At 33.6% G+C, this 72,089-nt stretch overlaps 1 protein-coding gene across 1 annotated transcript; it reads right to left on the reverse strand.

Annotated features, from left to right (window-relative positions):
- Positions 1 to 1,727: 1,727 nt before the first annotated feature.
- Positions 1,728 to 34,646, reverse strand: LOC129227482 (inositol-trisphosphate 3-kinase homolog). The gene is given in 11 exon segments (XM_054862053.1): positions 1,728 to 2,422; positions 3,063 to 3,236; positions 4,725 to 4,898; positions 5,730 to 5,786; positions 8,015 to 8,150; positions 8,243 to 8,315; positions 9,078 to 9,224; positions 10,764 to 10,848; positions 11,676 to 11,924; positions 34,281 to 34,331; positions 34,333 to 34,646. Coding segments are annotated over 11 exon segments (1,254 nt in total). The 5' UTR covers positions 34,396 to 34,646; the 3' UTR covers positions 1,728 to 2,377.
- Positions 34,647 to 72,089: the final 37,443 nt, after the last annotated feature.

Consider the following 72,089-nt stretch of genomic DNA (forward strand, 5'->3'; position numbering starts at 1 on the left):
GATATGAGTTTCAAAAAAATTAAAAATGGTCGAGCGTACTCATCCGTTGAATCTGTATGGAATGACCCTAATATGAAATCTTGTGGCAATGCCAATGGTTACTGTTAAAATCTATAGCCTTTAAGCCTATTTAAACTTTGTTATGCAAAACACTCATGTTTAAATCTATGCTATTCATTCATACTTCTGTCAAACATTTTAAAAAACATTCTTTGCATTGAAGGAAGTTTGCTTTATTTTCACTTCAGGTTTATTTCCATTTTATTACCGAAATTTAAAATGGCAATAGTGACTGGTTTGCTTATAAAAGTGAATGTTTTTTTTCTGCAAAGGTTAGGACTTGGTATGAGTTTTGAAGATCTAGCAACTTTGTATATGTTTAAAACCTCCTATGAGACTATGTTGTCATATTAGATTAAACTATTTAATGTCATTACGTATATAATATTTATGCATATTTATATATATATATATTAGAGATGTTATATAGGTTTTTGTTAAAAAGGATTTTGTTTTCAAGCTTCATAATTAATGTTATACATGATTTTAATCACTCGGTTGTGTTTTGTAGCCATAACGTAAGGTCTTTGAAAAATACATGCCTGTATATGAAGTTTGATTTAAAATTTTCACAAGTGCTTGCTGTACATAAAGATGTGTGAAAGTGACAATCAAGTTACTTTTAAGTGTGGTATGCGAGTGAATGATTTTTTATTAAAACATGTGCACCTAAACATAAAAATTTACTTTTTTACACTGTAACAAATCACATGAACTCTATATACAGAAAGGCAACATGCCAAACTTTTATGTGAATAGGATACAGAAATATTTCTGTTGTATTGTTACAATAAAAATAAAAAATGTCTAGTTAACTTTTAATGTTATGGCACACATTTTTATACAAAAACTTATCACTCTGTGGAGTCTTATAAAATAAAAGTCTTGTCATTCCATATAAAATTCCTATTATCATTTTAGAACATCTTTTCTGAAATTAATGATACATGAGTAAGATGCTTATGATTAAATTACAAAAAAAGGGAAGTTTTCCTTTGTAGAATTTTGCTTAGTTTGAATACAAGCTAGAACGATAGCACTTTAGCTATTTCAACAACCAAAAAAAAGTCATATACCATGAGATTGGTTAGCAGGATTTTATTTTAAATGACAAGGGTCAGTTAAATGCCTCCTAAAGTTGTAAAATGTCTATAAATGTAGAGTTATTGTTTTAATATCTCATTTTCTAGCACTTTTAAATTAATGTGTCGAGTGTGCTTTGCTTAAAACCAAAATTCTGTGCTACAGTATTGAAACAAATCTATATTTTGAAATAGCTATGTTTTATTATGAGTGCTTCAAACAGAATTTCTTTTACCTTTTTGTACTCATGAATGAAGATCGCTCCCTCCCACCCTTTTCCCCCCCTTTAAATCTAATGCTATTTTTGTAAATTAATTTGTGCCAAATATTTTTTTCTCTCAAAATTCAATTCTGAAAAGACACTTCGAGATTTAAACAGATGTTCAATGTAACTTTTTTGAGCTTGAATTTGTGTTGTAAAAATAAATTTTTAATTTCATGTTTTGTTTTAATCTTTGTGTTTGGTTTCAATCTTATAGATTTTAGAAAAATACTCTAGCTGTGTGTAAAACGACTTTGCTGGTATTTTTATCTATAACTGCATGAAGATTACTGAAAATAAATATAAAAAGTCGAAGGTTTTTCAAGAATATTTTAATACATAATCAAAATAAATAAGCTACAACATATTTACATACAACATATTAACAAAGATTGCCTCAAGTCTGAGGAGTCCAATTATTTTTAAACAGCTTAAAATTTAAAAAGGCATGTATTTACAGCAATTATTTTAAAGCTAAATTGAAACAAGTATAATACTGAAAAGTAGTATTGCTTCTATTGTACAAGACATTTTCGAAATAAATCGAAACTAATTTTGCTTTGTAAATACTTTACAAATTGGATTTCAATTTTGTACTTGATGCGACTTTTTGGCACTTGTATTTGATGAAGAGGAGGAGTGAGTCCTGAGTTTTGATGATTTAAGAACAAATAGAATTTATTAGATTTTGAGAGCAATCACTTTTGAAATGAATTGAACGTATGCTATTGAACGTATGTAAAAATTTTCAACTAGAAAACATCAATGAAAGCCAACAATACAACGTATTTAGCTTGCTGTATTGGTATAAAACTAGAAAAGGAAAAAAGTAGGAACTTAATTCAATGCAGGTATTTGCTAAAAACTGCCTGCATTTTTGCTCAAATGAACTACAAACGACGATACAAAATTCAGGAATCGTGCCACTGTAAGCTTTAAATTCCCAAATAAATGTAACAATGGAATTTTTTCCTATGATTTACTCTTGCTCCTTGATTTTCCACACTGTTTCAGGACCTGGAATGAAAGAAAGAAATATTAAGCTTGTGTGTCTCAAACTGATCAGTTATAATAAAATATGACACTGTGATTTGACATTTTATACCTGCAACCTCTTTGTTCATAAAGAATTTGTTCTGCTCCCCGCCCCCTTCAATTTCTTAAAATAATTGAATTTCATAAACGCTATCCTGATATTACCATCAGGCATCTGGATTAAACAATTACTATATTTTATAAAAATAGATTTATGAACCAAAGAATATTTCTTATAATATTGTAATATGAAATATCAAAAACAAAATTACAGAGAAATATGTTTAAAAGATAGAACCTCAATAATCTGGACTAATAGGGGATCCAGGCTGTCCAAATCATTGAAAGAACATATTTAACAAAATAACTTGTAAATTGAGCAAAGGTACATAAACAACTGTTCACAGTAAAATTTTTATTTTGAATTCAAGAGAATGATATTTATTAGCCTCTAAATTAAATAGTTGCATTGAAATGAACAAAACACTCATTTCTTTTCCTTTTTTCCCTATTTAGAAAGAATTGTCCAAACTGGCCATTTTCCAATTCATGGAAAATGTTGTCAGACAGTATAAATGCTAATAAAAAAGACAGCGATTTCAAAGGGGAAAAGCTGACGTACATGTATTAAGTTATCTAGACCAGTTAGGTAGCCATCTTCATGATTGCCATTGCACCATTTAGATCTGTGATCTGTCGTGACACCCTCTGGGAGTGGTAATGTTTTTGCAAAATCTATCATCCAAGCACCAGCTTTCTTGCCATCGTGTATTATGAGTATACTACTGCCAATAACCTGCAATAAAACACGGAATTTGAGAATCTCATCTTTCACATGGTTAGCACTTCATTACAAAGAGAGGTTTTTAGTGAAATTTGTTGTAGCAAATCTAATAATAATTTACTAATCTACGAACCAACGATTTTAAAAATGGTCATTTTTATTCAGTACATTAGCAAGCAGCTTTATCCTAAATAGAAAGCCATCGATATAATTCTAGCACCTGGTACAATTAGAGCTATGCAGTGATGTGGACCCAGGAGAAAAGATGGGATGACCCCAACAAATAAGGAAATGAAATGAAAAATTGGTGGGAGGCTTGTGTTAAAAATTTAAGGAAAAAAAAAGGGAGGGCGGTTACTACTGTAAAAGTAAAAAACATAGGGGAATAACCCCCCCCCCCCTCTTCGACTGCACCACTTTTACAATTAAAAAACTTAAAATTATCAAGCTCTGCAAAACTAAAACATTAAAAAAAAAAAAAAAAAACATCATCTGAGGCATTTTTTGTGAAAAAAAAGTTTTTTTTTTCTTACCGATGTTTTGATTTTAGACGAATCAATTTGAGCTTGAAAGTTTTGAAAGCTCTAATTTTAAGGTATGCAATCTTATGAAGTGGTCGCAAAGCGGACCTAATTTGTGCCTGAATCTACCGCTGCTTAAGTAAAATGAATAAATAAAAAAAAAGCAGGTTGACAAAGTTGGAAAAAGCTAGATAAGACCATCCAGCAATACAAATGCAACATTCGAAAATGATGGTGTTGATGAACTAAATAATAAATTATATACATATGACTAAATCAATGGTGCCCAATATTTTCTAACCAGAGGATTGCAACTCATCTTAAGATTATTCTCGAGGGCCAAAACACTTGCAAAATATAAAATATTTCAAATTGTTCTTGATATATGGGAAAACAGGGAAAAGGAAAGAAAATTACGAATGAAAAATTGTGGTTCTGATTAGTTGCTTATTTTGTCAACACAAATTTTGTGTATGTTTCCCAGAAACCAATTTCTTCTATTAGGCTCTAAAATTAGTAACAGTGACTAATACTGTTTTTTTTGAGTTGTATCATTGAAGAAATCAAAGGACTACATAGATAAGCTTCCCGAGCCACAGGTGGTAGGTTGAATACCACTAGACCTTATTAATAACAGTTTATATATATATATATATATATATATATATAGATGTCCTTGAAACAATAACTCCAAAAATTCTCATTTTATAAGATTAACATTTATTAAATGAAAAGCTAAAAAATATATATTTTAGTTGTTCATTTAAAACACATAAAACTTAACAGCAAAACAGTAGACAGAAAAAGATACATAAAATCAATTTATAAAGTAAGAGCTGGGAGGGAAAAGGTGAAATATTGAAACGGCACAAATACAATCTTCATTTTAAAGATATTTTTTTTTGTCTAGATTCATTTATGAAGTAGAAAAAAAATGAGGAGTATATTTTTTTAAATACAAATGTAAGCCATAACATACCTCATGATGCCTAAAGAATGTGGATTTTTCTAATTTGGCTTTCAGATTTTCAAGTCTGGCAATCAACAATAACCGCACTTTTTCACTCCCATTTAAGAATTGCTTCATTGTCCTACAGATCTCATCTCTTGACTTTAAACATTTAAGGTCTTTTGTTGGTTCTTCACCATGCACCTATATACAGAAGAAAAAAAAAAAGAGGATTTAAATTTCAATATCGAAATGCAAAACTTTTATATAGTCATTCAGGGTAAATTTGAGTCATGCCACTTTGCATCACTTCAAATTTTTTACGTGTATTTCACTTTAAATAAAAGCGAGAAGATCCAAAGCTGTACTCTCCTCACAAGATTATGAAATAAGTTTTTTTTAACGAAAAATAAAGCTGAAAGTCTGAATCTCTGTGACACGCATAGCGTATTGACTGTTCAGCCGATTTTCATAAAATTGGGCACAAAATTAGTCTGTAGCATGGGGGTGTGCACCTTAAAGCGATTTTTTGAAAATTCGATTTTATTCTTTATCTATTCCAATTTTAAGAACATTTTACAGAGCGAATTATCACAACATGGACAAGCAAATAACTATAACGTGGACTCTGATTTTGTAATCTCGTTTGAAGGTCATCCACCTAATAATAAGATTGTACATTAGTGTAATATAATAAAGATTAAAAGTAATTAAAAAGTTAGAAGTGGGTGTTTATTGAAAATGTGCACTTCAAACTACATGTAACACTCAGTGGCAGGATAGCTTTAAAACCAGGCTGATTTCAAATTCCCTAATTATTATTTCTTAGCTTTGGATAAATATACAATAGTTTAGGTCCCTTTTTATACCAAAAAATACAAGAAAACTTAAAATACGAGGGGAACAGTTTAAAACAGAAAAATTGTGGCTCAAAATTAACCTGTATGACTATACTAAATACATTATAATTTATGTATTTATTGACTCAAATTGATAACGGATAAAAAGAGTACTAGAAACCAAAACTATACTCACTTTGAAACCCTCAATTCGAAAGCCCAGTTCTGCTGAGGAGCTCAGATTTTCTCTGAACTGTAAGAAAAACATTTCATTAGAGACTACAGTATATTTTCAGTTGCTTTAAATTATGCAAAGCATACAAATAAAACAAAAATACCATTAACTTTACTCTTGTTTTAGGTTAGTTTCTTAGTTACATAATAAAATATGAAACAATATTCTTTCAGTATTTCTCATTTGCATGGTTTAAAGTAAAACATGGGCGCTACTCATGCAAGGCCGTATCCAGAAATTTTTTTCGGGAGGGGCCCGGAGTAGCACATTGCCCTAACACACACACACATATAGTATATATAGACACAACAAACGCATAAAAATATTAACATAGAAGATTTTTTGTCTCAATTTTTAATGATTCCACTGTTTGGATGTTGTTATTTTAATTTCTTATTATTTTTCTTATTCGCCTTGTAGTGGTAAGGATAACAGGAGAGTGTCCCTTTAAGTCGGATGTAGAACATCCATAATTTCAGGGGGTCCGGGGGGGGGGGGGTTTCCCCCCGAGAAATTTTCGAAAAAAAAATCTGTATTTTGAGGCCTTATATTAGGTAATTGAGACCACAAAAATATTAAAAAAAAACTAGGCAAACAAAGTTTTTTAAAAGTTATACATTCTTTTGCAAATCAAGATCAAACAAAATAAAAATTGCTTGCTCGACAAATCATGGAACTTAATGGACAGAGAGGAAAAACGAGAGAGGAGAAAAGAGAAGCACTTCGTCATCTGCTCATATCGACTTTTAGTGAAGTTTGTTTTTGATCACTCCCCCTACCCCCATTTTTTTTCCATTAAATGCCCTACAGTATGAAAATTGCACAAAACAGTTTAATAGAAATGGTGTAGACATTCAGAAAATAAGAACGGAAGAGTAATGTTCTAGCCATTTGGACAATTCATACTTTATTTTCTTGATAAGATATAAAATGGAAGAACTTTTCAAGGAATTTCAAAAACTTAAATAATTTTCAAAGACTCTCGAACAGGTGAAATTATTTGAAGCTCTTTATTCACACTTTTCAAAAGTTGGTTGCACAGTCTTACAAAATGATTATAACTTTGTAAGACACACCCGTTTTAAGTTAAAAATAAATGCAACGAAATATTTCTCGAAACAAACTTTTTTTTTTCAATCACAAGTAGTGCAGAAAATGAAAGAGAGTAGAGTAAGTGTTCTTTTTTTCCTCATACTAAAGGTATATTAACAGTATGCAGTAGAAGTAAGAAAAAAAAACAAGCAATAACAAAAGAACTTCCATGATACTGAATTCGGCATTAAATAAATGCAAGACAAGAAACATATCAGTCACAAAAATGATCTTGAAAATTATGCTACAAAAACGCGAAAATCGTGATTTTTGCATTTTTTACTCAGGATTTATCAAGGAGCTGAATTTGGCACGTCTTGGTAACAAGATACTCTCCTAATCGGAAACTAGGGGCCCAGCCTTTGGGGAGTCCCCGGCTCGAAATCAGTACAGTGTAAGTTTTATAAGAGTTTTAGGGGGAGGAGGGCAGGGTCGTGCACAGAGGGGAGAAGGAACACCTGTTGGCCCGGGCCCGAGCTTAAATAGGGCCCAATATTTTTAAAAGTAGTGTTGAAAATATGGGTAAACAATACGGAGGGCCCCTCCCCCCCAAAAAAAGACTTTGGTAGACTTGAAAAGTCTACCAAACTGAAAAGTCTACCGAACTGACAAAGGGCCTGCTTTAAGCCTGGACTCCCCTGAATTGAATTGGGAAAGAGAGCAGGAAGTCCTAATTAAAGGTCTAAATTTGAAGTATGTCTTGAAGCTAATGAGAACTAGAACTGCTTTTTCTGTATTTCTGCAAAATATTATAAATTTTGAACAGTAGCAAAATTAAGAATAAAAAAAAAACTTTGTTATTTTCCTTTTATGACATTAGGAATTTAAAAAAAACCTTCTGTTTTACGGTACAAAACATTTCGGGTTTCGGGGGGGGCCCGGGCCCGTCAGGCCCCCCCTCTGGATACGGCCCTGTACTCATGTGCTGTCACAAACGGATGAATGAATTTAAATTTATGTTGTAATTCTTGCAAATATGTTTATCCGTAATCTTTTAATAACCACAGCAAATATTACAAAAAGAGAAAAAAAGTCTCTTAATCAGTCCTACAAGTTAAAACTTTCTTTGGTAGTGTTAACACATTATTGAAAACAGCCACATAAAATTAGACACTATCTTCAGTGAAAAGAAGTGCAAAAACCTAGAAACTTACTTGCATATACCTAAGTTTGGTTATAGCTTTGGTTTCTAGTTCTTCAGCAGTAGGAGCAGTGGGGTCAACTTTTAACATTTTTTCATACAGATCACTCCTAGCTTTGGCATTTTCAACTTCAGACTCCAAGAAAGTTCTAAAATAAAACATGTACAAATTATTTCTTTCCAGATTTTGAAGAAAATAATATGCTTCAATGTGCACTATTACAAAATCTTAACAACTTACCGTGTTCCCATTTTAATATCCATAACTGCAGGGTTTTTAAAGTTATGTAAGAGATCTTGCATTTCAATAAAATCTAAAATTCAAGTCAAGGTTGTTGTAACTAATTTTAAAATCCAAAAACATAAATTTGCTTCATCATGAAAAACTATGATGCTAATCAAGTAACAAATACAGAACACTTCTAACAACTTAATTTTTTTAAAATCATTGTTATAGTGCAATTTTTGTTACTACTGCAGCATATAAACAGCTACTGCTTTTTTTTTTCCAAGTCTCATTTTAGAGCAAAGAATTTCAGTTGTTTCATGTGTGAACACAACTCCACATAAGCTTAGTATAGCTAATTTCGCAAAATATTTTTTAGTCATTAATAAAATCCTTCAACAATATATTGATATCAGTAAAGCTAATAATTAAGTCACATGATTTTAAATGTGAATAAAATTTAAAAATATATATAAATTTAATACAACCAAAAGATGCACTGATTCATTTATTTTTAATTTAACAAACTTTTCCTAAAATGCAATAAATGTAAAGACTTTTTTTTATTTTTTTATGCAACAAAACTGGCAGAATAAGAATTTTATTATTATTATTATTTTTTTGCTTATAGAAAATCAATATAGACATGCATATTTTATTTTACAATTATATAAGGCAAAAATCTATTCTAACTAATATGTAACAGCAGATATAAGCATTTAAATACTGCCAGATTATAGAAGGCTATAAGCATCCATTATAAAGAAAAATGAAATGAAATATGCATTTGTATACTAGTACATAATTTGTTTATCCTTAACAAGATTCGTACGAAGTTATAAAAGGATACATTCGCTATTGTATTCAACATCTTTATAAAAATGTGGCACCATTGAAGAAAGTGGGTCTTTCATCAATTTTTTATAAGCTTCTATTTCAACCCTATCGGGAGAACTTTTCTTCCATATCGTTCCTGGCCCAGCAGGAGCAAAAGAACCTGAAATAAACGTCATTCAAATATGAAACAAGATTTTAAATTCATAAAAGGAAAATTTAATTTGAAATGTTCCCACTGATCCAAGTTATAGGGGCTGTATATGGGAAAACAGACATTTTGTACCACACCTGACGGACTCATATACTTAATTAAAAATAATGTAAGAGGGTATTAATGTATTGGAAAGGGTTCAAAGGAGGGCTACAAGGCTAATAAATGGACTTTCTCATTTAGACTATGATTCCAGGCTTAGAAGGCTAAAAATGTAGTCTTGAGCAAAGAAGAGACCAAGGGGACATGATTCAGTTGTTTAAATTTATTAAAATGAAAGATATTACGGGGCTGAAGTTTAGCACTGAAAACAGGACAAGGGGTCATTGTTTTAAGCTATTTAAATCTCAGGCTAACATGGATATTAAGAAAAATTATTATTATAGCAGGGTAGTGGAACCTTGGACCAGCTTACCGGAAGAGGTGGTAATGAGCAAGGGAGTAGATAGTTTTAAGAGGGCCATTGATCTTCACTGAGGATTGTAAATTGACTAGGACCAGTCTAGCTGGGCCCAGAGCCTGTTGCTGGTTGTCACTTTTGTATTTGTAATACAAATTTTGTTACTTAAAAAATCACACGTTTGATTTCAAGCCAAAAATTTTGAAAAACATTTGTGTATTTTTTGAAGAAATTTTTTTTTTTTCATTATTACCTTTTAAAGTTATTAATTTTTATGAAATATATATATGAGCTGTCAAGTGTGGGGCAAAATGGCGGCTTTTCTGTGGAATGTCCCTATTTTATAGTCCCGACTCTGACAAGTTGACTTTTGATTTGCTTAATCAAATCTATTTGTTAAAAAGGGGATGAAGAAAGTTGGTTTGGATGGCGATAATAATAATTGGCACTGCACCAATCTAATCTTCTTGCAACCCAAACATAAATGAACTTGTCCAAGAGTAAGCATCAAGCTACCAGAGTATCAAAGTTATTCTTAAATATGGTGATTTACTGTAGTTGTAAACATGCTGGATATAAGTAGTAAGTTACCGCCCCTTAAGCACGGGCGCCCATATGCAAAATTTTAAGGGGGAGGGCTCAGATATTTCTCCTGTGGTTTAGCAGGATATTTTCCCTATAGAAATTTTCAATGACTTATTAATGGCTGGAGAAGAAATATTTTTACAATTTTTGCAAAGAAAAAAGTACTAAAAGCAAGGAAGTTCTAATTTCTAGGGGGGAGGGGCTTGAGCCCCCACTTGCCCTCCCCTCGCTAATATGGGCACCTCTGCCCTTAAGCTAGTGCTAGGGCAGAAGTACATGCAATAAATATATTACAGGTTATAACCAGGCTGTTGGTATATTGCATGTTAGATTTAGTAAAATAAGAAAACAGAAAAACCAATTATTAGGACTGAAAACATGTAATTATTAAAGGGGTGAGAAACAAAAGTTCTGAAAGAGGCTCATAGCAGACAACTTTTGCAATAACATATTTGTTTCTTTGGACAGCAACATAGATATCAATAAACTATCAACAAGCTTACCTTCATGACCTGACAGTTGAACCCAATTGTTGATTCTATTCTTTAGTAGAACATTACTTGCAGGAGCTGTTAAATCTAGAGCATTCTAAAACAGAAAGACAAAATCAATTTTAATTTATTTGAAACATAAAGTATACAACATTAAAAAATACATATTCAATATACACACCAAAAAGAAGAAATTAAGCATTAAGACTTTTTGAATTGACCTGAACATTGTGAAAATTTACTTATAATAACCGATTCTGATTTTTTTTCTACAATATAAACTCAATTTCTAGAAATTATGACAAGCAATTTACAGCCACACAAAGTCTGTGCCTAGAATTCTGAAAGAGGCATAAATTTTTCCCTGCAGATTTCCCTTTCTTGATTACATTGTCTAAGAAGTGCATAGTGTGACCCAGTGGCATAATGGATAGAGATCACACATCGCCAGACCCCCCCCCTCCCCCCTATGAAACACATACACTACATTCTTCAGTATTATCTGCATTTAGAGCATATGTTTTCAAATAACATTACTGATGAAAGGACCTCAAAAAAACGTTGAAAATGGCCTCAAAAATCTGGAGGGATGGCTAACCCCCCCCGCCCCCACACACACACACATAGACTTCCTCCTTCCAATTCCAAGTTAAAGTTTTATAAATATCACGAGAAAAGTCCCTTCATTTGAGATTTTACAGTTTTATTTTCGTGAGATAAGCTAATCCACCCTGTAAAAAATCCATTTTCAATAATCATTAATTTTTAACTCTGAAAAGTGAGGCGACAAAGCCCGTTTACTTTTGAAGTGAGTTGCCCCAACCACGAGCCAATCATGATTCAAAATTAAACACACAATGAATGAATAAAAAATAATTTCTAGAACACTATAAATATTTTTCAAAATTATTCAAAAATACTTACAAGAGCCAAAAGCTGCAACAGAGTTAAGTGATCAGGAACATTTTTATGAGGCTCACTCTTTCCTTCCAACGGCTCAACAACTCCTCTAGTTTCGGGGGAAATACTTGCTTTCGCTGAACCAAAGGCATTTCTTGCAAACTGTTGAACTCTACTCCGGGACAATAATTTCTTTCCTATATCACCATCATTGTCCTTCGGCCTTAAGATATTCGAGAGCTCTGCGGCTTGGCTATCCGCTTTTTTAGCGGCCTATAAAGAAAAACAACTGGTATTGTATTAAATCCTATATTAAGTACTACACATACAAACTTCAATAGCATAGCGGGAAGTTTTAATACATTTACTAAATATGCTAAAATTTGAAATGAGGCTTAAAAATAATCACAAGTAAATATTATAATCATCGACTTTCATAAAAGTTATTCAAAGACTTTTTTTTAAAAATCCTTATCCAGAAAAAGTATGCATATTGATTGAAAAAACTCAAAAAGTTTCCCCCCAACTCAACAGGATGAATTATTTTGTATTGTACAGGGTACCAGTTTGAAAAATGCCAATTAAAAAAAAAAGTTTCCTGAAAATATTTCGAATTTGTGTTTAAGACAAATTAAAAAACTTAATTTCTGCATGATTAAATGGATATTTCAAAAGAAAAATTGTGTTCAAATGTAATTGGTTTATGCCATGTTTAAACAGCATAACAATTTAATAGTTCCATACTACAAATATCACGTGTAGTTCAAAAACGTTTTAACTACCGAACGTAGAGACAAACAGCTCGATTGCATTTCAAGAAATCTCTTCCTAGAATTGCAAAAATTGAAAATTGCATTGCGCATAGGTTTGGGCAATTAATGTGAAAAATTTAATTCAGAACACATCGCCTTCGTAAAACATCGTCTGCTCCCGCTGCCGTGAAAACGCGTAGTTGAGTTGAGTTGCGTAGCCGAAATGACTTTGGTGTTGAATTATATAAAACTGGAGTGGTACTTGCGCGGTTCGGAATCTTCCGTTTGTAAAGACAAAACAGACAAAAAATCCAAATTAAAAAAAATAAGTTTCGGACTTTTTTTAAATTTTATTTATCTGTTTTTTTTTGTCAAAGTTTTATCTATTTTTTAAATTCAAAGTAACCTGTCTTTTGCTGAATCGTAACAAAAAAAAGGCTTATTTTTTTTCCCATAAAAAATATACATTAGTTAAAGCAAAAAATCGGTATGAATTTCAGTTAAAACCTTTTTAGTATCGATAAAGGATTACTCAACGAAGGTGATGCAATCAAGTTAGCAGGTGAGCTAACGGAGTTCAGTGGTTTAGTTTCAGACTTTTATGACGGATACTCTCTGCTCTTTTGATGGATTGCTTCATAATGCATTCACTTGTGAAAACGAAAGTTGAAATACTAAAAAATACACTTGATAGAGATCAAAATAAAATAGAAGCAATTTAAAAGTTATTTAAAATTCATTTAACTAGTCGACCCGTGCGGAACTCCGCACTGTGCTTCGAATCGTTTCATAAGGTATTTCGCTCTTTAAGAATTTCAAAGGATGAACATTATGAAGAAGAACCGAAAAAAAAGTAAGCGCAGAAGAGAAGGCATGTAATTTAAAGACTTCAGTAACAAAACCTCGTTAAATACAACGTTGTGATAATTTGATCATCGCTCACCTTTTGGTCGTACATATTTTCAATTCAAACATAAATATCATTAAAAGTGTGGCTGAGTAGTGACTCGTGACAAAGCAATAATTGTGCATGTAAAACAACAGGTTGTGGCAAACAGAGTCCTGCCCATGTGAGCATCTGACGGGAAAAAAAGAAATATTAAAGAGATATTTATTGGCACGGATTCGAATTGGCGCCATTCTGAGTAACAGCCCGACACCCCAACAAACCTAGCAATTGCGCCTTCCTTTTCGAAAGCTATTCATTGAAGGAATGCGTAGTAAAAAATAGCAAAAAAGGTTTTTGCCAATAAAAAATAATAATAATAATAAGATCATGCTTCTATGTTTTGTCATTAACCAGAATGATACGATTTAAAATTATTCGAAAAGCATGGAATTTGATTAAAGAATGACGAAGATCTTACGTAGCGATTGAAACGAACATTCTAGAGAAGTAATAAATTAGATTGAAAATAAGTGTTTTTATCTTTGAATATTGCACTATTTCACATAGAAGGTTCCTTTAACAGTTACGGCTTAAATGCCCGCACATGTTTCTCTTTTAATCGAACACTTAAAATTCAAAACCAAAACCAGTTGAACTGAGTCCGTTTTTTAAGTGTAATTTTTCGAACGTAGACAAAATGTATTTTTTTTTTCAGCAGAAAGCAGAGTAAGCTTTATGCTTACATTATGCTGAGTGGTCTGGATGTAGTCAAAGCTTAAAAAAAGAAAGAACACTCTTCGATTAACAGTCAACTTATCCGAATGATTACTGTAGCCTGCATAAAGGAGTCGAAACACCAAGTAGCAATCCCACTGCATTTATTTTATTACGTTTGTATGTTATGAGTACATGTAATGCGTAATACTAATATAAATTTGATATTCTTTCGGACAACCCAAACTTGCCCGAAGTTCGAATAGTTTATAGCCGAACGCTCTACCGAAAAAAACTTATCAATTTAACCGAACAACTACGTCCAGTGCTTTTAAGCTTTATTAAAATATGTACACACACACAGGCTATTTTTTTTTTTTTTTTTTTTTTTGCTGAAAGTGACGTAAAAAATGGAAAACTGCATTAGAACTTTGCTTTTAAAAAATGCATAAGAACTACAGGCAGCATCAAGGTTTTGAAACAGCAAGGGGCGTTTTCGAAAACTTGATTTTTAGACCGTAAGTCTATTTTTCTTCATTAGCCAGCCTGTTAAGTTTTAAAATGAGAAGGGAACAATATATAACATGAGATATTGAAGAAACATTTTTTTATTCTTGAAAATTTTTACAATTTGTTACCGCAGGCTGCTTGAACCGTTATAACTTAGATGGCAGCACGTGTTCATCATTTAACAGAACGGTTAAAATACAAAATAAATTGAACTATGCTCTTTTTTTAAGCGTAGCTTTTCGAATGTAGTAAAAATGTGATAAGCTATTTGTTTTTTTGCAAAAAGAAGAAAAATATATATATTTTACCCTTCAAATTGAGGTAGTATTTTTTTTATTTGTACAAAGAGTCAAAAACTCATTAGAAGAATATATATTTCTATTTACGATTCATTATTTTTTTTCTGAACAAAAAACAATTCTATTGTAGTCTCAAATCTTAAACCTGTTACTTATATTTTCGCTTACATTATGCTTTAATTTTCTTACCAGAGCCAAAGCTTAAAAAGAAAAAAAAATCGTACAATTCCGAAGTAATTTAGCACAACGTCACTTCAAGTTTTCATATCAGCAAGGAGCATTTCCTTCTCATTTATTTTATTCCTTCATAGTCGTTATTCACTTAATTAAGTGTTCATATAATGCGCAATATTTCTCTTTATTTTCTGTTGCAGATTGTCCGGACGTGGGCCCGAACACGGATTCTCCTGGTTACGAAGAGAACGCTCTGCCGATCAAGCTATTCAGCTCTGTCGGTCATAGCGCAAATTAAAGTTATAAGTTTTACCGAAAACCTCATTCTGGTTCTTTAAAAGAGGTTTTTGGCTGAAAAAAACAATTTTTACACCGTGGGTCTATTTTTCGTCAGTAGCCAGCACCATAAGCTTTAAAATAAGGCGTAAATCAAAGAAATCGATCAAGAATTGAGGAAAATCTGGCGTAGAAACCAAAAACAGGCTACAGAAATAATATATAAGGATTTTGAAACAATCACGATGCAGGAAATGAAATGCAAGTTTCGTCTAAATGAAGTAAACCGTGTAATAAAAAATGGATGTCGAAAACTCATCATTAAAAAACCTTTAAAATTAATAAATAAGTAAGTTCGGAAATTGCAATCAATTATGATGTCATTAGAATACCGATAAAAACCGTAATCACATTATGTTAAATGGAAACCAATTTACAGCCCCCCCCCCCTCATAAAACTTTTGAAATGCATACTACTCCAATTCCAAGTTTTCACCTCTCAAAGACCGGCACCTAGTTTCCGACTAGGTTAACATGGTCTCTCGTCGGTCCTGCCAATTTAAACTACCGTTGCATTATTTTTACAGCAAAAGATCAAATATTCGGTGGACAGCATCCACCCGTGAGCCGCCCCCCCCCCAAAGAAAGCTATAGCACTGACTAGACTTGAACATTTTTGTTCTCACTCCTATCTGAGAATTTAACAATTTTTCACACCATAATTTCTATATCATAAGCTTTTAAGAATATTCTGTATCATAAGGCACAAGATTCTATATCCACCCCATAAGTTATTAACAATATTCTAAAGGTTTTAAGATTATTCTATAAGGTTTTAACAAAATTCTATATTATAAGGTTTAACAACTTTCTACAATGAAAGGCTTTAACAATATTCTACATCAATTGATGCCCAACCGTATTCTTATCCGAGGGTCACACCTCATATTAAAATGATTATCGCGGGCCAGAACATAGTTTTTTTTAAACATTTTTAGATTTTTTAAATAACATAAAAAGGACATGGGAAAGAAAGGAAAATCACAAAACAAGAATCGATGTAATCATTACTTGATGCCTATTTGATTAATTGCATATGTTATCCAGAAACCAATTTCCGAATATTTAGCTCAAAATTTGTGACATTTGAACTAACCGCTGCTTTTGATTTGTAATACTGAACGAAACAACGGGCTACACGGGTACGCTTCGTGGGCCACATGTGATCCGCGGGTCCAAGGTTGGACACCACTGTCTACATAGGATTTTATGCTAGTAAATTAACAAACGAGAGACAAAATTATTCCTCAAACACTTCAATATAAAAATTTTCTTTCAGAATAAGGCTCCAAAGCGAGAATGAAGAACACAAATTTGTTTTGACTGCTCACGCACTGTCCCTGAAGACACGATTATTTGGCCTCGTGGTGAGTCTTTAACTGAGGAGAACCACTTGTTTTGAAACGAGTTCTTGGGCGGCAGTTATTATGAATAATAAAGAGAACGAGCGAAGAGTTCGTCCTATTGTATGAAGGATGGATAACGCAAAATTCTTCAAATTCCGTTTGATTTATTCCTGATTTGCTTAAAGTTAAGAATTTTCTATATAAAATATATATATGTAGTGCACTTCTGATTTTTACTCTTTCTTGAAGAACGATTACAAAATCTTAAAATGTGGCGGTTATCTCCAATATGCTCTTAATGCACGTCACCATTTTCCCAGTTACGAAATGATTCATTCCATACGGTAAAAAGAAATTTCTTGCCGATTTTATGCGCCATTTTTCATATTTTTAGAGGACTAAATAGTAAAATCTTGTAAAGGAAATTAAAATCGGCAAATATTTCATATCGCATTTGTCAAATAGTTTATAGTACAATGAATTTTTTGTAACAATAATAAGTTACTAGTATCTAGAAATAGTAAACTGTGACTAAAAGAAAAAAAAAATCAAGCAAAACACCTCTCCAAAATAAAACTCAAATAAAAAAAAAATTGCTTTATTTGCGAAAATTCAACAATTAGTTTTATGACAAACAGAGTTGCCTTACAGTTCGAAACAGTCAATCTACATTTACTTCAGTAAAGAAAAATAACAAAAGTATTAAACGCAGATAAAATGGGGGGAAATAGAGTTTTTGACAAGATTTAAAGCATGTAGAATAAAATTAAAAGTCAATGTCCAACAAATTCGCAAGGGATTTTTTTAAACATTAAACAAGTCGTTTGGGGGGAAAAAAACTGCCACTGTGTTAGGAAAATGACTCAAATTTACTTACATTTTCAAAAGTAAGGGAAACTTGTACTTTCCTTCTGCCTCCGCGAAATTTCATGTTGGAAACAAAGTTTCGGAATCTTGTAACACACTAAATTTTGTTTTAAAAAGACGCTTGCATTTAAAGCTCGAAAGCTCAGTATTTGCGCTAGAAAGATTGTTTTTCAATGGAAAAATCCTGAAAAGATGATTTATTTGTTTACAACGCTGTCGAACGATTTTACAACAGAAAAACAATTTGAGCGTTCGGTACCAGAATGTTCTAATATTTATTGCAGTCAAGTATTATACAAAGAGAATGAATCGATTTCTTCTAACAGTCAAATAGAAAGAAAAGAGAAGGTTTTATCGATTGAAAAGGGTTCAGACACAATGAGTTTTAAGGCCTTTTCTCGTTTCTGCCGTCAAATATGTTTTCATTTCACACGGCGCATTTCCAGAAACGTGTTTACAAGGACAATTCTGACGAAGTTGCATAAGAAACTTACACAGTACCTCGAATTGTCATCGTAGATTGAAAAAAGTGTGTACTGCCATGTGTGTGTGAATGCAGTTCTCAATGGTGGTGGCCAACCTTTTTTTTTCTTTTTTTACCCGGGGGCCAGACAGCGCCGGATCGGGGGGGGGGGGGAAGCAAGCCGGGGCCCTTGCCCCGGACGGCACATTTACTTTAGTATATATAAGGCGTTGACTAATACATATATTTTATCTATTTTCATTAGTTAATATAGTTTAAATTTAGTTTTTCTACACTTAAACACGTTATCTTCTGTAAAGTAACAACTCTCTAGTGTCGTTTCATGTTTTATTGTAAAGCTTTTATGCATTGGTTTTGTCTGCTTTGTTACATATATTGATGTTAAAATACCAGAATTTTTGTCAATAGCAAACCAAAATTGTAACTGATATAATAATGTAATTTTTTATGTATTTAAATAAAGTTCCTCAGAGACCCACTTGCTCAGATTTATCTGAGCATTTAAAACCGATAAACCTAGCAATTGGTAGGTGCGGGTGGTCTCTGAGGGTGCAAGGTGTCTAGCATATATAATTTTAATTTTAACCATTAACCATAATGAATGACTAAAAGAGAGTGCTACAATTTTTTTTCTGATTCACCTAAAAGCAGAGGCAACCCCACAGAAACTTTATGGGTTGGTTTTCATTTATTTTTTAAAAAAAAATGCAGAAGAACGGAGATAGTCAGACAGGGCCGATGAGAGGCCATATCAGCCTAGTCGGAAAATAGGGTCTCGGGCCCGGCTCGAAGTAGCATAAATTCTATTAGTTTGATTAGGGAACGGGAACCAGGTGATCAAACTGACAAGGGGTTCGCCTTGGCTCTCAGCGGCCCTGTAGACAGATAAGATATAGATTGATAAAATATATAAGTAGATACAAATCTTTGGATAGATTATAAAATAAATTTATAGCTAAAATATCCAACTAGATTTTTCCAACTTCTATTTCACTTGTTTACTGTGTTTTTAAATGTTTTTATATGTGTTTATGTTTTTGTTTGTATCAAAATTGTTCCAGCGAGTACTTGGTCGCTCGTGACTTGTTCTGTTCAGTGGTTGGAAAAACTACATTTTTTTCGTAGCGAACTACAACTACAACTACTTTGTTACAAATGTAGTTAACTACAACTACAACTACTTTGTTCAAAATGTAGCAACTACAAACTACTTTTGAAATGTAGTCGCTACTTCGCTACTTTTCAAAAAATAAGTAAATAAACAGCATACATACACATTAGGGTGCCCCACAAAAAACGTAAGTCGATTTTTCAAGCCGCATACCCTCTTATATTTTTCCTTTTATGTCAAAACAATTGTGCAAAAACATTTCATAATTTGAACAACGGCATCCAGTACCGAATTGATCTGAAAGTGTAAACCAGCACTTGTATGCTAAACCAAATTTAAAAAAAAAAAAAAAAAAAAAAATAGAAACTCGAAATTTCTGTTGGTAAAACGTTGCCCCCGTATACCCCACATATACCACAAAAACATTTATTCAGATTAAAAAACATTTAGATATTTGTGGTCAAGTAAAATAAAGGCACTTCGCCTAAATTTTATAATTTTGTTCAAAAAACTGATTTTTTTTAAATTACATATCAATTTAAATAAATAATGAAGCATTGTGCCTTTGCAAGTGAATAATAAAAAAATGATATATTTAAAATGAAAAAACAATAACTTAAGATTTAAAAAATCTACATTTTGAGTTCCGTGTGGGAGACTTAAATATTGCAAAACAGCAAAAATTCCTATTTAACGCTTGTTATCGACTCTATTGTTTATATTTTCTATAGTACAGTAAAAATAGGGGTCGGACCCAAACATCCAAAAAAAAAAAGCTAAACCTGGTGCAAATTGTTTATTACCCTCCCAATAAGAACAGGTAAAAAGTCCCACCCCATTGTGCGTCGGGTTTTGGAATGGGGGGCATCTAAAAATTGCAGTTTTGGGTATTTTTTCAGAATTTTTAGAATAAATTTAAAGTGAGAATATTATGTTATACAAAATTTAAAAGCATAAAATTAAAGGTGTTTGACCCCCAAGAGGGATGACAAAACCCACAAATGCTACAGAGCCCCCCTATCCCCGTAAAGCGAAGCAGTACCCCCGAACCCCCCTCCATACATTTCATATGGAAACATTATTTTATGCTAAGAAAATTGTTAGAAATCAAGTGTGTCCATTTTCCAAGAGCGATGGTGCACCTCCTCTCAAAGCTACAACCCCCCCCCTCTGCCAAATAAAATAAATCCATACCCCCCCCCCCCACCTTTTATTTCAAGTAGAAGTATTATTTCATGCAAATCTAAAATGCATGAATCAGGACTGTCCACCCCATAAGAACAGTAGCTCACGTCCCAAAACGAAATTATGCACTAAAATATTATCCTCCCCCCCCCCACCCCCTCTGATGGTGCACATTTGATTAAATGGCCAGAAAAATAACGCTGAACTGTTTTTTGCTTTCAAATGATTTCTCCTAAGCTTGTAACAAAAAGTCTTCGTTATCAAGATGTTTTTTGGAATCTAGATTCTCAGCAAAATCGTTATTGTTGCAGCTATGTCTAACACAGTTTGTGCATATAATTGAGCACTTCAGTCTACTTTCAGACTTTTCAAACATTCACTATATCCAATGAACCCCTCAGAGCAAGCACAAGATTTGAGACGCAGAAAGTCTTCTAGAGCAGAAGGCTTGGCTGTTGTAATAGGACTTCATTTATATTTCTGTGGTGCTTTCTTTACACCCATCAAAAATGACACTAGCTTTCCCATACTTACAAGTGACCTACACGCTGCATTGCTGGCATATTTCCTTGAAACTTACATATCATTACCAAAAATATGTTCAAGGGGGTATCTTCCTTCTATTACATATGAGGCAGTGAGAAGCAAAGGGCAAAATTAAAAATTTGGAGATAACCAGTACAAATGGTTGGTGAACCTCTCCTATATCTTGGGGCAAGAAATGGTCCTAGTAAACCTGGTAGTTGCTTCTATACAGCATGATTTAGAAAAAAAATAAATGAAAGTCTACCTAGGATCTTATCTTTAAACGCGTTTTATTCAAAACTTGAAAATGTCCACTTACATCCCTTTGCTTCTCACTGCCTCATATATGACACCAGCTGTTCGTTCTATGATGTTGGATGAACCTTTTGCTCCAGATAATAGCACTTTAACGATACAGGATTTCTTTCCTTCTGAAACCAGATTCATCGAATACTGATGGAGGATCAGCGCATAACTCGTACCAGAAGTTTTTAGCAATTTGTTATTCCATCTTTACTGTTCATACCATTCGGTGTAAAAGATGGTTTGGGCTTACACATCTTTACAGATAGTAACTACACTCGTAACAGAAGCTAAAGACATAACCTTACCTCCTTTACAAAGAAATGCCACAAAATTGTTTGATTTCAATATGATTTGATGTTACTACCCGAACGTTAAAGGTCTTATCGCAACTCACCTTATCATCAGCGAGCAATACCCATACCAACTTGAGAGGGAAGAAACTTCTGGGGCTTTAGAAACGGATTGATATTTCCAAACTGAGAGACAAAAAGGTGTAAATATTTAGCATTCTATTGATGTATTGCTCATTGCTCTCATCAAGACTTGTTCTATCGTTGAATCACTACAGGTTCTAGACCACCTGAATTTGTCACTGCGTTAGATTGATGGATAGCTGATGTTTGATGTGATCAAATTTTTTTTATCGCATAATGTACTCAAAAGTTTCAGATAGAGTTGCAAGTATATGTCCGCATATTTAGCATAATTCACATAACCAGCTGCGTAAAAGAGAGGTAGTTTGGTGTTTGCAAATGAGAACCCCCGCCGACTTAGACGGTGCAGAATTGCAGCATTGCCCGTCTCACTATTGGCAATTCCGGTTTGTCCCACCCTTACGGTGATGGCAAAAGATTGTAGAAAAGTTGAAGTAAGTTAATCAAGAAGAAATAGGGAAACTTTGGTCAATTTGGACTTTTTTTATGCTGCACAGGAATTTTTTTTTCCAGCGCTCTAAACAGTTTAATAACTCCAGTCACAAATAATTTGGTTACTGAGCTCGCTTAGATCTTTTAGAATTATCATTCTGACATTACCATATCATTGTGAGGCATTTTGTACTTCGGAAAAGTTTAAGTCAGGGAAATTTTTTCGTGAACTTCACTGCAAATGTGCACTCACTGATTTTGGAATGTAAATTCAGGGTCCCCCCCCCCTCAAAGCGATGGCGCACCCCTTAAGTGTGACGGAGTACCCATCAAGAATAAAAGTCCTCAATAAAGAAAGAAATACCCCTTGAAAAAACTGCCTTAAAAATTCCAATGACGCAAAGCTGCTCCATGGACACCCCCCCCCCCATTCCCCCCCCCGCCTGTACACCCCGGTTAATTAGAATTTTTTTTATGTGAGAGTTTATTGTTTTACTATTATAGAGTGGTTTCTGCGAGGTTTCAGAATTTTTTTAAGTAATAGAAATTATTTTTATTTAAATAGAGGATTATTTCGTCTCCCCCCCTCCCCCCCCAAAACCCGACGCGCAAAGTGCTGGGACTTTTTACCCCTTCTTGCTGGAAGGGTAAGAAGTAATTTGCAACAGGTTTCACTTTTTTTTTTGGATGTTTGGGTTTGGCCATTTTTTGGCCTAATTTTACTGTACTAATAGGGGCGCGATTTTTATCAACAGAAATTTCGAGATTCTAAATTTTTTTTTTTGGCCTAGCAATGCAAGTGCTGGTTCGCACTTCCAGATGGTTGCCGTTGTTCAAATTATATGAAACTTTTTTTTACAATTGTTTTGACGTAAAAGGAAAAAAATGCAACAGGGACTTGAGAAATCAACTTTCGATTATTTTGGACACCCTAATACACACATACAACGTAAGAGCGATTGAACGGAAATAGGTTTAGATTTTATAAGTTAGCTCATCTGAACATGGAATATTGCTAAGAATTATCTATTAGTTCTTTTCAAAAATGTCTGTTATTTATGTAACACTGTTAATGCTTGTATTTATTTTAAGCCGGTCAGAGCAGTGCAATATCGTAGTTTCCAACAACATTTGAAGTAGCTTCCATGTTTGGTAAATACTGTAAAAGCACTTATTTTCAAGAGACTGATTTTCGCGTACCCGTTGTAATTACGAAAATTTTAGCCTCAAGAGATATTTTTGTTTTTCAAATTTTGGTCTGGTTCATACAAAATTAACAAAATTTTTAGTTCGCGAAATCATCGATATCTTCATTTTCTTTTTATATTAAAAAAAGTAAGGTCAAAGAAATTGTGAAAGGAAGTTTGTGGTGGGTCTGCGTTTAGGAGACCCCACAACACCTACAGCCTTGAAATTTTGTACAAAATTACTTCGAGGCCCAGCGGTTTGCGCCTGAGGTTTTGTTTTTTGAATTTTGAATTAGTTTTTTTGTCATTCACTTTTTTAGCTCAAATTTCGCGTCGCAAATTGCCTATTAAAGGGTGGGGGGAATTACTTGCACGCATTAATATATATTGTTGGAAATAATGCATTATAACATTATTAATACAACATTAATAATATCGTTGGAAAGGGTGGAATTTTCCGCTTTGTACGCAATTTGTTTCAATGCTCTAACTTAATTACGGCGGGAGTTATTTGAATTTTTAGCTAGATTTTTTTTAGCCTTAGCTTAAATTTAGGCACTATTTCTTCATTAAATCTATCAGCAAAAATTGAAGGAATTGTCCCAGAGTTTCCTTTTTCTCGCCACTTGAAAGCGCGGCTTTTTTTTACTACAGAGCTAACTCGACCTATGGTCGGAAAACTAAGCTTCTATCTCCAAAGGAAAAAAAAAGTTACAAGCCGTTTTAATCAAGTTCGAAAAATCTCAACTCGATTCAAATTATTGTTTATTTGGCATTGCCATAGTTACGTCTTTTAGATTCGTTTGTCTCTGTTTTCTTATTCACAAATTTTAAGGGTTTCGATTTTTAAAGGAAAATCTTAGGCTCAACTCAATTCAAGCTCCGAGCTAAAAAGCAAAATATATTCCTAGAGACCACGAATTTGAAAGCGACTATTCAAACGTACAAAACTGCAGTTTTGCAATGCTCAGGAGCCCCTTAGCATTTACAGCTCTGCAAGTTTGTATAAGTTATTTTGAAACCCGGGGAAGAAGTGCTTTTTGTTCTAAAGGGAGCTCATAATGCGTTCTTAATTTGTTTCTACTTAATTGACGATTTAAATCTTTGCGAATCAAATAAGGTTGCAATCTTGGGGGGGGGGGGGGGTAAGCGTCAACGAGCAGAGGAAAAAGCCCCCTAGTCGTTAAAATAAATGCTTTTACAGTATTGGAACAACAATCTCTTTGAAATCTAAAACGTTCATCCACGGGACATTCTCGGCAGCCAGAAAAAACAAAGGAGTCACTAAATTGGGGGTTTTCGTAAATTCATTACTCTTCTTTTTCAGTCAAACTCTATTCGAAAAAAATATGGGCGAAATATGAAAATTACGACGGCAAACAAACTAATGGTGCCAACAGATAGAACGTATGGCGTCAAAATGATATGCTTGAGGTGAGCTCGTTTCTTATGAGTCTTATTTCTCTTTGCATCCATTGTACTTGTGTAAAATTCTCTTGAACCTTGCTTTTTTTTTTAAACGTTTATTTAAAAGTAGTTTCCATAAATCGCTACAAACTACTTTTTTTTTGTATCGAACTACTCGCTACACTATTTTTTTTAAAAAGTAGTGCGCTACACTACAAACTACTAAAAAATGTAGCTACTACAGTAGCGTCGCTACTTGTAGCGCGCTACTTCCAACCACTGGTTCTGTTCCCCCCAATCACCACATCCGGTCAAACTCTCACCAGGGGTTGGTACCGTGGTGATTGGTGGGGTTTAAATAAAATAGCTAAAAAGATGCGTAGGCAGAGTGGTTGAAAAGATAGAATTTTTTTCAAAACTAAATGTTTTGACTGTACTGTCATAATTTTTGTTTATTCCTGGAAGAGTTTATACCTCCCCCCATCTCTCCTTCGTTACTTCTCTCTCCTTTCGTACTCCACTGTTTAAAATTTTTGAAAAGCTTTCACTTAAAGCACCGGATCCATAACATTGATTTATTTTCTTCCAAGCAATACAATATGGAACACGAACCAGGAATGTAATTGATATGCAGATCATGCAGTCATTGATGGACATATTAAGGCGGAGGAGAAACTAAATGCCAAAGTTCAATTTAATTCAAAAAACCAACTTTCGTGTAGAAGGAAAAATACTTTTCTTACACATGCCACTCCAGTTGATGTGTTTTGAAAAGTGAATTATTCGGCTCATTCAATTTATGGAGATAAATAAAAGTGGAGCACGGTATCTATTTCAAAGTAAAGCTTTCCCCTTCTTCGGGATGAAATGATAATATTGAGAGAGCTGACAGTTAAAAGAGGAAAAGGAGCTTATTTTTCTCGATTATTCTTAGAGGCAAATCGGTTGCATGTTTATGGATTTGGCATATGACTCAATGGAACGGAACTTTTGTAGTCGTAGTAAAATTGCGTGATGGAAGTTGAAAAGAAAATTTCTATATTCGATCCAATTAATATGCAGCACGGGAAGTACTCGATTCCTGAAAGTTTCCCCAATAAGAGAAGTTGTTTTTTATTTTTAGAATGAAAAGTTCTAATATTAAATTCAATGTTCAATCTAGGGGCGTACCACAGAGACTGTTCACGTGGAGCAGGGTTCGAAAATATCCGATATTTTGATATATATCGGATATTTTGATACATATCCAAAATTTTCAATCAGCACAAACTAAAGTCTTCAAATTAGTAAATGCATCTTCAGATCACTCATTTTCTTGTATTATTACTACAATATGTAGACCCCAAAATTAAGGTTTCTTTCATTATTTATATCTAATACTTCATTTTATATTTTTATCAATTTTAATGGACTTAATTTAGCATTAGCTGTTGAATCATTTTTCTTCTGTTAGCTACTTTTACCCCGTTATATGATTGAGAAATAAAAAATATACATTAGTCGATGCAGTCATAAGAGATTCATTTTTTCTGCCCAACGTTTAATATTTAATTAGGCACTTTTAATATGAATTAAAACTGTTACATTACGAAAAATTCTATGAATATAAAATGCAAGTAAAAGAGGAATATTATATTACTTTGTTATATTAATGATGCATTAATACAATCATAAAAAAATAGTACTTAACTTTTTAGTTACTTTTAATAATAAACAATATTACCTTGATTAATATGATTTTTATATTGAAAACCGTAGTTGAAAAAAAACATATCGAAAATATCATGATATTTACAAAATAAATATCGGTTATATATCGTGATATATACCAACGAACCCTGATGTGGAGTATTATAATTATTGGGTTATTCATTCTGCCTCGACTTAGAAAAAAAATGGGGATGAAGGAGATAAATGTTAGCCTATCAAATTGGAGCATGGAGCGTAAAGATTACAAATTAAATATGAAATGTTAATTTTTAATGCCTTTTTGATGTCATTTTTGTGATAAGTTCACATTCATAAAAGTATAGAAACAGGTAAGTTAAATTAAAAAAATATCCCAAATTAATCAATAACTCACATAAGAAACAAATAGCCTTTTAAAAAACTTTAAAAAACTGGGAAAAACATTACAAAATGTTTAAGTCTTGTTCCAATATAAAGCTAAATATTAGAGCACGGAGGAGCGCATTATTGTTAAGTTAATGCAGAGTAACAATCTGTTTTATAAATTACACAGAATCTCGGGCTTACTTCTAATGCATTTATTCAAAAAAAATTTTCATAGCAATTTGGTAACGATAAGCAGGGTTTAATTTACATGGGATCTCATAGGAGTTGCAACATTCCTGTACTGCTTTCAATAAATTTTACAGGTTAGATGGAATTTCTGACTATTTATGAAAAAGTGTACAGTGGCGTACCTAGCATGGGTGACACCCGGGGAGGTTATTTGTGGTGCCACCCCTCCCCTACAGACGCAAAAGGCAAAATTTTATGTTTACATAAAAACATGAAATTCATACAATTTTCAGAAACGACTACATTTGTGTTATTAAATTTTAAGTGGGATAATATACAAAAAATAAATAAAAATGGGAGGTCCGGGGATTTACCCCCCCCCCCCCCGGGAAAAAATTTAAATTTGTAATCTTAAAAATGCATTTTAGCTTCATATTTTTCAGAAACTTTCACTTAGGATGTCAGCCCCCAGATAAGTGACACCTGGGGCGGACCTCCCCCCTCCCCGTAGTGACGCCACTGTAAGTGTAAGTCCCGTAGACGGTAGACCAGGGCTCACTTTTATTTCTTTTTTTAGAAATTCAAACCTAACTAGAAGTCATATATAACATCTTCCATCAAATCTGTATATTTCAAACTTTAGAATTTAATTATTTATATATATTTCTTAAACCAATAAATCTCGTTGAAAATATTATTGGTAATGCTATCTGCAATTTCTGGAACATTTTCCGCTACGTGAGCAATAATCACCGACGTAAGCAAATACTTCAACAGTGAGAACAGGCGACAGCCAAAAAAAAAAAAAACTTTAAGAACGCGATTATTTGTTTACTGGAGAGCACCTGTATTTGCGACTGTAAATCACGTGACGAAAATAGTTATGTCCATAAATGGAAGTCTTTCTCGCTTCACCCCTATAATGAAAATGCGCAATGCGGATTCCTTTTAGTGCGCAGAATTAGTATTTCAAATTAAATGGAATAGGGAAAAGTAAAGAATATGGGAGTTCTACTAAAATGTCGTCTGATAAATAAATTTGGAAAAACGCAATGTTTTTTAAGTTCTTAATTCATAATTTAATTAGATGAGGCACTCTGTTGCATTTACACTTTTTTCTTAATTCTGATGTTAAAATTCCAAGAACAAATTTACGCACAGAACACATTAAGTAAAAAAAAAACTGATTGAATCTTTTATAAAATCAAAATTTAGTGTTCGTAATTTTCACATCATGCATAAAAATCACTTAGGATCAACGCATCTTTAAAATTCAATGATTACATCCCTTTAAAAAATACGTCAAAAGATTCTAAAATTAGTGCGCTTTTCATAAGCGCAAGTCCAAGACAGGGAGGGCGGGCATGTGACTTGACGTGATCAAAGATGTCTCAAAAATCTGCATGTTTAGAGCTTCAATTTCCAAAAAAGTCAGAAAGAAGAACGTCGGAAATGAAAGAACGTCGGAAAAAAAGTCATTATCGGACGCTTTTGCCCATGTCAGATGTTCATCCCTGAATAAGTTCACGTGCTTTGCATTGAAAAGTGATTTCTTATATCCCCGAAACACTTGTAAGAAATTAATGCCAAATTTCGGGCTTTATTAACATTGTTTTAATCTATTTTCAGTCCCAAAGGTGTTATTTTCTTTCTTGCAATTAAGAAGTTTTTTCTATAATAAGGTGGCACTTTGTCAGGCTTTGAAGCAAATTAGAAAAAAGTTTCATAAGTATTTTCTTATGCTGAGAAAAACAACGTAGAGAGGTGAAAATTTGAAATGATAATTGCGTATTTGTAATATATTTTATTTTGACGCAAAAAACAGTTTAAAACGACAAAATGTACATTGAATAAAAAAAACTAAGAAATTAATTTTAAATGCGAATGTGTTCAAACAATGAACTTGACCTGAAGGAGGAATGAAAGACAGAAATAAGATTGTACTTATTTTGAGGAAACTCTGACGTTCTAAAAGACGTCAATGACGTTGTTCTAGTTTAATTTTTGAGATAATAAAATCTTATCCGTACAGAAGCTTCTAAAGATAATTAGCAAACAAATAAAAACAGCACTAAACGTTTATCTTTAACCTCAGGTAGCAAGCTAATTATAAAAATTCTGATAATATCAGGAAGCAAACTTCTAATCTTTCTTTTAGAACATCCATGTTTACCTTATTTATTTTGACCCATGACGCATTTATTTATTTTAAGATGCTTGTTCACGATTAAGATTAAAAAATAGATCTTGATATCGCCATTTGTCAGTCAAGTGGTGAATCATATAACATACAGTGATGAAAACATGGTATTTTGAGATTGAATATATGGCATCTTTTGGATTGATGAAAATATTTAAAGAAAAATAACTTAGTGTAGTTATTACAAATTACTTTTAACTACGAAAAAAAAAAATTTTTTTTCTCAAGAGCAAAGAATACAGATGGAAAAGCGTTTCTAAAGAGAAAGTTTCTTCAGAAACTAATTAACCTTCTGACTATTGAATTTGTTTCCGAATTTGCTTCAAAACATGCATTTTTTTAAACAAAAACATAAAAATGTATGTACTACATATAACATTTACGCATGAGAGTGCAATAGATGCAGAAAGTCTAAAAATACACAAAAGGCACAAATTCTCAAAAAAAGTGGGAAATATTATTTTCTACAAAAAACTAATATTCAGGTATACTTGAAAGAAAAAAAAATGCAGACTGTTTCTGAAGGCACACATAAATGTTTGTTAAAGCAATTGTATTTGCTTTAATAAACAATTGTATTTGCAAGCTAATTTTATCTTAATGTCCATAAATCATTTTATAAACAAAGCAGTGGCTCACTGAAAATTCCTTTCAAAACAGTCGCAGAACTTAGAAAAAAATGTAGAGAACACAACATAAAAAAAACCTACCTACCTACATTGAAACTTTGCGTTTTTTACAGAGAAAACAAATGGGCGAAAGTTGAGCGCTTTTAAATGATTAAAAGTCTGAAATAATCTCAAAAAATTTGAAAAAAGTCTGAAATTCAGACAAAAGTCTGGGAAATTAGTCCCTGAATATTACGCGGAACATACACAAATTAAGTTAGAAATAAAGTTCAATACGAGTCATCCGCATTATTATTGCCATGGAAAATTAGAGTAGAATTGGTATTATAAAGGCGTTGCATTTATTTTTTTATCTTTACCTTTACTAATAATAAAGTTTGAAAGTCTGGATCTCTAGATGTCTAGATAACTGTGACGCGTGCAACGCCAAGAGCATTCGGTCGATATTCATGAAATTTGACACAAAATTAGATTGTAGCATAAGGGTGTGCACCTCAAAGCGATTTTTCCAAAATTCGATTTTGTTCTTTTATTCCAATTTTAAGAAAATTTTACCGAGCAAATTATCATAACATGGACGAGCAAATTACCATAACATGGGCGAGCAAATGAGCATTGCAAATTGGCGAGAAATTCATCATCAATTATTTGTAAATATACAGGCGAACCTTTTAATTTTCTACTACGGGTAAAGCGGTGCGGGTACCGCTAGTATATAATAAAGTTCACGGAATACTTATTTTATCAGCGAATCAAAAATGGTCCGCTGACGATCTATCAATTAAAAAAAAAGTTTGGTTGATACTTGATATAAGGACAAAGAAACGTATTGAATTTTTAAAATTAATTTTGCCATAAAATTCATTTAAAAGAGCATTTTGTCGTGCTCCAAGTGTCACCTATCCTTTTCTTACACTTGATAACGGTAGTGTACTTCATTTTTTAAACTTTCGAAGCATTATAGCCTTATTGATGCTACAAGTGAAAGCATTTCATACTTATTCTGAAACATTCGGTCCACTAGAGTCAGGTATATTTTTAAAAAAATGTATTTTTAAAAATCAAATCGTATATTATTTTCATCGAATATGGAGCAGCAACATACAAGGTCTTGCGGATTGCAATACCAAGATTTTTAAACCACTTTTATAATCTTAGAATTTAACTTTTAAAGTTATTTTATTTCAGTTCAACAACGTGTTTAGTAGATCTTAAGCAGGGGAGCAACGCGAGGGATCGACAAAGAATAACTCATTTTCAGGGGCTGATTTACAGGAGTCGGGGCATTGTATTTGTTGAGTCCCCTTAGTCCATCACTTAAAAACAAGAATTTGAGAAAAATGTATTATGATTCTCTTTATTGGCCCTCGCAATTGCGACATGGTAATCGACCATGGTAATGCAACCACTGCACATTTTGCATTTCACGTTCAAAGGAATCCTAGAAATAACATAGTAATCTACAATTCACCAGTTATAAATGTTAGTCAACCTTCATTCCATTGAAGTTCGTTGGCCATAAGGTCAAAACGCTCTCACAATCTGGCCTTGCACTATGTTGCTAACCCCAGTACTGTACAGTGTACAGGAGAGCCCCGGTTGGAGGTCACTGTGACCTTACAAACGTTTCCTTATTTAGCAAATTATGTGACGACTCGGCAAAATTTGGAGTTCTATTCGGCAAAACTATCATCATTAGGATAAATTTGGAGCGCCATTTTGTAAAACTATCATCATTCGACAAAATCTGGAGCTCCATTCAGTAAAACTATCATCATTCGACCAAATTTGGAGTGCCATTCGGTAAAACTATCATCATTCGACAAAATTTGGAGCGGTATTTGGTAAAACTATCATTCGTCAAAATTTGGAGCTCCATTCGGTAAAACTATCATCAGTCGACAAAATTTGGAGCTCCATTCGGCAAAACTATCATCACTCGACAAAGTTTTGAGCTCCATGCGGTAAAACTATCATCACTCGTCAAAGTTTGGAGCTCCATTCGGTGAAACTATCGTCACTCAACAAAATGTGGAGCTCCATTCGGAAAATTGAGATTTTCTGCCCTCACAAAAATTTAAGTTCGAGGTGCACCTAACAATGTACACACAAAAGTTTTTACAAATGCCGCCCGCCCCCCCCCCCCAGTTGAAGGTAGGGGTATCATAAAATACCACTGATTAAACCGATACGCCGGAGGAACAAAAGTTGGGAAGTACTGCTCTAATGAACAAAACAATGTCCTACCCAAGTGCGATACTGTAGCCGACCTTCATTTTATTAAATAGTTCGTTGGCCCAATGAGAAAGATAAAATCTGCCATTGCTCTCTCGACGCCTCACTCTCTTTTGGAAATAAACAACTTTTGCAACTGTCAACGCCATTCAGAGTACGTACGTATCCATGCTTGTTGTTCGACGAAAGAGATAGCTTGAAGGTTAAGCAAATATTCTAATTTAAGAGAAAATCTTGCAGTGACATTAAAATGTCTGAAATACGGGTCAATTGGGTCGTGGAGGTATTTTTAGCCATTTGATTGAAGGAAGACATTTAGAATCGAGAATGAAAGCTAGAGAAGAGAAATATGAATTCAAATAAAAATAAATTCAAGGAGGAACAGAGTAACTAGTTCCAGTTAGTTATAAAAATTTAAAAAATTGTAAATAACAGAAGTTAAATTTTCAATCGTGCTGAGAACACGGAAAATCTATTCAAGAATTTTTGAAAACTTCACGTCACGTCACCTACAAATGCCTATATAAAGGACGATCTTTACATAAAATGTCGTTGAAATTTAGCGCTTGTTTCAGTTCCTCACAAAAGATTATTCAGATTTCAGCTTCATTTTGGAAATTGCTGTAAAAGCACTTATTTTTACGAGACTTAAATTTTCTCGAGTCCGTAGTAGTCGTAAAAGTTCAGGCCTCAAGAATTTATTTTTTTTCAGGAATTTATTTATGAAAATTTTCGAAATTTTCAGCTCGCGAAAATTTGTGCTTTTTACTGTAGATCATGCAGACAAGATAGCGTAAACCTTTGACCGGTCCTTAGATTTTTACTTGTTTGCGTTGGAAAAAGTTTTATAATTTAAAAAAAGATTTAATTTTGTGTATCATCATAACCAATATCTTGAATCCATTTTTTTCTCTTTAAAAGTTAGCAACACAACCTTCAAAGATGGTTGGGGTTGATGTGCTCACATGTTTTAATTGTTACGACTCGCCTTTCTTTAACTACACTGGAACTTGAGTTTTTTGACAATCTGTTACAATTTTCATTCTTAATAACTTATAAATAAGTGAAATAATTGCTTGCCTCAATAGTCAAATAGTGGTGAAAATAAATCATAGTAAAAATGCTACTATTAACTTATAGTAGTTTTTTTAAAGTGTAGATTTTTTTTAAAAGAAAAATACAAATCCCCGAATTTTTCTCACGAATTTTTACTGTCTATCGGAAAAAAACGCTGTTGTAAATAAACGTATGAAACTTTACTGTTTTTTGAGCAAACAATTTTGCCGACATCTTCAACGTCATCGCTACGCGATTTAGCCAGTATGTAGTTTTAAACCTATTTCATTTAAAAAGAATAATTTTAATAACTTTGACTGAAGTTAAGAATTCACGTTTTTCTGTTGCAACTTTTCAATATTTTATTTAGTATGCACTGAAACACAAAAGTACTTTAAAGCAGCTTGAACTTTAGTCACTTGATTTTAGCGTCGAACAAGCAACAACTTGAACTTTAGCGTCGCTTTGGATGTTTTTCCTTTAAATAAGAATGATTTGAAACTAATAAAATATCAAAATTACTATAACGAAACTCAATATTTAAAACATTACATTCAAATTTTGGGCATAAAGTAAAAGTTGTTTAACAAGACAATTTTCTAATCTTCAATAAATGATCAAATTTGCAATTTTCAAACGGCAGAAGAAAGATGTAGTGCGTCAACGGAAAAGATAAGGACCAAAAGGAGTAAAATTACTCAGATTTTACTTGAGTAGAGAAAATTGAACTCAAAGCTAAGAACTAAATAGGGAAGGTTTCACACATTTATATTGTTGTTTAGGAGGCTTGGCGCATTACAATTTCTGATAAATAGGAAATAATAAAAATGATAAAATATTTTTTCAAGAAGCGGAAAGAAAGAGAGAGCACGCGAGAGAGAAGTTAAGATACATGTCAGACTCGCTACAAACTTATCCGAAAAAAAAAGTCTGAAATTTCCAGCGCAAAAAATTACTACGAATTACAAAATGAGTGTTTGATCAACAATGTATCGAATTATTGATTCTTTCTTTCAGAAATTAAAAAAAAAATAATAAACTAAAAATTCGGAAATGCGAGCCTTGAGTACGAAGACACCAAGAACTATTAAAGAGTAAAACTGTAATGAAAATTTTCTTACACAACTCAGATTTTTTTTTGTACAAACATTGATGCATTAACTTATTTGAGAGAGGTTATTGTGCTTCTCTTAGCATAATATTTAATTATCAAGCTGCTATTAATTTAAATAAAAAGACTACGCATGTAGACTACGCAAAATGGTTGACATACAGTGACAGCAAAATTGAATTGTTGAATCGCTTACCAATTCTCTTGATGTACAACTAAACTTCATTTTCAGGTCGTTCCACTGCTTTTAGAGCGATTTCTAAATCTGCACTGTCGAAAAACTTCATTTGGCAATCAGCGGACTTGCACATAGCGTTAGGTTGACTGCAGTTCAGAAGAGAATCCACTGCTATGTTCTGCAGCCCACAGCAAACGAGAACACTAGTACTATATACCTGATTCCTTAACCCGAGCACTTCCGTGTGGTTTAATTGTTCGCAGACACGGATTGTACAGGTGACCAAAAAAACTGTTTCAGTTCCGTTTTGATTTCAAGCACCTATTGCTAGATCCGGGCATTGCGGATTGACTCCCTACGGCTGCTCCCAGGAGTTCCTTATTCAAGATTGGTAAAAAACGGAGGCTTGTGGACGAAGTCGGTCAGGGATGATTGGGGTTGCCGCAGTGCTTCCGCAAATCGTCGCCAACTCGGTTTTGATTCGTTGCCAAAAGTTTTGCGCAGCCTCAGGGTTTATTAGCATTTCAAATTCAAGATATTTTGACAGTTTGATTAAGATTAATGGTCGTTCAAAATTCTCAGTCCATTTCTACTGCGTTTATGCGGTTTTTTCTTTTATGTTTCAGACAATAGATCACATACAAGTTTAAAAAAAATCTCTTTCGCTTGCTGAATAATTGTAAAAAATGATTAGATTCAGAGGAAAATGTCAATGTATTTATTTTGAAAATACTATATCGCTCATTTGGGAGAAGAGTGCCACAATACGAAGAAATGAAATTTTACAGGAGAAGCGTTTGAAGTTGAACTCTTCAGGCAATTTGCATTAAAAGTAAGTTCGCTGTGCTCTCCAGAGGAAAAAAATTTGAACAAAAAATCTATCGTTATTTTCCAAAGAAGTTAACGTCATTCGAAGGCCTTTACGCGAAAAGAAAAGAGAATTAAAAAATTTCGTATTGTGGCACACTTCTTCTAAGCGAGCTATATTGTTTATGCTGTTAGAACTTGTACTACCAACATCTAGTTCATGATGGGACGAATGTTCTAATAGTTTTAAAATTTGTTTTTTAAAAAGAAATTTTGTGTATTTTTATTTAGGAGTATCGTTTTTAAAATTAATTAAACGAACAAAATATATATTTGAAAGAAGAAGAAAAAAAAAATACCGACACTAAGACGTCATGAGAAAAATTGTGGTAATGCGTCGCACTTTTCACGAAAATTGCACAAAATGAGAAAAATGATAAAGCACAGATGTTTTCATGTCAATTGCAATGAACAAAAAAAAAAAATTGTTCGCTTTATTCAAGCCATTTAAAAAGAAGCAAAGTTAAACAAAGTAAAATATATTATAAGTAATAATAAAAAGTAGATCAAGTTAAAAAAAAAGCAGCATATCAACTACAGATAGAATGTTCTAAAATTCACCAATATGGCATAGGAAAGAAAAGTATTTGCTTCACCTAACAGGCAGTTTATAAAATACCTCATAATCTATTTATTTTACTTATTACTTTTGATCATATTTTTCCTGAAATGAACTTTTTCCATTTCAGCCTGCCAATGATAGCTTTATTATAAAAACATCAACTTTTTGCTATATGAAGCAAATACCTTTCACTTTGTTATCTAAAATCATTCATTTTCACTCTTGTAAGTGATAAAAGAGAAAGGTCATAATGAACACTTTTCGCAATTTCATGATTAAAAACTTTTCAATAAGTAACTTTTAAATGAATAAAACATTTTCAATAATGATCCAAAAATACTTGTTATTAGTAACAAAACTTGAGATTTTGACACTTATCGATGATGTTCGAATTTCATATCGATGAAAAGGAAGACACAAAATAACGTATCTGATATAAAAACAGCGAGTGTGAAGTGCGAACGTGTTAAGAATTACGAAAAAAACTAAAAAGCGGAACTGCAGAAATAAAAAAGGTCAGATGAGAATATCTGATGTTGAGATAAGAATAAGCAAAATATTTTGAAAAATAAAGTACGCTTATTGAAAACGGTAGCGGCAAATAAACTTAATTGAAGTTAAATAAGATTTTAAGGCTCATACACACAAGTAAAAGAAAGAACATTTCGGCTCCTTGTTTTTTTTTTTTTTTTTTTTGCATTTGAGAAGAGTTTTAGAGAAAAACCGGACTTTTAATATAGTTATTTAAAATAAATTTTAATCACGTGCGTTAACTTGGACCGCTCGATTTTTTTCAGTACATATTTTTTTTTTTTAAAGAAAACCCAATGAGATCAATTCTTCTGGGAAGGAAACTTTGGGTTTCCTTAATAAAACCTTTAACTTCGGGTTTTAATTTTTTACGACCTGCGTTGCACGGTCTACCTCGAAAATGTAAGTTGAGTCAAGTGTAGTTTCAACAATCAGGCTAAAATAAAAGGAAAAAAAAAATGGCGTAAAATTATTCTCCAACGTGTAGAAAAAATAAATTTTTATGACTAAAAATTTCAATTTTAGACCTCTTTCAATTTTTTTTCAAAATCCCAAAATTTCAGTCATTGTTGCTAAAAAGGCGTAAACATTCCGTTTCACGAAAACCCTCCCTCCCCCCTCCAGGAGGTTGCCTCCCTATAGGGCGGCGAAAACAACAAAATGATAGAATTCTTGTGATACAACGAAATAAAAAATTGAGATTTTTTTAACGTCTTAAAAAAATATATTTTTCTGGTTCAAAGTAGCACTACTTTTATTAAAATTATTTATTTTACATCACACTTCTCACGATGCTCGAAATGTCCCTCATTAGCAGGATTACTTTGAACTTGGTTAATACTATTCACTTTAAATGGTTTTTAAAATTGCTCTTTCTTTTCTTAATTTTCGATAACTGTAGACTATTTTAGGAGTTTTCCTCAGTTTTATACCAATAGATACGAAATTACAGTTAAAATATGTGTTAGGCAGTTAAAAATAAATCGGAAATAAAAGATACTTTGCATGACGAAATCAACTTTCAAAAAAACATGTTGCATGCGGATAATATCCGTAAATGCGGCTTTACCCCGAGGATACAATTATTATAGTAAAGCTACATTTACAGGGATGTAGCGACGATAAATAAAGCTGCGTATCAGGCTCCTAGTTCAACTCCAATTGCCTCAAACAATTGGGATCGGACGTATTCGGACAGTCAAAAATTCGGATAATTGGATTTTTTCTTTAAAGAGGTCTATTTTATTCAATTGATGTATGTGAGTTGAAAACGGGCGAAAAAACTATGTTTAAAGAAAATGAGCTTTTGACTCATGCTAAGCGTATTTACAAGTGCTGCACATAAGAACAGTATGTAGGGGAATGTGGAGCAAAATGAAATGGTTAAGATAATTGAGTTCTTTTTAAATGAACAAACCGTAAATTTGGTTTGAAAATTACAGTGCACGAAGAAATAACATTGTATTTTATGATAAAACTTGAGTAGAAACATTATTATTTTTATTATTTTCTTTTTGGCAGTAAATTTGAGTATTGAAAAAAAAAAAAAAAGGAAAATTTTTACTTTTTCTTTTTTATGCGGCAAAGTGAAAAATAAAATATTTTCTAATGAAATATTTCCTATTCGATTATAAAACATATTTTACATCAAAATAACCAGTAAATAAAAGGTTGAATATGAAAAGATAATGAAACAATAAACGAATAATTAAATGAATAAATCAATTATACTTAAAAAGTTAATAACAAGAACTTTATCATTTTATAGTAACAAAAATAATTTTTGACTTACAACAAAATGTTACAATATGAATACCAATTTTTTAAAATTTCCTATATTACCAAATGCTTTAATCTTCGGTGGTACTTTTTTTCCTGACTGGAATAGACTACACATGGTACTACATAGTTAAAATAGTAGCAGATAGGGGGAGCTAAAAGCAGAGTAAATATTTTCCCATTTCACTTTGCCCCATGTTCCCCTACTATGGTATAGTAAATGAATGTAATTGCTAGCTGAACCTTTCGGTCAAAGTAAGCTGTTTGACTAAGCTCGTGGGGGGGGGGGGGGTGAGGATAATTGCGCGCGTAGACACAAGCATTATTTTGCGAATCGCAGTGCGTTTTCGCCGTTTTTTTTTTAAATCCCGAAAGCGATTCGGATGATCAGCTATTCAGATAGTTGGAGTTCTGATAATTGGAGTCCCACTGTACAGTATAAGGACTAGGAAACCATTCAAACCACTTCTGGTTGTACCACCGGCATACTCCACCCCTCCCTCGTGGTGAAGGACAGGGACACCAAAGCAGGAGCGTGCACAGAAATTTTGGGGCCCGTCACAAATGACTTTTCCGCCCCCGCCATGTTGTTTTCTCCTATATTTGAAGCCTAGTTCAAAAAATATTGGGCCCCTTTCAGGCTCGGGCCAGGGCCAACAGGTCAGGCGTCCCTTCTCTCCCCCCCTGCACGTCCCTTCACCAAAGCAATGGGGCCCGAGCGGAGAAGGAGCCGGGAACGAGATTAAATTATTTTATACACAAGCTTGACAAAACAAGATGGGTCCCTATGGCATCATCTAGGAAGGGGTTCTGTAAAAAATGTGGGGCCCATGATCATTGGTTTTAGCAATAGGAAAATCGATTATTCTCAGTGGATTTTTTTTTTTCAAGGATAGAATTTTTTTTTTCTTTTTCGCCCTCTCACTTTTATTCCTTATAAAAATTGTTCATTTATATTTTTAGTATGTTTGATTATTATTCATCAAACTATTTTTTATTACATATTTTCACCGAATTCTTTTTATGCTGAACGTCTTTTAACATTAATAGTAAATTTACTATATCTGACTATCAATTCTACTAAAATATTTTGTTCTCATTCACTATACAATTTCGTTTCCACAATGACAATAGTAAAGGAAATAATAAGTTCACCGGATCCATTCAGACCTAGTAGCATTTTGAAAATAATGGAATTGTATTATTTTTTCAAAAGAGTTCAAAGAGTAAGTTCAATTCTGTACCTCAGAGACAGACTAAACTGTGTCCACTAATTGCAATTTTCACGTTATTCCACATTGAGTCGCAAAAACGTAATTCTACAAAAAAAAAAAAATTCTTCGTAAAAATTCGCCAGTGCATTGTATCCAATATGTGCAAGTCTCAACCTTTGTATGCACCGGAAAATGTTTTACGCTCTCCTGAAAGGTTGTGATAATGTTATTTACGTTAGTCCAGCTTTGAGGTACAGAATTAATGAAAATAAACTGAAATTTGAAACTTGAATGAAAATATTTCGAGAGAGAAAGAAAAAAAAAAATCAATAATTTAAAATAAACCACTTTTCCAAACAACGTTTTTATTTGTGTCGTTGGTTTTGTGAACTTCAATGTGAACTGTAAATTTTATTTTACGTAATAAATTGTATAAAAATAAATTAATAACAATGCATTAATTTGTATTCTATTGAAAAAAAGAAGAAAGAAAGAATTGCGTAGCTATTGATAAATCAAATCTTATCGTTTAGAGTGAGAACAGTGATATGTGTACAAGTTTTAAAAAGACGCCAAACTCGCAATAAAATGAAAATATAGGAATCGGATCTGACAGCGGTTTCCGCCAAAGCTGCTATTCGATTGGCTCAATCTCTTTGACGTCACGAAGCTAGGATGTGGGTAAGATATTAACCAGGATGCAAGGAAAAAATCGAAGAATCGCTTTTTGCTCGCTTTCGCGAAATGAGCTTTTGTTAGTTAAGCCACGACAACATTGGCATGTAACCCAAAGCAAGAGGTTTTTGGTGGCTAATATTTATGGGATATTTGGAAGGGGATGTTTAGTCACTGAAACGAGGGCAGTGTTGTTCTTGTTGCTCCGCATGACGTAATCCCATGATGTGTCTTGTTCTCGCCACAGACCTTATACAGGCACGAGAGTCCGGATTGTGAAGGGAAATGTATCCTGATTGAAAGTCATAATATAGGACGAATTTATATTTTTCCTGTATTTTGTAAATTGAAATTTTGTGACAAGAGCAAATTTGATTTTAATTTTGACCGAATTGATGCCAATTTTTCCTCCAAATTCATATATTAATTTCTGCCCCTTCGCTCCCAATCAAAAAGAAAAACGAGAAAATTACAATTAATTAATTTTTAGAAAATTAATTTGCAGAAGTTAAAATAATAATATTTTTTACCATTAGGACAAAATAATAACAAAAACTATTCATCTTTCTTTCTTTTTTCATCTTCTTCTTCTTCTTCTTTTTGAGCAATCACGATTGCTGATTGTTCTCACTTGACTGTTTTGATGTCCTTTGATTTTATTTTCCCACCGCCACCCTCTGCAGCATCACCGTCGATCGGGTCCTCACGATGCTGCTCCTCTGGCGAAAACAGTCTCCAGGTTGCATCCATGTCCTACACATACGCACATATATACACAACTACACACACAAACACATACACAAACACATACACACACATACACCTACACACACACAAATACATACAGACACCTACACATGCACACAAACACATACACACACATACACACAACTAACCACACATTCATGCCTGCACACAGACACAAACACATATGACTACACACTCACACACATACCCCCCACACATACACACACAACTACTCACGCACTTATGCCTACACACAGACACAAACACATGCCTACATACACATACACATACCCCAACACACAACACACATACCCCCCACACGCAAACACACACGCCTACATACACACACTCATGATTGCGAAAAACATAATTTGAATTCAAGATGTCAAAATTCAAATTAATATTTTTTTTTTTTGCATTTTTGTCATCTATTGTACATTAACTTTATTGTACAAGCTTGCTTATTCGATTTCCGCTGAAAATCAAGCTCGAAATAAACGTCAAACTCCAACTTCTCCCTGTTGTTATTTAGTATGGAATCTAAAACGCGGGTTCTTCAAATATCTCAAAATCTCATTTTTGCAGATACTACTCTTTACCTTCCTACATCAGAATACTAGTAAATAACTCATAAATCGCTTAAGAGATCTCTGTGACAACTATTTATGAAAACATTTTATGAAAAGATATTATAAATGTTATGTGACAACCCCAGGATCTTACCGTGTCTACCACAGAGGTGATGTTCATCGATTAAGCTGGGCCTTGAAGACCGCTAAATCTTTTTAATCCAGACCAGAAGCATTGATTCGTAGTGGGAACTTAGAGGACTTTGGGACAATGAAAATTTTAATGTGCATCATTCACCATTAGCGTGCACGGAGGATCTCTGTTGTTATAACCATGTACTGATTGTGAGATGAGAAAGTAGAGTCCTTTAATATTGTCAATGAATTCTTATTTCACAATGTCTTTCTTGCTTTCAGAACATAAATAAAAGTATTTCGTATACTTTTGACGGGTGAATTGATGCCGCAACTCAGCTCTGATGCTGTTTTTACGGGGGGGGGGGGGGAACAATCACCTTTCATATAAAATAGGCCGCGACTCAGAACTCAATAATTTCTTTTCGGCGTTTCAGTGTACTGGAAAATTTAATCCTGCATTGAATGTAACTATTGAATTCATCTCAAAAGTCTAACTAAGTTTTAAGTACTCATCTCCTATCGGAAGGGGGGGGGGGGCGATGGGAGGTCACAGTAGGTCATTGTGACCTCCCAAAAATTTCCTTATTCGGCAATTTTGTCTGACGATTCAGCAAATTTGGAGACATAATTGCAGTATTGCAATTTTTAAAAGCCGAATGTTCTTTTTCATTAGACGTATTTATGCATGCATAGTGCATACCCATATTTTATTATTCGGCAAATTTTGAATTTCCTCGCACCCAAAGCTTTAAGTTTGGGGCGCGTCTGCCAGTCGAATTACGAAACAATATTTAATTTTAAAATCTTTGAAATCCGGAGTGAACATGCACAATTTTTTCAGCACTTCCTCATACATTTATCAAACATTTTTGTTTCCAAAAACAATAGCAATAATAACAAATAAATAAATAAAGAAAAATATTAAACAAAATAAATAAATAACTAAATTAATTAACTAATTAATTAAATAAATTATGAATTAATAAATCTTTACTAATAATAAATCTGAAAGTCTCTCTGTCCGATTCTCTCTCTTACTGTCAGGATCTCTGTCTATCAGGATCTCTGTGACGTGCATAGCGCCTAGACCGTTCGGGCGACTTTCATGAAATTTGGCACAGAATTAGTTTGTAGCATGGGGGTGCGCACCTCGAAGCGATTTTTCGAAAATTCGATTTTGTTCTTTTTCTATTCCAATTTTAGGAACATTTTACCGAGCAAAACTATCATAAGATAGCCGAGTAAATTACCAAGTTATCATAACGTGGAACCGTAACATGGGCAAGCCAATTGGCGAGAAATTCATCCTAGATTATTTGTAAATATACAGGCGAACCAAAAGACCTTTTAATTTTTCTACTACCGGCAAAGTCGTGCGGGTACCGTTAGTAAATTATAAATAAATAAAGAAAAAAATTAAATAAATAAATAATAAATATATAAATCAACTAAATAAAATAGGGGTTCCGTGGTATCCCAATTAGCTCCTAAAATGCTAACAAGAAGCTGACAAAATGTTTTTATTTCGATACTCTATTTTCCTACCCCAGATACCTTGACACTTTGACTGCAGGTCACCTTGACTCGACGCCAATACCAGCAGACATGCCTTTTACACACGATGCCGATTGACGAAACGAGCCAATTTCACATCACGTGCTGGTGCGAGATTGTCAACGAAAGTGCTAATAAGATTTGAAAAAATCATTTAAATTTTGACGCCTTGAATTCAAATTATATTTTTCGCAATCACGGATTGCGATAGGACTCCTACTCGGTGGGTTTCTTGTTTCTGCAAATTGAACTAATGTAACGGAACGGAAATGGCCAAGAAATTTGCACCAGTCATATAATGACTGGTTATTTTCTAGAATAGGTAATACGAGGCATATCCATAAAAAAAAAGTGATTTGGATGTGGTAATCAAGATGAAGTTTTTATGGCCGATATCCACTAGTACACTTATTATAAAGATTATTTACAGCGTATAGCGTTATGTACTTTAATTTCTGATCAATCCTAAATAAATGGTAATCTAAAAAATTTGTATTTAGATTAAGTTTTGCTGTTGAAGTTCATCTATGAGGTATTTTTTCCTGAAAATACGTAATTTTACACAAAAAACCCCTTTTTTTTTAATGTAAACTCCGCTTGAGTTATGGACTGACAAAAACTGACTTCGCACTTTAATGAATATTAAAAACAACTGTAGTCCTGGTAATCTGATAAAACAAAGCAACATCCCTCTTTTTCGTGACATTATTGGAGATCGACTAAAATTACGTTTTTAGAACTTCAGTATCGAAAGTATGCGGAGAGAGAGTTTCCACATTTTGGCTCAAGGAGGGGGCGATCGTCCTTGGTATCCGCCCTTGCTGCTAAGTTGAGCAATTAACTTTGGTCAAGTGAGGATAATAAACAATTCACGACTGCTCAAAGAGAAAGAAAGAAAGAAAGAAAGAAAAAGAGAAAGAAAGAGAGAGAGAGAGTATGTTTTTGATAACTGGACAGCTCGGTTGATTGGATTCAGAAAATCAGCGCTCTTCTATATCATTTCTTTTTTTTTTACATAAATAAAAAAATTAATATAACATTACAAAAAGCATCACAATTAAATACTGTTATCAAAGCACTAAACACACTTAAATTCAAATTGAACTTCTTACCGTCAGTGCAAAATAGCTTCCATTTAAATTAACCGCATAATATCCCGGTTTCTTCTCTAGAAATACGTTACACTGTTTAAGAATTCTTAATTCAGGCATTGCAGTTGCAGTGACTCACTTTCTCTTGCGTTTCTTCTGATAGAAATTCACAACTGCCGTCTGTCTTTCAATTAAGCAGAAAAATTGCCCCATCTTAAGTCGGGCATAGTCATTGATTAAAATAGAAGAAACGAGAAATCCACCCGCCTGTCCTATTCTTTTTTAGCATTAAAAAAGGGTGAGTTGAGGCGTTTTCGATCTTTATATGTATGATTTCAAGTAGGAAGATATCTTCAACTCAAGTGCTAGGTTTACCGCTTTCATCCATTAATGGTCAGAATTAAAAAATCTCCATTTACTGACACATTCATTTAATATTTTAAATACAGCCAAATGTGAGAGTTTTACTTTGTAAATTACCACATTGGAAGTACTATGATTTTTTTCTTAACGTTTATTTGCAACTCCAGTACTCGAATACGCTACCTTGCGGGGATTAACAATACTACCAAAAAAGGTAAAATAGTCCATTCCACGTGTTTTTTTTTGGGGGTAAATTACAGGCTTCAGACATCTTGTGGTGTAATGTAATTTCAGAAGAATAGAAAAGAAAGCTTCCCACGAACACGATAAAAAATTACTGTCATTCACAAAGCGTCAAAGCAAGTTATAAGTTACTGCATTTGTTTGTTTTACCTTTTTCATCCGCCATTAGACAGTGGCTGCAGCGCCCCCTATAGTTAATTAGAGTTGCGAATAACATTTACAGTGAAATAATAAATAACTGAGATATATTTTTATAATTTTTCAAAAAATGAAAAGGAAGAAACACTGAAATTTAAAAAAATAAAAAATATGGAAACTTTAAATAGTAAACTGATAACGAATAATACCTTTGTGCTGAAAATTAAATGAATCAGTTAACCAACGTTTTGAAGCACAAAAAATGCAAATTACAGCAGACACGTGTTTCTGTGTTACAAGGAACATTTTTTTCAATGCAAAGAAGTGTGAGCTTCTAGATGAAAAGTCATCCGAGGAAAGCAACTCGGTGGAACAGGAGACAGTATAAATACCAAAAAAAAATGAAGTTTAACAAAACAAAAAAGACAAAATGACACCTGAAGCAGAAATTTATTACATAATTTCATCAGAAGAAAAACCGTTAAGTAATTATTTTCCAGTAATTTGCAACATTTGTGCTTCAAAACGTTGATTAACTGATTCATTTAAATAAACTGATACTTATTCAAGTATAATAGCAGCAAAAATCTAATACATGCTATTAAATGGTGTATATGGAATTTCATACAGACTACAAATATTTTAAGAATGTTCGTGATGATATAAAATTATTTATCAAAATTTTTTAATAAAACAGTGTCAAACAACGCACTTCCATCATCATAGCTTCTTCAACTAGAGGAGAAGGCTATGGGTTTAGTTTCTCAGAAATGATCTATAGTAAGACGAGCTTGGAATGACCGCCCAGCACCGATCAGCAGAAAAATGTGACCTTTCTTCAGATATTTTTACTCGTCCATGTTATAAAAGTATATGAATTTTGTGATTAATTTTTATGTTCTTTAATATTAAAATAAGTTTTATTTATTTATTTAAATACATTTTTTTTCCGAAATTTTTTTTTCGCATAAGTTTTTAACGATCTGCGATAAAAAATTAATAAAATTTAAAAATATTTGAAAAAAAAAATCACCGGTCCGCAAACAAAAGGCTTTGCCGGTCTGCGGTTAAAAAAAGGTTGAAAAACGGTGACCTATAGAGGCAAGTCCTCAAGGAACGTAGTGGTTCATAGCGCAGACGGCGGCATTGAAATTTTTAGGGAGAAAGTGTTTTCACGGATATTTTTCACTTCTTTTTTTTTGGGGGGGGGGACTCTTGTTTTTGGAAGGGGGTTGCTCTTGCTCTCTGGGGAGGATGCAAACCTGCTTTAACCCTCAACTGGTGTTATAAAAATGACACTTTATCAGGGTTCGTGATTTTTTTTTATTTAAAAAAAATCAAAAAGGCGGATTTTTTTAATTTAAATCGTTTTTTTTTAATTTTAAATCAGATTTTTTGATTTTTTAAAAAATCTTCTAAAATTTGTAGATATTAATTACTTTACATTTATAAACATAATATATTTCATACAATAGATGAATCCATTCAGCTTACTTCTAAAATTAAGATAAGTTCTCTAACTATTCAATACATTTTTAAAAATATATAAATGCGTTATAATGCTTAGATAAGATGTGATTTTGTTTAATGCTTTGCTTAAAAATAAGGTTTCCATCATCATGTGCGTTTTTAGTGTAAAATAATATGTTGAACAATTACTTTTCTTAACTAAATTAGTCATGGTGTATAAGAAAAACTGCAAATTTTTATTTTGTTTTGAACTGTAATTTTGGAGTAAAAGCAATATTGCAAGACTAAAAATCTGTTACACACACAGAAAGAGGGACCTATGTAGTTTTGCCTGTAGAAGTTAAGATTGTATAATGCAGTGTAGTTAAATTTAGAGCAATACATTCAACAAATGCAAAATTAATTTATAAAAATAAAACCAACTGATTTTAATTAATGATTTTCTTTAAAAAAAAAACCCCTGGATTCAAATCAATTGATTTAAATCAATGATTTAAAAAAAAATCACTTGATTTAAATCATGATTTTAATTATGATTTAAATCAAGCTGATTTAAATCAACGAACCCTGCAATTTATCGCCTATAATGTTCTATTTTTAACAACAGTTGAAATGTTTCCTCCGAGTTCGATCGGCGAAAGGCCAAAAATGGCATCTTCGATACCGAACTATTTTTCTCTCTTACTGGCAATCTAATTGTTTGCTCTCTGACTTATCTGCAGCTTCCGTACATTTGTAAGCTCAGTTGAAACCCTCAGGTTGAAATCGATAACGTATCGTTCTTCTTCTCATACGTTCACCAATTACAACAGACATAAGTTGCAACGATAAGGATGCATCACATCTTGTAGGCTGGATTCGTTTTTGTACTTATCCATATGCAAGAAATAGCAATTGTATTGTATGAGTATTTAAGGGTGGAAACCAGTTTAGACCGGTCAAAAAATCCACCTTTTTTATGTCATAAAATTTTAGTAAAACTATTCAAGAATATGTTGCCAAAGTTTGAGTGAAAAATTCCAATTAGTTCCGATGCTTTGATCACTTAAAGTGACTGTGAAGATTGTAAAATGTTCACAGCATTTTTTTCAAACGCTATTTCTCGAAACAACTTTTTTTTTCAACTGGTGTGCATTCCAGCTCAAAGAGTTTTAGACAAATCGTTCTGAAAATTTGTGTGAATATTCTGTGATCAAGTATACTCTATATCAACCTAACTCTTTGATGATATTATTTATAATTTTTTTTTTAATCTAAGAAATGTGAAAAAAAAAAAAGGTAGAAAAGCATAACATCGTAATCAAACACCTCAAAAACGTGCAATTTTCAACGTTTTCTCTCACAATTAGGTTCAAATTCTAGGGAAATATGTTGTTTACGAGCAAGAAAAATTGTATTGATTACAGGTAAAAATTGTGGCTTCGGTTACTCCGTTAATGTACATCAACAACAAGCTCTGGTGGCAATCGCCCATAGACAGCAGCTTCTAACTACACTAATTCTGGTGGAAATGACTTCAAAAAATTACAAAGTGCATTTCAAAAGATGAATAAAATATGCTCCAAGTTTAAAGAAATTCTGATTTTTTCTTTCCCCTTAAAAAAAATCACGAACAACACTAAAATTTCGGCCTCCTAAACTGGTTTTCCCCCTTAAAATAAATATTACTCAGTACTTTAATCTTAAAAATATAACTGAGTATCCGTTTAACCCACAGGCTCAGTCCAAGGGCAACCCGAACTTAAATTTTTGGGATTGCAGAAATTCTCAATTTTCCGAATGGAACTCCAAATTTTGTCAAATGATAAAATATGGTTGTGCACACATGTTATAATTGCTGTAAATAATCTAAACTTAATGCTTTTTCTTGCCATAAAATTCGCACAAAGTTAGTTTACATAACTGATGCATGATGACGTAAAAGCGAAAAAACAGTAATTACGCATCAACACATCATTACAGTTTAATAATTTAAAAGAAAAAAATTCAAACTTTAAGTACGCAATATTAATTTAGACAACAAAAACTATGCCTGAAACCTTGATTTTCTCCAATGATGTTTAATTTGAGTTCTGTCACTTTCCTTGCCGAGGTGCGATATTTAGTCCTTTTTGTCCTTCGTATAAGGATATATTTATTGCAATTATTTTAGCTGCATATTGCGCTCATAAAATGCAGGAAAAAAAAAACGTTATTTTTCTTATTATATCTGCATGTAAATAAATGTATGTATTTGCATAAACATGAGGATCGTTTATAGCCCCCCCCCCCTCCCTTACGAGAAGGAACAACTGAAATCTGAATTGGAAACTTGATCATAAGATAACGCCATTCATTGCTTAGAGAACATAAAAATCTCACGCTGTCCAATTCATATTACGAATTTAACGAATCATACTAACCGTTCTTTTGTTCCAAACCACATATTTGCTTATCTAAAAAAATGATTACAGAATTTATTGCTGGCATGCTGCACCTTTTCATTGAGGAAAGATATAATTTCCAAACTATCTCAGAGATAATCACTGTCTTTAAGGTAAATTACCAAGAAGAACGTCAGAGTTGTACGACGAATCGATGCGACGAACTAACGAACCCTTTCTGATAAGAGTTCGTGAACAAATCTCCGAGTAATTGCCCGTATCCAAACAATGAACCCACGTGAATGCTACAGGCACGTGCGCCATCCACCTTCAGGAGGACAGTATGGAACACACTACCCGAAAAGTGTGTGCATGAATCTATTCATTACCACTTTCCTCCACCAATAGATTTTTATCAAACGACGCTTTTGGTTGTCAGTACATAATGCGGAACTACCGGGCATTCGCTTTTCCAAATCAGGGATCATTCTCTAACAGTTTCTAAAGAAACTTGGCAGAGAGAATTTTGTCCTTGAAATATTCATGCTCCAGACTGGTTTGAGAAGCCTCAGTGCAAGGTGAGATGGTAGAAAGACGTTAAACGAAATTAAGTATGCAGCTTATGGATCTGTTTTGATTTTCGAACATCGTAAAATGTTACGTCACAGCTGAGATTTGCGTACATCTGAACTCGGATATTGTTTATTTAATTTGAGGTTTTAAAAGTGATGAGAGAATGATTTGCTTGACCTTTTCACAGCAATGATTCCTTGTTCAGTTTCTTAATCTTTTAACATGAAAAGTTGATAGCATGGGATATTAACATTCCTAATTCTACATTAAACCTGCCGGCCGCCTTGTCTATTGTCTGACTGTGGATGGAGGGATCCAGGGCTCAAATCCCGGCTCGGAGTTGGATGTACTTTCTGTCCCGTGTGAATATATTGTTATGAAGTGAATGGTTGCCTACCCTATAAACAGGTCTTTATGGCATGTGTGTACTGTGGAAGTCGGACTTCACATCAAATTAGGGTTCAGTTGGAAAACTGAAGCAGCGCACTCCAAATTGCCAGCCTGTCTCTTGGGACAAGACAACAACAGCAACAACATCAAAACTCATGTAAAGATGCAATATAATATCTGAATAACAATTTAAGCTACTGTGAGCATTTGCTCTCTAACCATGTTTTCAGAACATGTAATAAAGTTTCATCTCCTTATTCGTCCTTACGAGAACGTTTTACATTTTAGATGGAATTCTGACTATTTAAATATGAAAATAAGTTCTCAGGGTTCATACTCTTTTTTTGCTAAAAATTAGGCTCTGACTAACGGCAACCGTTCGTCAGCACGTTTTAGTTCGAGATATCAACAAAATAAGTTAGTGAAAAGAAGTTTTTATCTTTATCTTTATCTTTACTAATAATAAAGCTGAAAGTCTGGATCTCTGTCTGGATATCTGTCGGGATGTCTGTGACGCGCATAGCGCCTAGACCGTTCGGCCGATTTTCATGAAATTTGTCAAAAATTAGTTTGTAGCATTGGGGTGTGCATTTCGAAGTGATTTTTCGAAAATTCGATTTTTTTCTTTTTTTATTCCAATTTTAAGAACATTTTACCGAGCAAATTATCAAAACGTGGAAGATCAAATTACCATAACGTGGACGAGCAAATTACCATAACGTGGACGAGCAAATTACCATAACGTGGACGAGCAAATTACCATAACGTGGACGAGCAAACTACCATAACATGGGCGAGCAAATGAGCACCGCAAATTGGCGAGAAATTCATCATCCATTATTTGTAAATATACAGGCGAACCAAATGACCTTTCAATTTTCTACTCCAGGCAAAGCTGTGCGGATACCACTAGTTTTTAATAAAACGAACTGCGGAAGCCCTATAGTCTTCATAGTTTATTTTCATAGGAACACAACACACACATAGCCTGAATTTCTTCGAATGTCATAAAATTGAAAATAAGCATAAGTGCTTAGTTCTCGTGCGCTCCCCAGCAAGTTAAGCTCCTCACATCACTTAAATTTGTATGAGAGCTCACGGGAGCTCAGCTTTTGCCCTCCTTTTCAATTTCAAGTGAATTTCTACGCATAGGTCAAAACTAAAGTTTGCTTAAGAAATCAGTTCCGAAGACTGTATAGCTCATTGAGAAGGAATAAAAGGTAAAGAGGGTGAAGCCTTCAACTCTTGAAGCAATAATACTGAGTCACGTGATACATTTAAAAGTAAACTATTGGAAGAAATCAGGTTTCTTCCACTCGCTTCATGTAAAAGGTGTCTCCTATTCGTCGAAGTTGAACCATGTGACTTGAGATCTGCGCCTCAGCATTTTCTAAGATAAAGATTGGGCTTGCTCTCTCCAGTTTCTAATCCCTGCTCTAAGGTAGAGCTCCCGCACTTCTTTTGCAAGAAATTAAGTTCTGTCCTCTAAGTACATGAACCCAACTCTACTGTGGGAAGGTAAAGTGAAGTATCAGAGTAAATTTTTTATTGTATAAATTTGCTAATTCGGTTTCTGCTGAAAACAAAGCACGAAAAAAAGGCCAATTTGAACATTTCTCCATTGTTAGTATGGAACCAAAATGCGTTTGTTCAAATACCTAAAACACTCATTTCTGCAGACACCGCCATTTACCTTTCCACGACAGCCTTTCGTCTCCTTTTTCAACGGAAACTTGATGAGACCAATGGCTTCAAGTCACAGTTTAGCTTTGAAAAGATCTGAAAAATCCATTTCGATGAAAAGTAGCAGGTTTCCAAAATCTCTGTTCTTTCTTTTTAATACAGTCAGTAAGGTAAGTTAAAAATATTTCACATCTATTTCTACAGTCAAAAGCAGTTCATTTTCAAAACATTATTCGTACAATTTTTTGAATGATTGTGTGAATGTTATTTTACTTTCCCCATGTTTCTTTTTTATATTTTTTTTATTTTTAGCAATGATCAAATTTGTGGATGTCACGGATCATGTTCAGATTTCGGGAATTACACGTTAAGCGACTTCAGGAAATAGAAACAAGAAACGAATAGAAAATGCGTTTCATGAATTTGTTTTGATGACATCTCTAAACTAAAACGTGCGGATGAATGTTCACTGGATTCAATGGCTAAAATCAACAGATGATAATCATGGTATACTTAATTATCTTGCATCAAAACCACCTTCCCTATTCCGTAACAAAGGTCGCAGTTGCACGAACATGTCATGTAAAAGAGAGAACTTCAGAAGTGAAGTACTGCTCATGGGTGGCAAGAAAGGGGCGACGTTCCCAAAGTACACCAATCTGTCACAGATGCGTGACACGAGCTACAGAAGGCGGCTTAAATGCTGTTCTTGTTAAGCATATCATTTCGAATTTTGCAGAGGAGTAGGGTGTATATTCAATGCAAGTTTTACCGGAAAACAGCAAAAGCCTCAACCACTTATATGCAAAAACATTAATTTTTTCAAAAGTGGACGGGGGGGGGAAGAGAATTGACCTCTGATCCCAATAAATGACGGGTTTGATTCTTATATTAGTGTTTTATCTAACTAAATCATGTTTCAACCAAGCTTTTTGCTGACATTCACTTAAATTCTTCATTTTTCAAGTTCTTTGAATACATTATAACAGTTTTTCTGTTAATAGTGCTCGCAGCAACACTGTATTGCTCACGATTAAGATGATTATTTGTAGCTCTTAAGTACAGTTTAAACGATTATTTCATTTGGGATTACTCATTTACACATTCAAAAAGTTATCTCTAAATCTAAGTTTTCTTTTAGTAATGAGTAACAGAAATGTAGATGTAGTACATTGCTCTATGCATATGAAGTCAGGAAGTACATTTTTTATTCACGCGTGACACCAGCGTGGTGACATCACAATTTGTCATCACCAACGTAACGCAAAACAGCGATACTTTATCTACAATACCAAACAAAGAGAAATACCGCCGAAGACTACATCTGTGTCTCATTTACAAACTTAAATCACCTTCCCAATCAGATAACGCAGAACAGGAGCGTCGAAAATTAACTTTTCGGCGTTTATTCAGCGATACATAGTTTTCCTCCCGCGCAAAACTCATAAGGAAAAAGAAAAACAACGCATCTGTTAACTATCGAATGGCGGACTCGATGGAATGCAGATGTCCTTTGTTGCCAACGTCATCGCTTGGTATAGAAGCATCTGTTAGCGAGCACGCCCAGCGCAACCGTCTGTCTGGCGATCCGTCATCACGCATGAATAGAAACACACGTTTTAATGCAATTTTTTGACGTAAATAAAGTTTCGATCTCAATGAAAAGTTCATGTCGCGAAATTTCTCGCACAAGGATTTCGTTAGTCTCTAGAAAATTTGGAAAGGTTAAGGCTGGAATACCACGATCTGGATTGCTGAAAGGGTAAATTGTTCCATTCACTTTATTATTTTACGCAAGGGTGGATCAAGCTTATGGTTTTGGAGGGAGCGGGGCTTAATTTATAATGAAAGAAGTTCAGGAGCTCTGTTGTTCCTAGAACTTACTTTAATGCGTAAACAGTCTGAATTCCGTCCAAAATGAGATAAATCACATATATAATCCAAAAGAAATGAATGAGCTTAGCTTCCATGCAAATTTAGCCACAGAGGGAGAGCCATTTTTATAAATGAGGACAAAAACTAGAAGGAGAGGGAGCATAAGCGTAATATTCAGACACGAACAAGGAGCCCGGGACTATCCTTTGGAAATTTTCCGATATTGAATTTTCCAATACCTAGCTTTAGCCTTTTTTGGTCTCCATTAAGTGTGGGAATCATGACTCCTATCAATAAGGTGACCATTTATTTTTTTTCAAAAATTAGGGCACTAAAATATTTTTGGCACCTGCAAAAATGTGCCAAATGTAACACTGGGAGTGGAGCCCTGTAATATAAGCTAACTGAAGTACATAGTAAATTAACTACAAAACAACTGTTACTAAAGGGTTGCCGAAGGCAAGCAAGTTTAATAAAAACGAATGAATTCATTAAAATCAAAGGAAATCGTGATAGGTGTTGCAACATAGGTTTCATCGCTTCAGCAGCAGACTACATCCATTGCTACAGAATATCGTGATTGAGATTCTTGAGGAAGTCCTGAACAGTTTCCTTCACTTCATCGTTCGAATGGAAATGTTACCTATGTAATGCTCTTAGAAATGGTGTAAAGATGAGGGTGCCGCAGAGAGGCAAATCTGGACTGTGCGGCAGGTGTGCAAACGGTTCTCAACGGAATTTGCTTAAATAGGTGATCACGATGTTGGCTCGACACAATACCATTTGCCACCCCTCCCAAAAACTTGGGCATCAAATGTACACAGCTGTTTGATCTAAATAATCCTCCAAATCATCTTGAACCGATATCTGTTCGCAATACGTTCAACTTTCCGTAATAAGAAACAGGGCCGCAGAAAAACAGGTCTGGCCCTCGTCAGTTTGGTTGCAGCGTCCCCCCCCCCCCATTTAAAGTTATAAAAACACTCGAGCCTTGTCTCTTCAAGCTTCAAGGACGGGTCCCAAAGTCTCCGACTAGGCTGGCATGGCATTTGATCGTCCCTGATCAGAAACCGTGTATACTCCCACGCGTAGTTCGGACCTAGACACATCTATGAATAGCACGACTCAATTTTCGATCAATTATCTCTACTGTCAATAGGTTTCAGTGCTAGATGCCGTATGCGGGCATGCTTACTACCGAGGGGCAGACTGGCCCGCCGCACAGTGGAGTATTTGACTGAAAATCCTGGCCAAAAGTCCAAAATTAAAAGTTTACCCGATTTTTATGAAAATTTATTCCATGATAGTTGACTAACTGGTGCATCGATCGGCACCTGTTTTGGAAACTTGAGTCACATACAATTGCTCATAGCCTCAATGAAAAATGAGATTTCTATAAGAATTTTCGCTTTTTTGTTACGTTTCAGCTTAATTTATTACGTTTCAATGTAGATTTTTTTGTGGCTTTCTAAATGAATGGAATTGAACCAAACCAATTTTACGGTATAAAGAAATGTCAGGGCTTAGTGCTAATTATAAATTAAAGTAAATATTTTTATTTTCTTTTAGTGAAAAAAATAAAGAAAACTTGGTACGTGAGATTTTTAAAGGCTTTTCGCCTTAATTTATAACTAGAGAAAGCTTTTTAAATGGGTGTCGGGCTTGGTCGGGCTGTTTTGAAAGTTGCATCGTATTTGGCAAAGTCTCTAGTGCTAATTTCAGCAAAAAAATCTTCCGCCTACAACTGCCCTTTTTTTAAATGATTTTTTTAAAAAAAAGTGCATAATCCGATCTTTTTGTGACAAGTCATGATTTTAAACTGAATTTACCTACAAAGATTTAATAAATTTGCAAAAAGTTATCATAAGTACTACTGAATGAAAAGATCGACATATTTGAGCGCACAAACAATAAAATTTCAGACACGAGTTTCATGGTTATGAGAAACCGCTTCATCAATGAGTAAAGATGTAAGTTATGGAATGAGAATCATCCAATTAATTTCGAAAACGCGTACCTTTATGCATCGCTAAAGAGATTCACTGCACCCCTAAAACATGTGTTTGCGTTCAGTTATGTTAATTTTCTCATGTACGTTAATGAGTTAATAAATTATTTTGTGATCTCGCTAAGAAAATTTGCTCTTCCTTAAAATTGAGATAGATTTTAGATAAAATAAATAAATATTTATATTTTTTCAGCTCATTGCTGCAAATAATGTGCCGGGGGAGGGGGTCTTTCCCCCTTATACGTAGAAAAAGGGGGGAAATACCCGCCCCCCCCCCACACACTTGCTAGCGTTAGGAGACAATTGTAATTGTCTCCTAACGTTCCTACGCTAGCGAGCTATCCATATTTAAGACATTTTACCTACTCATTGTGAAATTAAAGTTATATAAAATTTTAGTTCCAAATTTGTTCGTACAATTTTTAGCGGGACACATCACACGATGTAAAACTAAGGATCGACCCAAGGTACGAGTACAATATATACAATTCAAAAACAAAGAGCTTTTGAATATCCATTTTCGAGTGTTTTTACAGTTATAATATCCTAGTTCATTTATTTATTTTTTTTTTCAATAGAAAAAAGGTTCTTTGTAACCCCGAAACCCTTGTCTTTAATTCTTTTTGTGCATGATTAACTCATGGTTTTAATAATTTAAAACAAACGAAAAGAATAAAATTGATTATTTTTTTGGTTTCAAATTAGTGTTTTGTACAGAATACTAGGATTTTTTTAACCGCTTTTTGCTCTTTTCCCCCCTCGAACAGTGAGTGCACTTAATTACATATCTTCAAAGGAAAACAGCAATTCGCATCGAACATGTTTACTTATCACTTGTCTAAGCATTATTGGCAAAGAGCCAACCGTGGCATTTATTTCGGATCGAGTGAAAATTATTGAAAATTTTTATTTCAACTCATTGAAAAAAAATTCATTATAAATCAGTGAAAGAACATAACTTCACCGTTTTCGCTGTAAATGAAGGTAAGGTGTTTATATTATTTCCTTAAAAAGTTTCAGAGCCATAACATTATTAGAATATTGGATGCAAGAATTTTAGTTTACATGGATTGAATAATTGAAAAAAGTCGAAAAAGTGACCTCCCTTTGTAAATTCTTAGAAATTCGGTTAATTACGTTAGAACTTCAAACAAACCATAGTCTTGAAGAAAATTATTTTTCCTATCTAGTGATGCATTGGGTTTTTTTCTACGTTTACTAGGATCGTTTTTACGGTCGTAAACATGCAAAAGTCTAAACCGTGGATAAAATATTAAATATTTCATTTTCTAATTCAAATTTTAAAAATCGAGTTTCAAATTGTAACATTAGACATTTTAGACAACTTGTATACCAAGTTTCATGTCTATAAGTGGGATAGCTTCGCCGTACAGCGCACAAACGCACACAAGGATGTCGCCTTCAGAAGGGTGAAAATTTCAAACTAGTTTTGGCCAGGATTTTCAGTCAAATACTCCACTGTGCGCCGGCCCGCAGGCCGATGCGCTCTCCCACTTATGCAACCTTGCGGCCTTAAGCCTGAACACCTTTATTTATTTATATTTATTTATTTTTTAAATTTATTTTATTATTTCATTTTTTTGGTGCAAATTTCTTTATTTTTTAAATTAAAAAATTATATTATTATTTTTAATTTTTTGATTCAACTTCCTTATTTATTTATTTATTTATTTATTATTATTATTATTATTATTATTATTATTATTATTATTATTATTATTATTATTATTATTATTTTGCACTCACAAACCTGTGCCACTTCGCTTTTTTTTTTCTTCTTTTCTTTAAAGCCGTAAACGTGTGTACAGTTTTTTTTTTGCACCTTTAGTTTTTGCGCCAGCCAAGGTTAGCGTCCTATTGCGGGACCCAGTCCGCCCCTGTTACTACCTCCTTTTAGATCCCTGCTCGGTGGCGCTGTTATATATGCAGTCATTCTGACGCTGCAGGTGTCCAGCTTTCGATTTGGGAAACCCGTATATTTACAACTATAAGTATAATGATTAAAATATTACAACTATTTCAGTCAGCTCCACCATACAAAAGCCCCAACAACAGAATTGTTTTTTGATTTGCGACACACATTAAAAAACCGAAAAATAGTCTGCAAATCACCAAGGAATGTCGGGAAATAAAAAGCTGAATTTCAAAATTACGAGTGAAAACTGATCGAAAATTGGAAAACAGGCGAAAGACAGCTGCCAGAGCAAGCGCTATGCTGGAACCTCAAAGGATTCCTGCAAAGATTCAGGCAACTTTTTGCTTTTAGTTTCTCATTTATTCTGAACAGAGTTTTTTTGTTTTCAAATTTACAAATTCGCGCAGAAAGTAAAAACAAAACCCTTCTGTTTCAGAAATGGTCGGCAGATCTCGTCAAGAATCAGCGAGATCTCAGCGTCGCTCTGTTTCTGTTTAGCCTTGGTTTCCTAGGAGCGAATCGCCAATCTTCGACGTCGCTCCTCGCCGTAACGCTGAAATCAAAGTCAAGTGGATTCCGGCGTGGCCATTCACGACGTCAATTTAGCTCGGGCGCGCATGCGCAGAAGAATCAAGTTTTCGCCTCGGCGAGGTGCGACGTCGACGCTAGGTGTGTTCGCTCCTAGGAAACCAAGGCTTTACTTAGACAAGAGCCATGAATAAAATTTTCATAAGAATATTACCTAAAAATAATATGTTCATCATTTGTTTGTGTGTCCTGATATGAGCAGCCTCCACATGTAAAAACTTCACACAAAATTGAAATTAAATAAGTGAAATAAAATTACTACTAAGTAGCAAAATCAGATTTTTTTTTTGCACCCCTATAAAGAGCATTTAAAAATATATAGACACATTAAAAATCTTAATTAAACGTCAAAAATATTTTAAGCAAGAGCATGTAGTTTTAAAAAAATATCTTTATCTGTGCATTACCACGTAGAAAAATAATAAAAAACCTTCGCTGTTTTCTAGATTTCGCAGATCAAACGCCATTGCAGTTAATAAGTTGCACAAAATGTATGGAGATAAATTAATCTGAAGGCTTCTCATGATAAATTTGTTTTTCTGCGAGAAAAAATGCGAATATGTTTTTCGAAGATTGCAGTGACAAATCAAATAAATCAAGAAGAAAAAGTAGGTTGGAGATATAAATTAACAGTTTTGGAGTCATGATCCAAATATTCAGTGATGAATAATACATCAAACAATTTTTAGTCATTTAATCCCTGATACAGTGGCGTAGCTAGGGTGGGGTGGGGAGCGGTCCACCCCGGGTGGCATGCTTTTAAGGGTGGCGATTCAGTTCCTTTGATGTGAAAAAAAAAGTAAGATTACCATACTTTAAATCTATTACTGGAGGCAAAGAAAAAAAAACATTCGAAATGTAAGGTTTTGGTGTGATTACAACTGCGCTTCTTAGTGTTCAAAGTCGAAATATTTCCTTAGTGAGCCCCTGAAACTTCTTCATTCGACTTAACGTCCTTTAATACAGACTTAAATTAAATTTTTAAAACTTTAATTTCGGAAAATACTCAAGAAAAGAGCCTGACTTCCTAACATCACCAAAGGCTAAAATTGACTTCAGTTTTGAGAAAATTCAGGAGAGAACTCCCTCCCCAAACGTTACTTTTAACTGCAACTTTTGATATAAATTTAGCATATTTCTCCGAGATAAGCGCCTGACATTCCCCACTCCCCCTCTTTTTTGTAGAAAGAATACGGAGTAAATAAATTTCCCAATTCTTCCTTAAATAAAGTTTTTTTTAAAGTTCAATATTTTTTGATGGTTTAATGTATTAGGTTTGTCTCAATGGAAAGGGCGGTAAATAGGGAAACTGCCCCGGGCGGCAGAAACTGTAGCTACGCCACTGCCCCGATATTAAGTTTTTTCCCATCGATTAATTCATTGGCATAAAATTCTTAATGGTACTGAATAAACCAGATACATAATCGATTTCTATATTACAAAAAGAAAAGAACTTGAGTTTGTTCGCGACAAATTAAAAATTTTCGCAATCGAGAATGCTATCATGGGATTACTTTGTGTTTCTTAAAGTTATAACTTCGCATTAAATTAAAGAGTTACTAGTTCGTGGAATACCGTAAGCCTTTATATTTTCGTAGCAGTTCATAATGTTAATAAGACGCAGGACCGTATTTAAGGGGTGTTTTTTAGGGTTCAAATCCCCTCCCAATTTTTTCAAAACTATTCAAAAAATGCTTTTCAATTTCTTTTAGTTTATTTTTCTTTTTTTTGATAAAAAAAATATGACTATTAGGGGAAGCTGCTGTCCACGGACAAAATTTACTTCTCAATTTTTGCTGGTCTCTGGGCATAGATAATCGATGGGAAAAATTTTCTGGCAGAATCTACAACTTATCATCTAATTTGGCAATTTTTGTCAGGTGAAAATCTCAAAGCTTTCAACTTCAATTTTTTTTTCTTAAAAACCATCTTTTTTGTCCGTGGATACAACACCCCGTTCACCCCGCGGACAGGTGCCTTTGTACCCATGGACATACAAAGAAATAATATATAAATAGGTCCGAGGAACTCAATTATACTCAATACATTTTCAGAAGCCATTTTATATTAAAATACTTCAAACATCCATTGAAAATAACATTAAATAAAATATCCAACAGAAATTAAACTTTGAAAATTAATCGAAGGTTTTTTCCCTTTTTTTCCCAATTTTCCTTAATTTTTAACATCAGTGAACTCTTTAAAAAAGTTACTACTCTTAAGAGAGTTAATGATGTTATGAATAATTAATATGTTTTTAAACAAACAAATAAAAAAAAAAAATCTAGATTCATGATATTATGGCTCTCTATGTACCTACATAATAACCTTAATTTATATGCAAATTGAAACCTGCAACCAAAACTAACCCATTACAAAAAAACTCAATTTAGATTAAACCAACAAAAATCTATAAAAATCGACTTCAAATGAAAACAGGTGGGATTGACGGTCTGCAGATCCTACAACAGGTGGGGGTTACTTCAACACTATATCTTCAAGCCCTACTTCAAATCCATCATCATTGTCGAAAGCAAATTTCGGACGTTGATGACAAGGCTTATTCTGAGGTACTTCACATTGTAAGACTCACATGTGACCCAAGGAGACTAAAAATTGCCGTCCGTGGGTACATATGGTTATGCGTCCTTAGGTACAAAGGTACGCCATTTTGGTTTTGCAAGCCAGTCACATCGACAGGACCACAGTTTTATGACATTAAAAATCAGAAACAAAACCTTCAAAATATAGGGAATCGTGATACTTACAACAAAAATGAATAACACAATCCACGACGGACGAAATAAAAAGAAATTGCCCATGTTGTTTTTTACTTAGATCCTACTGAAACCTAAAAAATGTGATAGAATTTTAAATGTTCGTTTGATGGCGCTGAAACTTCCTGGGGTAGTGGAAAGGGCTGTGACACACACGTTGAACCCCAATTAGGATCTCTCTCGACGATACCCGGAATTTCCCGACCAACGTCTGTAGGTACAACCGTCCGTGGGTACAGCAGCTTCCCCTATTTCATGATTATTTGTTTCGTAGAAAGTGTCTGATTTGAAGTTGCATTTTTGTTTAATACATTCATTGTTCGTACGCTTTGCGGAGACGACAATTAATAAATACGCAATTGGAGCATGTGTTCTCAACCGCTAAAAGCAAGATGTTCAAAAATTGGAATTGGAAATTATAATCAGGCTGGCAAGAAGGCATAAGCAAAAAATAATATTAAAATAGTAAAGTAAATACTGTTAAAAGTATTAAATACGGCATCATTTTCTTCTTCTTCATAAATGGACAGCTTCCAGTGAGTAGCTTCCCGGTAGACTTAATATTTATTACGCTTTAATGTTTCGAAATTTTATTGCACTTATTTAGCATCGTGAAACATTATTATATTTGTTCAGCTTTAAGAAATCTTTTCATATTTGTCCAATTTTACGAAATCTTCCTTTGTAATAAAATATTCCTTTAAATATTTTAATACATGAATAGGACACGTGTATCATATGTTATGCTAAAAAAAAAGTTTTTTGATAAAATTTCATACATTCGTGTTTTGCTACTTTTAGTTGCTGCAAAGGAAATCTTAATTAGACATTTCCACGAAACAGGTTTTAAAACACATAGATTTAAGCTATTTCTCAAGTGGAGGTAAAAATTAATTTCAAACGCATGCATGTACTTTGAACCATGCGTGCCATTTTGCATCACTTCATTTATTCTAGTATATTTGGGCTTCAAAAGGAACTGTAGAAAGCCTAATGCTACAAGCTGCTGGCAAGATTATGATATCCGTTTTTCTACTTTTTATTTAAAAAAATAAGTTGGCAGTCGTTCACTGGTCATTGTATCATTCAATCATTCTGAAGTGACTGTGTAGAAGCTACTCTGGATAGTAATTTGAAATGGTTGAAATCTCTTGCCCTACAACTTAATATTACAAATAATAACACATGGATTATTTTCTTTTTTAAAGGTCTGATCGGCAACGAAATGAAAACCACAATGAGAATGAATTTTTTTTTTATGTGGAATATTTAGATACACCATCCAGCTACTTCTCTACATAGTCAGTTTTCTAATTGAGACATTTCTCGTAATATGGTACAACTTTTGGAACCTCCGACATAGAAGGCGGCCACCATGTTTTTCAGTCAATATAATTTTAAATTGCACATTGAAGTAAGTTAAGCATTCTTAGTCATTAAGCAGTAAGGTACCACCTGAACCCAGGGCTAAGGCAGACCTACATGCAATATTACGACAGCCCGATTATCTCATCCAGAGGCTACAGTTTCGTCCTTGTTCTGACCTCAACAGTCTGGAATAGTGAATAACCGAGCTGAAGGCAGAGGTCATCTTAATCGATGCTGAGAGTGCCAACAAACTGGTAGGCTTAGCGAAGAACATGTTCGATTGCCCCCTCTCCCTTGGAGGAATCGGTGCTAGAAATTAATCAGTACCAATTGACATCGGGGTACATATGTGCACTAAATTTCATTCGGTTTCATAGATTACTCTTCGGCTAGAGAGCCACAAAAAATCGGTTACACATATCCACACACAAGTACTATGGACACATGTGTAATATCGTATTTTCATTACAAGCAGGGCCAGATTAAGGCATGGGCACATGGGGTACGGGCCCAGGGAACCAACATTTGGGGGGCACCAAATCAGTAGGTAAAATTTTGATTTTGGACTCATTCCATATCGCACTATATCAAGATGTAATATTAAATCTAGAAAAAAAAATCCTTGTAAAAATTCAATCTCTTTCGCAAATCTCAAAACGACTCCAAGTTCGTACTATATTTACAACACTTTAAGTTATACCATAGATAATGTTGATTTTAATGAATTTTTCCAACGGACAAAGTTCGACAATATCTTATACAATCATGTTTAGTTATCGTAATATTATGTCAGTTCTATTTTTTGTAATATAAGGTACCACCAAATTTAGTACAGATATGTTAATACGCAAGTATCAAGATATTTTACTGCTTTCCTATATAAAATAAACTCAGGGAAAGGGGGAGGGGCACCAAATAAATTTCGTTCCCAGTGTCTTCAAACACTTTAGTCGGGCCCTGATTACAAGAGTTCAGCAAAATTAAATTTCTAGCTACAAATGTTCCACTCCAAACTGCTCTTGATATACCCAGGCATACATCAAAGATTGAAATTGATAGGTTTGCATGTGTAATAGTAAATACAAACAGGTGCGCATCCCATTGTATTCGCAGGGCAATTGTCTCAATCCGCGATGTTTTTATTCAAACTAGCAATTGACGTCAGCAGAAGAATAATGGCTCAATCTATGCTTTGTCTGACCTCTAAACGATTACAGTTAAATATATTTGCATGAGCAATTTTATTAAGATTGCATTTCCTCTGCATTGCTGGAATCTTCAAAATATTGAATCTTCGACTTCGGAAAATTGAGCAAGATTGAAAGGTTTTTGCGAAATGGCGAATGTACGGTTTTATTTTATTCTTTTCGTTTTCTTTCAGCAGTGTTTGAACTAAGAACGATTTGTTGCATGTTGACGAAAAATATTGTTCGGAAATTTAAATGATTTTGGGTATCTTAACATTTTTTCTTCAGTTTTTCAGATTCAAGATTTTCTCGAATTTCTCAGCTCTTGGGCTTCATATTGGTTGGATCGCAGGTTATGAATCCTTGTAAAATTAAATTATGTACATGACTAGCTTTATTTGTTCAACACAGGTATCACCTTTGATGAAAAGAATTTAAGACATTGAAAATTTTATGTTTAGAAACAACATAAATCTTGGTGATGAATGCTGGAAATCGATATCTTGACCTAGAATTAGTATTCTGTAAAACTACGTCAGTAACGAGTATTACCCGTGAAAAGAAATCATAACTGAATAAAAATAAATATTACCTCTCAAGTGTTTTCTCTTCTTAGTCTATCTCGTATTTCATGGGACAGAAGAAAAATTCGAGATAAGGAAGTTTAGAGATACAGAGGTTTTGATAATGTTATAAATATAAGCAATTGAAACAAAGTCAGAGTTAACAGATTCTTCTTGTGCATTTACATTATTTAACATTTTACTGTTTGACCTATTGTGATTACTCGTTTTACTAATTTTACTAATTATATCGATAGTAAATTTATACAAACCTTTAAAGACGAAAATTTTCTTTTGATGATTGTCGTTTCGTTCCAGTGTTCAGATTTTAACTGTATCCTAAATTCGAAATATATCCCTATTCGAACTACATCACAATCGAAACAATTCACATGTTAGAATGGAAAATATCCGACAGAATCTCAAGAACTGTTCTCCATGACTACAAAATAAAACTCAGGAAGTGTTTTCACTGTTCAAGATCACTTCTTTCCCCCAAATTTCCTATCCCTTTCAGGGGCAGTGGTTGCGTTGTGAAACCACTAATTTATGAATTTTTCTCTCTTTTTTCCGAATTTTTTGAATCAAAATCGCTTGATTCCTCTTCTTTTAAGTTCAATGAACAACATTAGATGGCAGAATAACAAAAAAAAAAAATTTTTTTTCGTAGGCTCAATTTCTTGTTCAAATCATCAAATTTTCAATTTTTCGTTTACCCCAAAAATTGGAATTTTTTTCAGATTTTAAAATTTTTAATTAGCGCTGAAAGAGTGAATCATTTTTCTTCTTTTTTCCTGAGGTAGTCAATCATGTTTTTGTCCTTCCCCAGGTGGGGGATGTGAATAAATGGGGACACCACCCCCAGTGAAAAAAATTCTGAAATTTTTTTTTAACTGAAAAATCTATGTCTAGATGATCAAATAAACCCCCCAGGCGGTAATTTGCGGTGTAACCCCCTTCCATAAACGTAAAAAAAACAAGGTTTTAATATTCTATGTAAGCATGAAATTCATACAATTTTCAGTCTAAGTATTGACAACAGTGGCGTAGCAACGCTTTCTGCCGCCCGGAGCGCTTCCTTATTTTTCGCCCTTTTGATAGGAAATAGTTAATACATTAAAGAGTCAAAAGTGTTTTAATAAGATTTTAATAAAGCAAAAAATGAAATTATTTTTTTCCTTATTATTTCTTTTGCAGAAGGAAAAAAAAAATTCAGAGCTCCACCGAAAAATTCCAAAAGTTAAGTCAAAATTCGGAATTTTAAGTAATTTTTGGTAACGGTTTATAGAAGAGTGGCTTTGAGCTCCCTCCAGATTTTTTTAAAATTAAAATCAGTTTTATGCTTTCTTTGGTGACGTTAGGGGGATCGAGAGTTCGCAAGGAAATTTTCCAAAATTGAAGTCTTAAAAAAGCAATTTTAGGTTATCTTGGGATACGCATTGGGAAGGTGCAGCGGCGCTGTCCGGAAAGCTTTTCAACTAAACTGAAAAGCACGTCAATGTAGGCTGAATCTAGTGGCGTAAGGGCCTCCCCTAACTCCAACAAGGACTGGATTTTCCTCCGAAGTATTTTTGAACTTGAAATCAGTTTCAGGGCATCTTTGATGACGTTAAAGAAAATAGGGAATGTACGCGAGCTCTCGAGAAATTTTCCGATGCCGAGGTTTACAAAACGGAATTGTAGGCTATCTTTGACGGCATAAGTTTCCAACTATTTCCAAAAATGTTGGGAAGTCAGATTTTTTCCCCGTCTCCCTATGAAACTTTTTGAAAATGACGTCCTAGAAACGCGACTTTAGCCGTTGTTTGACGGACAACGTCATGAGAGAGAGAGAGAGTTCGGAGGGGGGATTCCCACTCGAAATCTTTCTCAAAACTGTTGCTCATATTAAACTCTTCATCACTGAGAAAAAAAGGCTTTGCGGTCTTCCCTCAGAAATGTCTAAAAACGAAATTTGGAGCCAACTGTGATGACGTTAGGTTCGTGCACATTTGGGGTCCCTACCTTAGAATTGTTTTGAAATTTAAGTTTCAAAAACCCAACGTTAAGCTATTTTTGAATGCGATGGGGATTTTAAAGTTCAAAGCTGATGTCCTTAGTACACATATTAGACTATCTTTATCCTTTAACCACGTTAAAGGAAGGGTCAGGGCTTGACCGCCCTCAGGAATTTGTTGGTATTGAAATTTTAAAAACTCAATATTAGGCTAAAAGATGAGATAGATGTAAACGGATGGGGTGGGCGTTATCCTTTGGAAATGTTTCGAGACTCAAGGCCTAAAACTGCACTTTTGGGCTGTTTGGTGACGTTAAGGAACAGGAAGGCTCTTCCGGTTGCTCTACCCGAAAAATGTGACACCACCCTCAGTCTGTAGCTTGAAACGAAGGAAGAGAAAAAACAAACAAGTGCTGAGATGTCCACAAGAACAACACATGTTTTGTATTTGAGTAATTTTATTATCATAGTCGTACCACAACCTTAGAATTAAAAGACCTTTTTTTGACTCTAAAAAAGATCAAAAGCACGATTTACTTATTGGGAAAACGTGTTAAATTTTTTCGCATCGGAAGTGTGAAATTGCCGTCCCCCAAAAGTGCCGCCCTGGGCACTCCGCCCCTTCCAACCCTCCCTAACTACGCCACTGATTGACAATATGAACCTAATTCTGAGTATAGTATTTCACTCTATGATGTGGGGTCGAAGAAAAGGGGGTTCCGGGAGTTTTCTCTCGAAAAAATTTCAAATTAGTAGTTTTAAAAATGCATTTTAGCTTCATTTTTTTCAGAAATTTGCAATTCCACTTTGGCTACATGCGGGGCGGATTATCTCCCCCCCGCAGTGACGCCACTGCTTATGTATAGTTTTCCTGCTGAATTTAGATGGAATGCGTTTCGCCTCTAAAATTTACTGTTGGTAAAGATGGCTTTGGATCAAACTCGAAAATGTCAGTGCAGCAGGAATTTGAGATACAGATGTTTTCGGGAAAACTAATTCGAGATAACATAAAAATAAAACTTTGAATTGATGCTATAAATTCACGAAATTGACGAACTTCGACATAGGGAGGTTTTCGAATTGAACGGAGATTGACTGTATATAAAGTCAGGGGTGCCCACCGAGGGGGGGGGGAATCATGGCGCAGACTGCGCCATTGAAATTTTTAGGGGGTTGTTTTGAGGGGTATTTTTCCCATTTGGGGGCTCTTACTTTTTGGGGGGGGGAGTACACCTGACAATGTTAATCCGATGTTGTGAAAGAGAGGATAAACATTTCTTCCTAGTTGAACAAAAACTCTCTATTATGAAGTGGAAAAATTCTTGTATTCAAGCCCTGGCGTGGAGGTAAGAAGGGGAAGATAGACAACGACAGAGAGCGGGAGATTTAAAAGTTAAATACATAATTGAAGGGGCATTAGCATTTTGGCTAAAATTTTGCCCGCCAAAGTTTGACAGGCAATTTAAAAAATATGGATTTTTACCAAAATTTGTCAAATTACATGAAAACGAGAGTCCTATCAAAGGATTACACGACTTGCGATTTCTTACTGCGAAGACTACAAACGTTATTTGTTCTATATTCTCTAAACTGTGTGCCTTTTTAATAATCAACATGTAGGGTAACACCCCCAGTAATTGGCAGGTCATCAGTGATTGGCACTTCCAACAAAAATGTCCCAAAATAAGATTCGTATCCAATCTTTTAAAAGTAAAGGACTGTATACCAACTGAATGTACATTAACTTTAATAACTTCAATTCATATTACTAAATGGTAGCAGTATATAGGAAAGAGAAACAATTGGGGTTTGTGTCAAATCAGCCATTTTTGTTGCAAAAGCTTCTTCTCCGGCTTAAGAGAAGCATGCGCATCAATCCATTAAAATCTAACTTAAAATATATTTTAAACTTTCGTTGTCAATAGTTTTGTTTAGTTGAAAGGTGTTACTTTGAGTGGGTAGAAATATATTTTCTGCCCTTTTTTGGATTTTCGAAATAATGATGGATGCCATTTAGTAGTGCTTTAGTTTTGCACCAGTAAATGGCACATGTGCCTATAAACACTAATGTGTTGTGCAATACGTTACTGGTTTGATTTCTGATACTTTTACAGCAACTATATTGTATGGGTTCTACTACTGATTTGAATCCTACAGAATATACAATTAAATTTTTAATAGAAACAATAAAAAACAAAAATGTTTGGCCATCAGTGAGTTATTGCGACGGTAAAGAATCGGTTCATTTTTTATGATCCCTTAGTATCATCTGGTCTATGTTCCTAATGGTTCCTTTTTCTGTGGAAACAGCTATAGGTAATTCGTAAAATCGAAACTGCATACCGACTAATGAAACAGCAATTATCAGATATATTTTTCTATTAATTAAATTTTATTTCTTTAAAATACTTTTTCAACGTCAAGATATGTGATTTAACATTAATTTATGTAAAAATTACCTACTTTAAATTAACATTAATTATGTTTCTTATGATGATACAATTTGTAAGTAATCTAAAAGTGAAAAATAAAGTGATTTTTCAGCTCTATTAACATGTGCCAATTACTGGATCACAAGGTGTCATATACTGGGGTATCGGGTGCCAATTACTGGTGATTTTGGTAAGTTTTTATAAAAATACTTTTATTAAAATATCAATTCAAATATTTTTGATTTTAGTATACTAAATAGATGCACAGTTATGCATTCTTTAACACAAAAATATTTCAAGTGAATAATTTTTTTCTAAGTAATAAAAACAGTGGTAAGTTGAAGAAGAAACTCTTAAAGTGACAATTACTGGGGTCGTTACCCTACTTTAATGTGTAATTTTTGTTCTTTAGAGATTAGAAATAACCAGGCGCGCCCAATAGAAGGTCACAGGAGATCACTATGACCTTCCAAAAATTTCCTCATTCGGCAAAAATTTCGTCCGACCTTCGGCAAAATTTTGATTTTAGTCAGCAAAAGTATCATCATTCGGCGAAATTAGGAGTTCCATTCGAGAAAATTATCATTATTCGGCGACATTTAGAGTTAAATTCGGTAAAATTATCATCATTCGGCAAAATTTGGAGTTCCATTCGGCAAAATTATCATCAATCGGCGACATTTAGAGTTAAATTCGGCAAAATCATCGTTCGGCCAAATTTTGAGTTCTAGTCAGCAAAATTATCATGATTCGGCGAAATTTGGAGTTCTATTCGGCAAAATTATCATTATTCGGCGACATTTAGACTTAAATACGGCAAAATCAATATCATACGGAAAAAATTGGTGTTCCATTCGGCAAATTGAGAATTTCGCCCTAACAAAAATTTAAGTTCGGAGTGCTCCTGGTAATAACTTTAATTCTTTTCGAAAGAAAAGAATTTTCTTTTGATTAAAAAAGTTCAAATTAACGTATACTCTATTTAAAAAGATGTGGGGTTCAGAAGTTTTATGTTTTTTTCTCTAAAGAAAAGATATTGCTAATACTTACCCCAGAAGCATTTCCCATGCGCAGTCGAATAAATTTTCACAAACCATCCGCGACAAAATCCGAAATTCCACCAAAAGCAAAAGTTGCACATGTGGAACACCAGCGAGGTCAACTGATCGAACAGCGAGCGGGAACTGGCATAATCTCAAAATTTATGCTTGTTTGGTTGATGGGATTATTTATTTTTTGCCATATTTCAAAAACGGAAACGGCCACAGTCCGGAAGAGAAAACATTAAAGCTCAAAGCGATACGAGAGCAAACATCTTTCTTTTGTAGCCTTGCCATGTTTCAACTTTTCTATCGCATTTTGTCAGCGCCATTTGACAGGCAGCATGATTTCGTACTTAAACCAAGATATTGATTCGTAAAAGTAAGCAACAATGACAGTTTTCGCATTGTATTTGCTGTTGGATGTACCGATATGCTTATGGCGGGGACTGAGAGTATTTGCCATTTGTCATTTCCTACGAATTTTTTGTTCCATTGACGTCAATCCTCATCAGATAACGAAGAAAGTCGGATACTGAAGATTGAAATCAGACTTGGGGAAAGAGTTTCTGTAACTCTTACAGTTACGAAGTATTTCGAAAAAAAAAAAAAAGAGCCAAGAAACTACAGTAACTGGTTTCTCAAAAAAAAAAAAAAAAAAAAAAAAAAAAAAAAAAATAGTATTAGCGAAGGCGCCCTGATAAGAGGTCACTGTGACCTCCGAAAATTTCTCTATTCGTCAAATTTTGTCTGGCGATTCGGCAAAATTGTCATCATTCGACAAAATTTGAAGTTCTATTCGGCAAAATTATCATCATTCGGTGAAATTTGGAGTTCTATTCGGCGACATTGTCCTCATCCGGCAAAAATTTAGAGTTACATTCGGAAAATTTTCGTCCTCCCAAAAATTTAAGTTTGGGGTGCCCTTGAATAAAAGTATTTATTTGTGTGAATTACGAAGTTACCAAAAAGCAACGAAGCAAAAAGCATATGAGCGTCGATATAAAAGGAAGTTGAAAGTGAAAGATTAAAATATTATGCAGCTTTTTCGAGACAACTTGGGAGATCTTCCTCAATTCATATTTACAAGAATTATTTTCAGATAAATGAGCAATTTCATGTCCTTGGTTAAAATATTAAGTGAGTACAGGAAAGGAGCACAGGCCTCTCCCGAATTTGGAGTTCCAAAGAAAAAAAAAACGTACAGTTAGTACTAGTCTCTCCTTTGGAGAAATTACAGTGAGTACAGGCCTCTCTTGAACACCTGATGAACTGTGCTACATTGTAAAAAAAATTGTGTAACCTTACTCCAAAAAATCGGTGGCAGCTTAGCTGCCTCTACTACTCTGGAGCAACTTAAGGGTCATTCCATAGAAATGTCAACCTCAACCTCAGAAATTTTTTTACTACAAAGCCTTAATTGTGACCTATCATTTCATTCAGCATACTTTCTAGTACATAAATCCAGAAACAGTTTGCAAAAATTTTATTCGGTGTTTTTCTTCTGGCTCTAAACGTGCGAAGTTGTAGAAAAGGCTTAGCATGTGTAAAAAACATGCGTCTACGTTTTCTTGTGTAATGTAAAAAGTTTTGCAAATTTTTAAAATAACTATGTTTATTCTAAATGATTAGATGTTGGCCCAATAAAATTGACTGTTCTTTTTGCATACATTATAAGATAAGTATTTTAATCAGTTTGGTTATTTCACTGAAAATATTTACGTTACGTTAGTCACGAAAATGTACTATTTTCTGCTTAAAAACTAAACCAGATGATTGAACCAAACAGCACTTTTTATTTTCTTACATCTGTGTCATATCTACTTAAAAAGTGCAAAATATTTATTTTAGTATCAGTAGATGTAAAATAATTAGTGTGACTAACGTAACATTTGTGCTGTGACTAACGTAACAGTTTGCATGTGACTAACGAAACATTTTAAAAATGACTGCTAATATTTAAAACTTATTTAATTTAATGTACATTTTCATAAACAATTTTGAATATGTAGGCATTCTATATTGATTAAAAATATAAAAGGTGAAAAATACCAGCAATATTACATTTTAGACCTTCTGTTTACTTAGAAAAATACTTTTTTAAGGGTCTTTATAAAGATACTTCCAAGTTTAAAGAATTATTAAAAAAGAAAAAAGGTGAGTAAAGCAAAATGAGTACTCTACTGAATGTGCATTCAACGCAAGAATCCAAGCTTAAGAATTAAGATAATAGAAATCAAGTCTTAACAAAGAAGAACGTCTCTATTTTTTCGAAAATACATCTCCACCTAATATTAAAATGACGTAACGGCTGCTCGTTGGAAAACATTTGAAGATGTTACATGATACAGTGACAATAAGCGCTGCTGCCATATATTTCAGAAAATGCAAAAATGATCATTTAGAAATTCAAACATTTGCGGTGATATCTGGAATTAAAATGCATTCTGCAAAAATGTTCGAATATTTTTTTTCAATATTACATTTTAATTCAAAAGGATGCACAACACTATTTGTTCGAGGAATCAGTATAAAAAATAATATGCCACTGAATAGTACTACGGAGTTTCTTATGACGATAACTAGTATATCAGCAGAATACTAGAATTCAGTGAAACTACCAACTTGCAAAAATTTAATTTTTTAAAAGAGAGATATTTAGGATTTAATTAGCCCAAGAATGATGTTATTCAGTTTGTAAAAGCAGTTTTTTTTATTTGTTTATTTTTTTTCGCACATTCAAATTTAGTTAAATGAACTGAATCCTTCCATTCAATTTCTTACACAAATATAGAAAAAAAGTAGAGAAATAACCATAATACGACACAAAGAAGGTTCCTTAAAAGTGTAAAAGTAATATAAGAGCAAGAAATTAATTATAAAAAGTTTTTTATATGCATTCATTGGTTGTTATTCGATGGTTACGTTAGTCACGTTACGTTAGTCACACACAGTTTTTCGGAAAAGTAGCATTTAGGGCCAAAAAAGATTCATCTGTAACAAATCTGTAGTACAATTTTAAAAATAGATTGTTTACCTCTTACAAATATATCGGCCAATTTTAAATGTCTGCGTAAGTTTCAGAAAAAATTGCCTCGTAACATAAG

Source organism: Uloborus diversus, chromosome 8 (genome assembly GCF_026930045.1).
Source record: "Uloborus diversus isolate 005 chromosome 8, Udiv.v.3.1, whole genome shotgun sequence".
Taxonomy (NCBI): Eukaryota; Metazoa; Arthropoda; class Arachnida; order Araneae; family Uloboridae; genus Uloborus; species Uloborus diversus.